Source organism: Henckelia pumila, chromosome 1, assembly GCF_033568475.1.
Source record: "Henckelia pumila isolate YLH828 chromosome 1, ASM3356847v2, whole genome shotgun sequence".
NCBI lineage: Eukaryota > Viridiplantae > Streptophyta > Magnoliopsida > Lamiales > Gesneriaceae > Henckelia > Henckelia pumila.
The window spans coordinates 81963118-82026093 of record NC_133120.1 but is presented as its reverse complement, the minus strand read 5'-3'; the positions used below and the strand labels follow the sequence as shown (position 1 = coordinate 82026093).

General features: G+C 33.1%; 7 protein-coding genes, 1 long non-coding RNA gene and 1 pseudogene across 12 annotated transcripts in view; 4 read left to right on the top strand and 5 right to left on the bottom strand.

The window, feature by feature from the left end:
* The first annotated feature begins 5720 nt into the window (after positions 1-5720).
* LOC140874654 (uncharacterized) lies at positions 5721-7548 on the top strand. Its single transcript, XR_012148182.1, has 3 exons — positions 5721-5904; positions 6353-6461; positions 7134-7548. It is a non-coding gene; the product is annotated as an uncharacterized lncRNA (long non-coding RNA).
* Positions 7549-7870: 322 nt separating this feature from the next.
* LOC140874628 (protein disulfide-isomerase 5-2-like) lies at positions 7871-10635 on the top strand. Of its 3 annotated transcripts, XM_073277981.1 has the most exons (6): positions 8171-8304; positions 8381-8618; positions 8779-8882; positions 9055-9425; positions 9677-9984; positions 10111-10635. In XM_073277981.1, exons 2-6 carry the CDS (start codon positions 8589-8591, stop codon positions 10423-10425), a joined length of 1128 nt encoding a protein of 375 aa, XP_073134082.1. In that variant the 5' UTR covers positions 8171-8304; positions 8381-8588; the 3' UTR covers positions 10426-10635. The 3 variants fall into 3 exon arrangements, with proteins under 3 accessions (XP_073134091.1, XP_073134075.1, XP_073134082.1); XM_073277990.1 differs by lacking the exon at positions 8381-8618 and having other exon boundaries at positions 7871-8304; positions 10142-10339; XM_073277974.1 differs by lacking the exon at positions 8381-8618 and having other exon boundaries at positions 7875-8304.
* Positions 10636-10751: 116 nt separating this feature from the next.
* LOC140874643 (receptor homology region, transmembrane domain- and RING domain-containing protein 2) lies at positions 10752-13522 on the bottom strand. Its single transcript, XM_073278001.1, has 4 exons — positions 13174-13522; positions 12208-12438; positions 11660-12064; positions 10752-11578 (listed from the first exon to the last, which is right to left on the bottom strand). Exons 1-4 carry the CDS (start codon positions 13298-13300, stop codon positions 11028-11030), a joined length of 1314 nt encoding a protein of 437 aa, XP_073134102.1. The 5' UTR covers positions 13301-13522; the 3' UTR covers positions 10752-11027.
* Positions 13523-14606: 1084 nt separating this feature from the next.
* LOC140890119 (proteasome subunit alpha type-4-like) lies at positions 14607-17479 on the bottom strand. 3 transcript variants are annotated; one of them, XM_073297888.1, is made up of 3 exons: positions 17368-17425; positions 15634-15675; positions 14607-15541 (listed from the first exon to the last, which is right to left on the bottom strand). In XM_073297888.1, the coding sequence occupies exon 3, from the start codon at positions 15539-15541 to the stop codon at positions 14795-14797; it is 747 nt and encodes a 248-aa protein (XP_073153989.1). In that variant the 5' UTR covers positions 15634-15675; positions 17368-17425; the 3' UTR covers positions 14607-14794. The 3 variants fall into 3 exon arrangements, with proteins under 3 accessions (XP_073153989.1, XP_073153982.1, XP_073153985.1); XM_073297881.1 differs by lacking the exon at positions 15634-15675 and having other exon boundaries at positions 17368-17479; XM_073297884.1 differs by lacking the exons at positions 15634-15675; positions 17368-17425 and adding an exon at positions 17198-17355.
* Positions 17480-21654: 4175 nt separating this feature from the next.
* On the bottom strand, positions 21655-22275 carry LOC140866334 (uncharacterized). Its single transcript, XM_073271310.1, has one exon. The coding sequence runs from the start codon at positions 22273-22275 to the stop codon at positions 21655-21657; it is 621 nt and encodes a 206-aa protein (XP_073127411.1).
* A 6913-nt stretch (positions 22276-29188) lies between these two features.
* LOC140874652 (ABC transporter G family member 25-like) lies at positions 29189-34558 on the top strand. Its single transcript, XM_073278007.1, has 3 exons — positions 29189-29539; positions 29621-30464; positions 33326-34558. The coding sequence occupies exons 1-3, from the start codon at positions 29342-29344 to the stop codon at positions 34327-34329; spliced, it is 2046 nt and encodes a 681-aa protein (XP_073134108.1). The 5' UTR covers positions 29189-29341; the 3' UTR covers positions 34330-34558.
* A 285-nt stretch (positions 34559-34843) lies between these two features.
* LOC140866325 (beta-amyrin 6-beta-monooxygenase-like) lies at positions 34844-35939 on the bottom strand (annotated as a pseudogene).
* An 8063-nt stretch (positions 35940-44002) lies between these two features.
* Positions 44003-46039, bottom strand: LOC140866308 (NAC domain-containing protein 30). Its single transcript, XM_073271282.1, has 3 exons — positions 45880-46039; positions 45485-45756; positions 44003-44491 (listed from the first exon to the last, which is right to left on the bottom strand). Exons 1-3 carry the CDS (start codon positions 46037-46039, stop codon positions 44003-44005), a joined length of 921 nt encoding a protein of 306 aa, XP_073127383.1.
* A 16139-nt stretch (positions 46040-62178) lies between these two features.
* The window catches only part of LOC140875745 (cypmaclein-like), a 1174-nt gene continuing 376 nt past the window's right edge, over positions 62179-62976 (top strand). The window contains exons 1-4 of the mRNA XM_073279529.1: positions 62179-62271; positions 62558-62614; positions 62692-62746; positions 62870-62976. The exon at positions 62870-62976 is cut by the window's right edge and continues 376 nt beyond it. Coding sequence (XP_073135630.1) covers positions 62227-62271; positions 62558-62614; positions 62692-62746; positions 62870-62976 — 264 coding nt within the window. The 5' untranslated portion in view covers positions 62179-62226. The remainder of the gene's footprint in view (positions 62272-62557; positions 62615-62691; positions 62747-62869) is intronic.

The window sequence follows — 62976 nt, the reverse complement described above, 5'->3', positions numbered from 1 at the left end:
TCTTCTGTCATATATTTCTGCTCAATTTTTTTGGCCTCCAAGCGAACCTTGTTATCAATTTATACTTCCAAACATTCTAATTTTTGGCTATTTATGCAGTGTTCTCAAAATCCCTTGAATACTGCCAAGTATCAAAATGACAAAGAGGTAACGATGAACACATTATCATAGCTTGGCTTTCAGAGGACTTAAACCATTTGAATCAAACACGAATACTATTTGATGTTTCTCTCCATCTTAACTTCTAGGTATTTGCTCCTTCCTTTAGGCTTTTCGCATTGAAGCTTATTCATTTTATTTTTATCAGGTTATTGATGTTTTCAATAAAATATCTGAGCTCTTCCCTAGGGTGACAGGTTCTTAACCATCTTCGTCCTTACACAAGAGCGGTTCTCTGCTGAGATTCCACGATTCTTGAGATCCTGTAAACCTTTTTCTGATTGCTGCTGTACGTGTACCCACGCGCCTCAATTTTGCATCAGCATCACTTTTTTGGAGGATAGTTGCATTAAGATTCAAAGTACCACCTTCTCCCAAACTGTCAACAAGGGTGCTATCAGCCCCCTCTCCCTTAAACAATGTTCGTTTTTATCCTCTTCTTCCCATGTTTGCAAATGGAGTGAAGCATTCAAGAGAAACACCAGAGACGACCAATCGTTTGAAAAAATTCATAAATTCTTGGTTCAATTAGGGTGCCAACAACTGTCAGTGCCCAGAGTGCAGCAGTGTGTGTGATATGCATTTTGTGGATTTCCAACTCATGTTTTATACCTTTTATTTAGTTCAGGTATCCTTGTATTCTGACTTGCTAAAGACATCTGGAAAATACCAGAATTTTACATTAAAATTCGAATTGGAATTCCAGCTCCTTTTTATACTTTTTCTACATCTCGATATACTCTTTAAGCTAGTTTCCCCTTTGTTGACCCCCACATCAACTTCAACTCTTAGAAGATCTCCAGCTGATGTATGCACCTGATCACCCTTCAACAAGAACGAAAGTGCTTCCTAGAAGCAATCTCAAACACTACCTAAGTTTAACGTGATACTTTCGATGTTATGCTGGTGTGGATCAAGCACAAACTACATTATAATATAAATAACCATTAAACCAAATCACAAAAATTTTCAAGCTTATATCAGTTAATTTATGATCGCAGGATAGTGTTGTTGCTGTTGTGAAGTTGACAAAATGAAAATAAAAATAAAAAATCTAAAAACACATATAGTCTTTAATTTTTAGAACCTTGTGATCATTAAAAAAATAGTCGTATAAATTATAATCCTTTATAAACAGTACAACTTAATAATCATTTTGGTGTATCAAATTATAAATGTGACATCCAATTTTATTTTTATTTTTAAGTCTGTATAATATTTTCTATGCAATTTTGATAGTCTTTTTCTTTTTTTCTTTTTTTTCCCCATTTTTTTCCTCTCCATATTTTAAGTCCAAGGTTCTAAAAAACGTGAAGTGCGTCGAAGCGTGGAGGTCAAGATTCAAGCTTTTCAAGACAAACATGAAAAATCGTTTTCAATTTTTACTATAGTTTTAAATTTTTTAAGACAAACATGAAATAAAATGTTATATTAACCATAAATATAAGATTTAACAGATAATTCAAGTTCTAAACTATAAATATATATATTTATAAAATTGTTTTTATTTTAAATAACAAATAAAATCTTCCGTTCTAAAAAGCGGCTACTTAAGCGAGCTTTTTAGAACCCTATTTTAACTCAAAATTCACATATTTTTTTTTACTATTTCTTATCAATATTTTTTCAATTTATTTTTAAATAATTAAATTATGTGAACAAGGGCCTGTAAATCAGTGGTATATAAGGAAAGGTGATGGGGTGGTACATGTAACTTTCTTTTAGACTTTACAAAAATTTGAAAAATAACCCTCTAATTTTTAATTATTTTTTCACTCTCAAAATTTTGTCACCTTCCACTTTTCCGTATCCAAAACAAAAACAGGAAAAAAAAACAACCACATTCCAAATCATACCAAGTACGTACGTTTTTCTATTTTCGTTATTTTTTTGTATTTATTTAATTTTATTCCTTTGTTTTTGTTTGTTAATTGTTAATTTTTATGACATTTTGACGATTTTGTGTTTCTTTGATAAGCTTTGATTCGAGAAACATAAAATCGGCATCTTTAATTATAGCACAACCATAAAATTTAAGTCTTTACTTTGGCAAATCGGCATAAGGTAATTTTTCATTAAATTAAGAAAGTTATTAAAATAAAATATTTTTCAAATTGTCCCGAATAGGAAAGATTTAAGTAATTAAATATAATTTAAAAAAAAAATTGTCATGAGAAGATAAAAAATCTAATATTAAGAGCATGTACAAGGATGTGAGGAAGTTGGTGTGGTTAAGTTGGTAACTTAATCGCATGATGATGTCTGCGTTGATAACTTCATTGTGCGTTTCTACAATGGTATGTGATGTTGTAGTGATGATGTTGAAATATTATTTTTTTAATCTAGTAAATAATGTTTTTAAAACAAAATAAAATACAATTAACAAGTTAAAAATAAACATAATTAAATTTAAAAATTACATAATAAAAATGCACATAAATATAACAAATTAAAAATAATATTTTTAAAACATTAATTTTTTTTAAAAGCATTACATAATATTCCAAAATAAAAAACACACATGAAAAAAAGATACATGAATTAAAATTGACACAAGTAAATAAAAGTGGACGAGTTCCACTATGCATCCCCATGTAAATTCCAAATATGTTCGATCACGTCCTTTTGAAGCTTTGGTGCAATTCTCGATTCGAATACTGACACGTCGTTCTAGAAAGACGTTGAACTCTACAGTAGGATCTCTCGAAGGAACAACGCTTGGTAGCACATGTTCATCATCTCTAGCTGGGAAATCACGATCTTCGAGTATATCCTCTCTTTCGTCCTCCAAAATCATGTTATGTAGAATGATACATGCTTTCATTATATAATCTAGATCAATTGGATCCCACAAGCGAAATGAACCTCTCACTGTGATTGTAGTACACCAAATGCTCGCTCAACATCTTTTCTCACCCACTCTTGATATCGTGCAAAAATCTTATGTTTTTGCTAGAGGGGTCGAGGGATAGTTTTGACAAAGGCAGCCCAAGATGGATAAATACTGTCGGCGAGATAGTATCCCATGTTGTATTTATTCTCGTTCACCTCAAATTGCACTGGAGGGGCTTCTCACTTTGCAAGATTTAAGAACAAGTTGGACCTCTCCAGTACGTTGATGTCGTTGTTGCATCCTGGTATGCCGAAATATGCATGCCAAATTCATAAATCTTTTGATGCAACCGCTTGTAGTATGATCGACGGTTCTTTTTGATGTCCACTTTGATATTGCACTGCCCAAGCTGTCGTACAATTTTTCCAAGCCCAATGCATGCAATCAATGCTTCCAAGCATCCCGGGAAATCCTCTTCTAGCATTTTCAGCATTTAGCCGAGCAACGTCCTCAGATGTTGGTTGCCTCAAATATTGTTCAGAAAATATATCATACACCCCCTGCAAAATGTTTTAAAACACTCCAACGATGTCGATGCGCCTATCCTCAAATATTCATCAACAACATCGCCTGCAACATCATATGCAAGCATCCGGACAGCAGCCGTAACCTTTTGTAGTGATGACAACCCGAGTTTACCGGTTGCGTCCCTCCGTTGGACAAAGTAAGGCACATTGGTTTGTAGAGCTTCCACAATTATAAAAAACAAAAGTCTTCTCATACGGAATCGCCTACGAAAATCATGCTCGTTGTAGACGGGACTTTCGGCGAAGTAATCTTTAAATAATATTTGATCCTCGGCAACACGTTCTCGATTTTTTGATTTTCGTTTGTAGCCACGTATGCGACTTGACTCCCCCGATTGAAGCGTACATACGTTCATTATTAATATTTGTGTTATTGAACATGGTGGAGAGATAAAGTCGTCCATCATCGGATCACGTGACATAATTTCATCGTCCGATGATGAAAAACTCATGTATGCCATGAAAAATATTGAAGATTGAGTGTGTGAATATGTATAAACAAAGTGGAGAGTGTGTGTAAAATGAAATGAAAATGAGTATATTTATAAGAAATTTCATGGATTTTGAAAATTATGGCCGTTTGTACTTTTCAAAATATTTTTAAAAAAATTCAAATTTTTTTTAAAAAAATATTAAATTATTAATATTTTTTTTAAAAAAAACTCAGGCTGGAATTGATCTGGCCGTTGATCTTCAACGACCAAATCATCCCAGCCCTTCTTTTTTTAAAAAAAAATTCAATTTTTCTTTTTTTTAATTAAAAGGGAAAAATCTGGCCCTTTATTTATCAACGGCTAAAAATATCTGGCAGTTGATTTTTAAAAAAAACTTTTTTTTTATTAATTGGTGGGCTTGACAGCGCGGAGCCTCTACGCGCAGGGCCCACCACTTGATCGCACGCGGATAACATCCGCGTGCGATTTCCTCGCCCCTTGGAGGGGCGAGTGACAAGGGGGGCGATCAAGTTGGGCTGATCTCCCCAATTTGATCGCCCCCCTTGGGGTGCTCTAATAGAGTCATGTTTAAAAAGGGCAAAACATTAAAAATAACATAATAATTGGAGATTAATTTTTCAAGAGTAATATTCATTTTGGTACACGAACTATTGATAAAATGTCAAATTGGTATATAAACTATTGTAAATGGTTTAATTGGTACATGATCAAATTAAAAGATCAATTTTACCCTTAATCTAAATTGTTTAGGTACATAATTTTATTTTCAAAGTTATTTATCGATTAATTTTAAAAATACCATATTTATTTAAAATTATATTATGATAAATAATTATCAAGTCAAATTATACAACAAATATTGTAATATATTGATGAAAATATCAGAAATATATATATAATCTGAGTCCATTGATCTTGTTTTTAAACTGTTGGAGAAAATATAATCAACATTTTAGTTTTTCAAAATCTAGTATTGTTATGTTGACAATTAAAAATAATGTTCAACATTAAAGATTTATATAATGAAAAAAAAATCTAATAGAAAAAATTCACAATTACTGTCTTTATTTACGTGGTTCTAATGACCTAAAATTTTTATACTTGATTTAATAATTTGTAAGTTTGTATTATTTTACTCGTGCTTAAATTTAAACATAAATAAATATTTATTTATTTTTTTATATTTTTATCGATATCAAATATATTTTAGTCGTGTATATGATTTATTTATTGAGCTTGGATTTATTAATATATAATTTTTATATCAATTTTTTTCAAAAAAAAAGTGGATAATTATTTAATATAGATAGAAAAATACCATTTTATTATATATTTATTAATAATTTAAAATTATATTATATTTGAATAAATAATTTATTAATGAGTAAAATATAAATATATTATAAAAATAGTAAGATACTTATTTCTTATATTTTTTTTACACTTTTTATAAATAAAAATTACTTTAAATAAAATATGCACTTAATTGAATTTAGTTAAAATAATTGGACTTAAAATCAATTTTTTTAAAGGATAAAATCGACTTTTTAATTGGATCATATACCAATTAAATTATTTTTAATAATTCATTTATCAATTTAACATTTTATCAATAATTCATTTATCAAAATGAATTTAGCTCATTTTTCAAATAAATCCCTTTATATTACAAACACTACACGGTTGTAAAATAAAAAGTTACCGCCTCTCTTTCTTCTTCCCCCATTTCTCGAGTTTGTTTCATAGTCTATTAGCGTCAATTCTCAGTGTTTCTCGAATTCATCTAAGGAATTGAAATCTGGATAGATTTTAGTGGTAAGGGGATTTGGAGGAGGAGCGCTGCGAGCAATCTGTGTTGATTCCATTCGAAGTAAGTCTCTCTCTTGGATAAGATGATCATTTCAAAGACTAAGCTTTTAATATGGTGACTTGGTGTAATTGTGTACCGGGATTGATTTTCTTGAAATTATGGATTTTTTATGAGAAGCATAGTTGCAAATCTGCACTTCAGGTGTTTGTATTATGTTCTTATGGCAAATTTAGATGTCAAGATCCCCCGCCCCCGCCGCCCTAGCGATTAAATGGACAAACAATCTCTGCCCGAATAATTGAATATAGATAAATAAGGGATTTAGTCGTGATTATCTGAAGCTGAAAGATTGGTACTTGTATGGTTCTTACTTTCCAGTCGTGACATTCTTACTAAATTGGTGGTTGTTTCTCCCCATCTTTATCTCTTCATGACTTAAGGCTTCAAAGTAGTTGTCACTGGATGATTATTTACTATATATTTATAATTTCACGTTTGATCTTCATAGATTGGAGAAGCAATGATTGGGGTTGTAAACAAGTTTTTTATTACATCCATATTTATGTGGGCAGCTCCTGTTGCAATCCTGTATGGATTCAATCACAAGTTATTGCCGGGTAAGCATGCATTTTATCTTCAAATTATAAAATGGTGGCTTTTGGTTAATGATTCATGTGGACTCTTGCTCCTCCAACTTAACTTGGATGCAATGTTAATGGAACAACGAACAAAGTCCTCAAATTTTATTTAGAAGATATTGTCTGTCTGGCTGATAAGAAAAATAAAAAACAAGCTGTAAAATGAACTCTTTCAAAGGTTCTTGCTAAAAAGTGAATTAGTGAAGGATTATGCGTTTGTTACGTAATTATTGCTAGTTATATTATTATGTGTCACATGGAATGCCTATGTTTTATGAATCATTTGGTCTGTAGTGGTCTATTATGCTATTAATTCAATCAAATAATTATTGTTTTTGCACTATGAAGGCTGCATAAAGCATCGCATAAGGTCGCCATGACTTTGATAAAAATATCCAACCCGCCAAAGCTTCTAATATACCTGCAGAAATAGGACCTCTAAACGATTGAACATTGTGCTGCTGTCCATATTTCATGTTTTGTCTAAAGATGTGTCTAGTATACTGTGCATCAACTCCGCATCCTCTCCTTACCTGGCTAATGCACACACTAAGTTGCACCTGGTGTACATCTGAATATCGAGTTGAGAAACTAAAACATTCCAAGGCTGTATTTAATTTTCTAATACTTGCTATCATGCTTTTAGAACAGGTAGTACTCAGTTGTCACCTGAGTCCAGGACATTGTGGAGTGGAATACTTGCAGTTATATCTGTGAATGTGGTTATCGGATTTTACATTTACTTGGCCATGAAAGAACCTTCAGACAAACACGAACCAGATCCTAAATTCCTTGCCGATGCCAAGGCTAGCATGAATCAACCCAGTTCAAACGAAGCAGACCGTACGAAACAGGAATAGTCGATTCTGATTCAGGACCACTTTCGGATGAAATATGGTGCCCATTTTTGCATATTCATTTCCACATATTTGGTTGTTATTGTTTCTGAAATTTGGATGCTCGGCCACTCAACTCATCAGTAGTTGACAAACTTAGGTGTTTCTGTAATAATCTCTTGCTATTGTTCTGTATTCATCTTCCAATTTTCCATTTTAATCTTTCACCTTTGAGCAAAACTACCCTCTTTTCGTTATACACAACATCCTGTCAAAACCAGTAATTTACTGCCACTTTATATTTAAAATATTCTCAAAAGGACGGATATATACAAGTATTTATAATGGGAGTATAACTGTATAAGTATTATTTCCACCAAAAATTGAACATATTTTTAAATTTTATATTTATATATCCGCAGACATATTTTACAAATGATCCTAAATTATTTACAGAAAGGTTTATGATAACTCACCTCATATCAAGATGTCCAATCTTTGAGACGAGTTCTTTGGTTGTTAGGTTCGTCTCTCGCTCAACTAACAAAAACATATTCGTTATTCAGTAAAATTAACTACCTTAGGTTAAAAAATAGTTGATTAATTTCCAAAAATATTCGCTCAAAATTTGAAAATATGAAAATTTACGATGATATATAAATGTTAAAATGAAGAGCAAAATGGTTAAATACTTAGATCAAGAACCCAGACACACTTTCTAGTACTTCAATTTTCGAACTTGCCAAATTTGGGTAGTGAATCCATCGATGATGCCTTCTTCATCAGCAATCTATTTCTCAGTTTTTTCACTTCACGTTTTCTTGCTTCATTCATCCATCTGGGCATCGGAGTATCAGTTCAAATTGGATGGTAAAGTCTTGGAGCTACACGATTCCAACTTCGACGCCGCCATTTCGACGTTCGATTACGTGTTTGTTGACTTCTATGCTCCCTGGTGCGGCCACTGCAAGCGCCTATCTCCAGAGGTTTGTTTTGTTTTTTTTTTTTACAACTTCGTTTCATCTCTTTATAGTCAAAATCGGATCTTGATGTGCGAAATAGCGTCGGAGGTGTTACTCTGGCGCTTCTTTGTTGTTTACGCTACGGATTGGCGTGGTACCAGCAAAGTTTTGAATGGGAGAATTTGAGAAACATGGTTTATGATTTTTGAGGAACTCTGTACATGGCCTCTGCATTTGTGTCACCATTGCTTTTGGCTTGCTCTGCGAAGATGAAACTACATACACAGTCGAAGTGAATTTAAACAAATATGTCGCAATTTTCTTCTTACACAGACCAGGTTAGTGTGGAAACGACTCGAGAAGAGTTTGGAGAATGAACCTGTGCACATGAAATGACTTTTTCATATTCTAAGCCCGTCAAGGGCTATGTTCTTGTTTTTTCTTTTTGATCATTAGGCGTGTGCTAGAAGATTAACAGATATGTATGTTGGATTGCAGCTGGACAAAGCGGCCCCACTTTTAGCTGGACTGAAGAAGCCTATAGTCGTTGCGAAAGTAGATGCTGACAAGTACAAAAGTCTTGCTTCTAAGCATGACATTGAGTATGTTTCATAGCCTTGTGTCATAATATTATTCTGGCATCCCAGATTTTAGGTGTGTGTTTGTTTCTTTTTATTTGGATGAATGGTTCAAGTGTTGGTTAACGTTTTGATATAAATCACTAAAACTATGGAAGAAGTACACTCATAACTATATGTTAATTTGTTCATGCAGTGGATATCCAACTCTAAAGATATTTGTGCATGGAGTCTATACTGAATATTATGGACCAAGGAAAGCTGATTTGCTTGTTCGATATTTGACAAAATTTGTTGCTCCTGATGTCACTATTCTTAGTTCTGATTCTGCTATTAGAGAATTTATTGAAGCAGCTGGTAGTTATTTTCCTATATTCATAGGCTTTGGCTTAAATGAGTCCACGATATCAAATTTGGCTATCAAGTATAAAAAGAGAGCATGGTTTTCTGTTGCCAAGGATTTCTCTGATGAAATAATGACTACATATGATTTTGACAAGGCACCTGCCTTGGCTGCAATTCATTTAGCCTCCAATGAACATAGCATTTTCTATGGGCCTCTTGAAGGTTAGAATGCCTCTAATCATCAACTTTAGTCTTTAGTGGTTAATATACATTTCAATTATAGGTATAGATGGATGTGCGCGCACACACACACACACTTGAATGTATACTGTCAGCTAGTATATTCTCAAGGAACTTGGTTAAATTATGGAAATATTTTAATACTATAGTTACTTGCGGTCACCTGTGACTCTAACAATGAACTCCAACTTGATGGTGATACTAATCTTTATTGCTCCCACTACAAATGGCAGAGAAATTTCTCGAGAACTACATAAAGCAGAATTTTTTCCCTCTGGTTCTGCCGTTAAATCAAGACACGTTGAAGTCTCTGGAGGATGATCCAAGAAAAATAGTTGTAACGATATTGAATGATGAAGGAAATGAGAAATCAAAAGGATTGTTAAAAGTTCTAAAGGCCGCTGCCTCTGAAAATCGTGACTTAATATTTGGTTATGTGGGGTTCAAGCAGTGGGAAGATTTTGCTGAATCATTTGATGTCTCCAAGAAAACAAAGCTTCCGAAGATGGTGTTATGGGATGGCGATGAGGAATATTATTTGGTAGGTGACAGTATCTTACTTTATAAAGCTACCACCTTCACTAAAATTAGTGGTATTACAACCATCCTATTCTGATTAAGATATTGCAAACGTGCATATTGATGTTGCATTCTTGTTTGAACTAAGGTTATTGGCTCAGAAAGCATTGATGAAACAGATATGTGGACCCAAGTATCAAAATTCCTGGAAGGTTATAGAGAAGGAAGAGTTATAAAAAAACGCTACGCTGGTTCTGCCTTGATGGATTTCATAAATTCACAACTTGGAGGGAGATATGTTCTCATTCTTATATTTGTGGTACTGGTAATGGTGCTGATCCGGTCAACAAATATGGAGGAACCTCCGACTGTGGGTATCCGAGACCAAGCCGATGATGCAAGGAGCTCCACCGTGCACCCACAAACGAAAGATTTGCGTCAAAATGAGAACAAGGAAGACTGAATTTATGTTTGCTGAAACGCAGACAATTGTAATGACTATTCACTACCAAGGAACCATGTCCAACCGATTAGTTCAATGGAAGCGAGTGCATTTTACCTTCTTACAACTTAGTTTGTGTCATGTAAGAAAAATGGATTAACCTACAGCTACAGTGGAATGGATTTTCCAAGTTTTATACTGGTGGACATGAAGTTGATGAAAAGCTGGACTATCATTATTTGATCATTTCCTGGTCTCTGCATAGTACCTTGGGCTTCTTACACGACTGGAGTTTGAAAAAGTAACCGTAATTGACAACGGAAAACAAATTAGTGAAAAAATTTAAATAGACCAAGAGGAACTTAATTAAACTAGCAAAACTTAACATCCGCACCAAAATAGCCGGAAAAAATAACAAGAAAAGAAGCAAATTCACAGAGTAAAAATGCATAAATAAACAAACTATATATCTTATGCTACAATGTACAGATTTGTAGTCTGTGTTCACTGCAAAACCATCCGCAGTTGCTCGATTAATCATAGATCTTCCAGGCAATCAACTTCGTATCGCGCTGTTGTCTGAAGCAAAGGTTTGGCAAAATCAACAAGCAGACGAACCTTCATTAGCATCCTGGAAGAGACTGGGCTGATGCAAAAGGTGAAAAGCTTGCAGCTGACTCGCTGTAGTGCAGTGGATTAGGAGGCCGACTTGAAGACCCAATATAACTCGATGAAGCGTTGCTTGGGCTAGGAATATATGGTGACATGTATCTGGAATTAAGAGGCGATATCGAAGGGTAACCCAGTGAGTGAGGTGAAATCAAGTAACTGCCAAGAGATCTTTGTGAAGACATATTTCTTAGATCGGCTGAGCTTTGACTTGTACTTAAGTTAGGAGATTGATGGTAATATGTGTTGTAAGGAGTGGTAGAGATGGACTGGGGACGCGAAAAGGAGGTTGATTGCAGAGATGATTGGCCGATTTGCATGGCTGATGATGATGCTAATGATGATCTAAAAGATGATAGCATAGACGATGCTGGGCTGGATGACAGTAAAGGTGTAGATTCTGATGCTGGTGGTTCACCTGTGCTGGTTCTTGCGTCACGCTTGCAGACAGGACAGAATGTTCTCCATGATGTTAGCCATGCATCGACACATACAGCGTGGAATTCTGTAAAACACGAAGTAACAGCCGGATTACAATTTAAAAATTAGGGGAAAGAAGTAAATGCTCAAATATGAAGAGGCTTACTGTGGCAGCATGGGAGAATTCTAAGCTTCTCTCCAATGTTGTAGTCTTCAAGACATATGGCACACGTGCTCGAGGTACAATTGTCCTCTAAAACTGCAGTAAAAGTTAGGCTTGGCATGGCTTTTACCAAGCGGCGGCTCATCCCATGAAATTCTCGTACACGAGGAGCTTGAGGCCGTTCTCTTCTTATGCGATGCCTTCGAATGAAAAAACAAGTAGCTAACACAGCAGACATGGCGAGTAACGATATGAAAGATATAGCCATGATAGACCATGCTGAGTTTTCATAGACTGGGGATATCCATATCTCAGTATCAACAGCACCAGAATATTTTGCCAGCGTTTCACCTGACGCTTTGGATACAAAAACTGCATTGATCTTTACACCAGCAGAATTCCCAGCCACTACATTTTAAGATACCAATAATTTCATCATTTTATAGCGCAAACTAATTCTAAAGTTTAAATCAACAGCCTCAATTCTATATTAACACACAAATTAATAGATGAAATCACGGTAAAGATGACAGCTGAAGATAGAACAATACTTGCAACTAGATCGCCATCCTCATTATCGTAGACTATGGCTGCTTTAAACCCAGCAACTTGCGCTCTCCTGACTTTTTCATCAAAGCTACATACTCCCCTGATTATCAATGCAAATGAATACCTGGTGTCATTCATTTTTGTAACAATTTTATTAGTCAGGGGAGAGCATGCATCCAACGGTTCTGCCACATATAATGTGCCGTATATCCCCGACCCTTTCACCGATGGAGCTGAAATCATAAAAGTCGTGCATCAGCAAACACAAAACAAATCAGGATACCAACCTACTCTTTCCTCACTATTCAGGACACTGTCACGAAGAGAAATTCAGTCTTCCAAGTTTTCAAATATAACCACACACAAAAAAATGTGTATCCAATCTGTATACTCCCATCTCAACACAGTTTCTTGCTATCTATCATGGCTGAATTCAGCCAAGAAAATAAGCTAATGATTGACAGTTTCATTAATTTGCTGAAATACACATTCTCAATAATATGCTAAATCGCTTGATAGTAACGGAGGACTTTGCACGTATAATCTCAAACTCAAACATCATGTGGGAGAACTGGGAAGTCTTGATCATCCTTTTGCAAGAGAAGTGACCCATCAAACTCGATACACTTTGACACCAATTCCAGAATTCCCCAGCTAAGTTTAAGCATTAAAACACATAAACATGACATCTTCACAATCTCAAGGTTCATCAGATAAAGTTTGTGTCTTTCCATAAAATACCTTAAAATTGAACCAGTATCAATCAACAAAGAGAAAAATATAATGGGATCCAAACAGGTCCATGATGAAAACAAGAAACAGTTGCGTCACAGAAAGAAAATGACTCAAATCAAGCGCATATTAAATCACCTGCGAAATCCCAAAACTACAAAATAGATTGGTTTTACAACCTGATACAGAATTCAAATTATTCGCAAGAAAAATAATGTAATAATAATTAAACTCACCAAAATTAGCTTCAATGTCTTGAAAAGAAGAAGTAACATTGTTTCTAATCAAAACCACCTTCCCAAAAGCCGTGAAAGCACACATTAAACAGAAAAGGCAGCGGGAAAATACCCAGAAATTCAACATATTTTCTACCCGCAAAGATCTCAACTTTTTTCAACAAAATCCCAAAAACCCCCCCGATTTCACTCGGGACAAAATAGAACCTTTTATCTTTAAAAAAAACTGCAGAAGTTTATCATAATTGAAACATCAGCTTCCATACTGCAGTATGAAAATGCAAATCTTGAAGGGATTTTGCAAACGCTTCGGAGTTGGGTTGGTTGGTTAGATTTGTAGTAGGAGTATTTTAATAATAATAATAATAATGGAAATTATATATATGCTATTTATATGGTTTGTCTTTATTTGTATGGGTGTGCTGTGATGATGATAACCTTTGCGCTGGATGCATGAATATCCGTCAAAATAACAAATAAATAAATAAATAAATAAATATAAACATAATATATTAAATAATATTATGGGAAATTTTCGATAATATTCAATCTTGACGTTAATTGACCAAGGAAACATTAATTTTCCTTTTGACTCAAACTATTGTCCTTCAAAATTCCAATAATTTACTATTTGAAAATTTTAATAAAAAATATGTCAATGCAAAGAAAATATAAAATTTACTCTAGGCATTTGCCATAATTAGCTTTTTTCAATAAAAAATATCTCAATGCAATGAAAATATAAAATTTACTGTAGGCATTTGCCACAATTACCTTTTTTAATTTTATATAAACAGTGCATTATCAAAATTTTCAAATTTTATTAGTAACATATTCGAATTTCGATACGGTCATTATAAGGTTTCTTAAAGTGCCAAACGTTAGGCCAACATAGGTAGATATTTGTAGTTTTTATAGAGTTTCTTGAAATAATTTTTTTTTAAAAAAAATTGATTGACCCACATATTATAAAAAGATGCCATGGATGTAATGGTTTTTTTTTTTTTTTTGAGAGAAGGCATGGATGTAATGGTAATATTCCTAAAGTGGAAGAAAATTATCCAACCACCACCAAGAAGATGCTGGATCTATCCAATTTATGCCTGCAATATTTTTGTTAGGATAAGAATTCATGCATATTTTGGGTATAATATTTATATAGGAATTGGAGACAACTTGATATTTTATTAGGCACATCAAAATTGACTTCAACCTAATCTTATTTTAGCAATCATTGCTGGTCAAAGGGAGTAATCTCATTATTTGGATAAATCGTCCATAAATCTTCATAGAATTGTGTGGCATATAAATCCCAATAAGCTCAATAGTATCACAACTTCTAGTCACACGGATTTCTTTTTACGGATGTAATCCAAAAACTGTGTAATTTTGCGAATCCGGTCCGGATTCGGTCCGGATTCATATAATTCAGCTTCTGATAAATTCTCTTAACGTCAACATAGAATCACAAAGATGAGTACAAAATATGCAATGAAATCGTCTTGACAGAGTAGACTTGCATCAAATGTTTTTCGCAAACAAAACCAGAAAAAGAACTGAGTAACAAGCTTCGGTGTAATGGAAAAATGAAAGCACGTAGCAAGTCTTGTATTCGAATGAATCAGGCTTCAGCAGCAGGTTGTGTCAGCCCAGACTTCACCAGCAGCTTGTTGAGTTTATCCGCAGAACACACCTGAAACTTCACTTTCCCAGAAGACAGAAAAATCTCCGACAGTTCAAGCTTTTCTGAGTTGAGACTTGTGCTATCCATTGTTTTGCTGAGCACCTTTATCGCAAGCTGTACCGCCTCTTCTCTAGTCATGTCGTCTTTGTAATCCTGCTTAAGGATAGATTGTGCAGCCTGGTTGTTAGCTCCAATTGCTGCAGCCTTCCAACCACTGAAATTCCCACTAGGGTCGCTCATGTAAAGCTGAAATCCATAATTTTTATCCCAGCCTGCAAACAGGAATGAAACACCAAAGGGGCGGAGGCCACCAAACTGTGTGTAGCCTTGCTTGGTGTCACATAGAGACTGAACCAGTTGTTCAACTGGCATCGGTTCTTGGTAAGCATATGCATAACGCTGGGCCTGGAGCCTGGCTGTGTTAATAAGAATGTTGGCATCAGACATGATCCCAGCAACAGCACATGCTACGTGGTCATCAATCTTGTACATCTTCTCAACTGACGTTGAGGTCTCGAGCAGTTTAGAAACAACTTTCTTTTCTCCAACTAGGACAACTCCATCTGTACTCAAAATCCCAATGGCGCTCCCTGCATTTCCAATTGCTTCCATTGCATACTCAACCTGGTAAAGCCGACCTTCTGGGGAAAAGATTGTTGTACGGCTATCATATCTTCGAGACATCTACCGAAAAAGATACAGAAGGTTTATCGTGTCAAGAATGGAATCAACGTAAGGTGCAATGATATACTTAATAAAAGGAGATAATACACCACCTCCAAAAAAACAGATGCATCAGAACTTTGCCTAACACTTCCCTATATAGTTAAAATATTGAAATTCTAGGTGTGAGACAGAATTAAAAAGAGAGAAAGTTATCAACCAACGAATACCAACCGGACACAATTGGATAGCCATCCATTAAAAAGCACCACATAAAACAGTAATATTTTTTGCCTTAGAATTTTAAAAAGGAAAACATGATAAGGTGCATTCACTAGCCCTGCAAGCTTTGCATACACTGTGATACACATTAACACATTTGCTGGTAATGACATCAGCATTACAGGTAATATTCTAAAGCTGTTGACTCAGTCACCATGGATGAATTTTCACCAGCCTTATTCTTCTAAGGTGTGAAACAATGGGAATGATACCCGAATAATTTGAACAAGTTCAATTTTTAAAGTTAAAAGAAGTAAGAACTTCAAGCAGGTTCAGCTACAGAAATGAACTCTAACATTGAACAAAGGCATATCAAGCAATCTAAATAGTTATAGGACAAGTAAGTATCAACAGACTGTCTATGCTCTTTCCATCAGTTAATCAAATCTGTTGTAACTTAGAGTCCGCCTAAGGTGAATTATGGAGGAAGAAACTCTCTATTGTACATAAATCATTGACCACATGCTCATATACCAAATAAATTCTAAGAAACTTAATTGCGGGTGACCCCACACGTGAATTATCACACGACTTCAGTTACACTAATAAACGTAAGTTCTTTACATAGGGAAGCTTTGCTACCCAAGTATAGAGACAAGAAAAGATGCACAAAATTAAAATTATCGAAACCAAATAGTAGCAACATACAAAAGGTAAAACAAGTAAAAGTAGAAATATGGATGGACTAGCAGCTACAAACCCAATTGTTATCCTACATCTAACATCATCTCCGCAAGCAATTACCAAGAGGTTAATAAGATAGAGAGTTTCTCCCAATTAAAGATTAGTCTTTTGGGTTTGGGTTCTCTTCTTGGGCATATGGCCTAACAGTGATGCTCTCCTTAAGAGTCCACACACGAAGTGTTGATTTATGTAGGGACTATTATCAGGCCAGGGTCCGCAATGTGACTCGTGTTCATATAACAAGCTGGATTCTAGGGTTTAGGGACCTCATGGAGTCTAAAAAGCGGGCAATGTTGTGATCCCATATCGGTTTCACATATAGTCATGGAGTAACTGATAAATTCGATGGACTCTCCCATCAAGAAAGTTAAATCCGACCCAAGATTCCTGATATGTATGCATAACCACTTCTCGAGGCTCAAATGGGATTGCCCGCTCATTGAAGTGTTTTAGGGGTGATACGCATTGTGCCACTCTAAGACAGTAAACTCCACACCATCAATAAGCTCACAGAATAAATGCAGAGTTATGACACAGATACGATAAAAGCTACAAAATATAAATCAATTTATGAGATAAATACAAAAAATTCAACATTTTACGGTAGGCACAAGAAATATAGGCGTTCATCAGAACTTATGCATAGTCCCACCAATCACATGCAACAATAACTATATAAAATGAACGACAACAAGAAAATTCCCCCAACACCTGACACCAATTCTTTCTTCAATCACAAACAGGGAAATCAGCCGCGGCGAAAAAGACTATGCATTTATCTTCCAAGGACCAGATTCCGATTAAATAAAATCGATTAAAAACCTAACACCACCATAAAAAAAACAACAGATTAATCAGAAGCCGGAAGAAATCGAACTCACTGTGCACCAGTAAATTCTAAGTTGAGAGGGGAGCTAGAGAACTTGGGTTTCACGAAACGAGAGGGAGCTGCTTTACGATTTCGCAGCAAGAGGAGAGGAGACTATATTGGAAATATTAAGTCGCGTTTTCTAAAAAAGGATTAAAGTCGCGTTTCAGTAATTCTTTCATCGCGTTTTATTTTCTCAAACGATTTAAAAGTTAGGATCAACTAGCAAGAAAGCTAAGCACCATCGGGCAGCGGGCACCAAGGATGCATTGGGCTGGAAAATGTGTATATTTGGGCCAATCCAGTTAATCGATTGCTGGTTTCCACGCTTAAATTATTTGGGTCGGATCCTGATCCAAATACGAGTAGGCCCAATTATTAAGATCAAAAGTCGAAGCCTGTATGATCCGTTTCGATTACAACTTGATTCAATACTTTGAAAAAATAAATTATAGATATCGAACAGGTTATTAATTAATTTCTAATTTCAGATTACAATGCCAAAACCGTCTATTATAAGTTATAACATGATATTTTGTTATTCAGATCGGAACAAAATCTTTTTTTTAAAAAAATTGACCCTCCTCAGTATATATGTAGAATACACGGCAGAAAGTATCATAACTAAATGTATTTGACACGTACCTCTCTTTATGACGTATAGGGGTGTTCATCTGTCGGTTCGGTTTTAATTTGTCTAATTTCAGTTCAGTTTTACGGTTTTTGGTTTATAAAAAATGTAATTCGAAGTCAAACCGTTCTACTTCGGTTCGGTTCGGTTCGGTTTTTGTACAAAAATGGACCGGTTTATACGGTTCGATTTTATCGATTTTATCATTAATAATACACAACACAATAAAATAAACATAAATTTTATCAATCATGTAATTTAAATACCACAAAACACAACTTAAAGTTATAGTTATATAATGAAGAAAAAAATAACAAATAATACAAGAACAAACATCCAACCACAATCTTATAATATTTTTAAAAAAACAAAACAAATTTTGATACGGACATATGGTTATTCCGATTTTGATACAAATGTTAAAATTAATAATATAAATACATTGTAAAATATAATATGTCTTTTTTTTTACATGATTTCTTAGTAAAAAAATTAAAAATAAAGTTTAAATGACTTACATAAACAATAATCAACTAAAAATTACATAAACAACAACCAATTAATCAACTATAAAGTACATAACACAACAAAAATGAATTAAATGAACAAAAATCAACTAAAAAATTTTTTAAAATGATTATTTATTCACTAAATATCATCTCATAAGATATATAATATAAATAAAAAATTTATATAAAATTATTAATTTAATTTAATTTTGGTTTTTTCGGTCGGTTCGGTTTTGACATATATAATCCAAAATCGAATCAAATAAACTTCGGTTTTAATATTTATATCCGAATTATAAAATACGGTTTTCGGTTCGGTTTTTGATTTTTTCGATTTGGATTTCTGGTTTTTTCGGTTTTATCTGAAATATGAACACCCCTAATGAGGTACCTATAATTTTCGGAGTTTTTTTTGCAGAGGAAAGTGCCAAAATCAGGTGAATGCAAAATTCCTGTTTAAAATACCATTATATCAAGGGATTTTAATTACATGGATGTGAAATATTATTCATCATCGTTCGAGAATGAAAAAGTATGGATACATATTATATGATATTAATATAGTAGGACAACCCATCAACCAACCCTGATATTTTATTAATAATTAAATAATAATTAGAACCATATTTATGCGCCAACCCTACGTATATCTAATATAATTAAATAATATAATGCACCTATTCATCATGAGTAAAGGAAGATTAAATTATTCATCAACTACTTTGTCGACACTGTATATTAATTGTAATATTTTTCGTCCAATTTTTTCTTTGTTTAATTAATTGATTTTTATCCCCTCATTTCATTAATATGTTGATTTGAATAATATTTTCTCTACCACTTTATGTGAATTTGTTGTGTCCCAAGATGATAAGAGCACGTGTCTTTCATTATAATTTCAACTATAAAACAATTTATGTTGATTTCTTTAAAATCATGAAGTAATTTTTGCATACTCTTAATATAGAAAATCATCAAGATTTTAGAGGAACAAGTTTTGAAGAACATAATTTGGAGGCATGATTTTGGAAGAATAAAATGTAATTAAGCTTGGTTTTAATTTGGGGAAAATGAAATTATTTTAACGCCAAATTATGTTAGAAATATTGGTTTAATGTATTATTAATCTATGTATAACTTATTCCAATCAATTTCGCCTTATTTTCGTCATATTATTTATTTATTTATTAATTAATAATTTTACATCAATTAAATCAAATAAATTATAATCTATCCATCAAATCAAATAATGTATTAACTATTTTTTCTTATTTATTTTTAATTTACATTATATTGCTTATCTATGGATTATTTATCCTATCACTCAAACCAAACGGTGCCATAATGTTATAATACTACACTGTAATTTTGGATTTCATGGGAAATAATGAAAATAATTATATGCGCTTGTTATTTTCTATTTTTAGTTGGGGAGGAGTTTGTTACAGCTCAATGAGTCATGACTCATGACTCATGAACACAAAACTTAATTATAAATATATTAATTTATTTCCATTTTCAAACTTCTCAACATCAATAGACAATTTTCGGCACCATTATTACCATGTTTTAATATAAGGAATTAGTAAGTGCAAATACACCTTATATATCCTCGTTCATAATTCCTAAGCATGTTCGATATTAAGTAAGATATACTTCAAGTGCCACAATATTACTTAATTCATGTTAAATGTTTTTAAATTAATCACCATTCGGCTACCGAATAAAAAGTCAAGCTAGGGTTTAGATATATAACTAGCCACCAGTCTCAATTAGGCAAGCAATTATTTTTTTAGCTCAATTTTGACTATGAAAAAACAACATTAGCTTCCAAGATTATTATTATATCCAAAATCATTGATACCATGCCGACAACTTCTAGTTCATCTGAAAAAAAAAATCAATTAAATTAATAAAAATATCATGAGGGTACAACTTGACTAACCAATAAGGAATCAAGCCTGCTTATTCCACTTAGATTGATGAAATACAATATGGATAAAAAAAAAATCAGAAGTCTTTTCTTCCTCATTTATTATTCAATTTTTTTTTATCTATCTAGATTAGGTATGTAGTGCCAATCCAAGACAATTTTGAATATTATTGCATTGAAGTTATTTTAATTTCAAAAAATATCATTTTAATAGTCACTATATTCTCTTTTCAAAATTTGATATCAAATCTGATATCAGTTTATCATTCGAGATCAAATTGCAAAAAAATCATATCCCAACTAAAAAAAATCATAGACATCATTAGGGGTGATCACGGTGCGGTTTGGCGGTTTTTTATAAAAAATTCAAACCGAATTGCCAATTGCAGTTCGGTTATATTATATTTTTTTTGTTGCGGTTTTATATGTAAAATCGTTTTCGCGGTTTTTAGCGGTTGCGGTCGGTTCGCGGTTTTTTTTAATGATAGGTAAAATGAAAAAAAAAATAAAGCTATTCAAATTATTAGAATAATGAATGAAAACTATAATAAACTAAATAAAACTAAATAAAATAACAATCAAGCGACAAAATAAAGTTAATCAACTATAATATGTTTAGGCAAGTTGAAGATTAATATTTGTATAAAGAAGTAGTAAATATATTTTGAAGAGGGAAAGTGGGGAAATTTTTTTGAAGAAGAGTTGGGAGAGAAGAGAGTGGAAGCGGCATATGATCGAATCTATTGTGTATAATGTATATACAATCTTCTATAAATATAACCCTAGTTAAAGAAATTAAATGGAGCAGTATTAATACTGATAAATGCGATAATTTCTGACGGCCCATTTGTCAACTATGTACTAATTACTCTCACTTACTTCCAAATCGCACCACATGCAATCCAGAAAGGATCGCGTAATTTTCAGTACATGGCAATCGCACAAGCTAAGATCTACGTATAAGACACATTGCAACTATTTCACTAATTAAAAATATATTAAATTCCCACTTGTTCTTAGTTATTACTATTAATTAATACATAGATTAAATTACTAATATTTTACATCATGGCCTAGCGACAACTTGTCTTGTCCCAAAAATTTCAGCAAAGGGATTGGAAACATGGAAACATGGATCAAGGCACCGTAACCAAGCAGTTTGGAATTAAAATTTAAGAGTACATGGTGACCAAAAACTTTGTCGTGTAACTTGAACGTGTCGATGAACTAACTTGAGCGTCGGTTGAGCCGATCGTAACGTGGCTTCGATTTAGGCAGACAGACAATGGATTCCGAAATCGCGCAAGTTCTCTTACAAGAAGTGTACATGTCAATGCACCCGAATCCATCGCTCAAAGTTCTTGAAATCTTGGAGTCTGACCCCTTCCCGGTATGAACAAGGTTGGTGTCGTCGTGATCATGGTCGCCATCCTTGGAACATTCGACTAGGGCCGCGAAGAATGGATCCCTTTTGAATCTGTTGCTGGAGTGATGTCTCTGTTCTTGATTGTGAGACAGCTTCTTGGTGGAGGAATTGGAGTTTCCGGCCGGCGGCAACGGGAGGAGATTCGCGGAGGATTCGTCCATTTTGGGTACTAATAATTGGTGCTTGGGGATCCCGGGAATTTTTTCCCAAGAAAATGGAACTCCGTTGAATTTAGGTGGGGTGGAGATTGGACTAAATGGAGGGTACTCGTCGTAGAAGGATCCAAATGAATCCCACGAATTCGACGTGGATGACGATGAAAATGACGATGTCCGGCGGCCTCCGGGTGGGCGGAATGATCTCGAAGTGGGATATGGTGGTTCTTCCTCAGTTGGGAGGATTTGAGTGTGAGTAGAAGCCATAGATAGCTCTTGGGAAGAGGAGGCAGTGAGAATCTATCTTTTTGGTTCTGTTTTTTTTTTTTTTTATATTTGTGGGAATATCTATACTATATTATAATATTTGATGCACTTAAAGAAACCCTTCATGTGGATACCGTTTTTTGTTCCATTTTTGCCCCTCCTTTTCTTCTTATATTATTACATAATTTCATAATAATTACCCTTCTTACCCACGATCCCCACTAAAAAACCTCCCACTAACTCCACTTTCACATAAAATAAAATAAAAAACTTATTTTTTATAATACATTAACTTCAATCATCTCGACTTTTCAATTTTCATCATATTTTTTATTTGGCTTCTACATTTCTTTTTTCATCTGATTTGTTTCCCAATAACATTTTAAGCAAAAGTACAAAAAAATCAGAAAAATAAAATAATAAAGTGATCTGAAAATTTTTCGTTGCACACGCATGCGTGTGCCATGTTTACTAGTATATATAATATATACATATATATAGACAGTTAAAAGATAATAATAATTTTTTTTAAAAAAGCTTGAAATTTGGTGAATGGGAGTGAAAGATAAAATAACAAAACGGCCCCAAATGTAAGTATATGAAAAGGATACATAGAAAATAGATGAAATGAATGCATGTGGATTAATGAATAGTTGACGCGGGGAAGTAGCAACGATGTGGATATGCTTCATAATTGTGTATTTGTACATTAATTAAATGGTTGGGGGTGTTGTGTAGCGTACTTCTCCAAATGATGTGGTGCTAACCACACAATTTTACTCTCAAACGTGTATTGAATAATAGTAGTACTTGGCTCAAGATAATATTGTACATTGATTCAATGTTTATGTAAAATTTTAAAATAATAGTGATGTATGTGTATAATCATATTTTGGAAAACACTCCCCCTCCTCTCCCATATCCTTTTGAAAGAATAATAGTGATCTAAAATATAGCTTGAAATTTCCTAAATGTCCCTAAAGAATTTGTCTTACACACACATGCTAAATAAAATAATTAATAAAGAGCCGGCCGGCGGCCATTTCGCAATTTTTATTCTTGATTAGTATGTGTTTTTGTCTCTCTCACTCTCCTTAATTTATGATATATTAGTAATCGTTCATTCATACGTAATACGTAGATATTTAGATAAATGAGATCACCAATAAGTTTTGGGTGGGTTGTATCATGTATGTAACGAACAACTTGTTAAATTAATTATAACACAGGTCCAAAATTATCATATAAAGTAAAAGGTAATTTTTTTGTAAAGGACCAAATAATGGATTATTAAAAGGAAGTTTTCCATTAAGCAAGAAATCAGTCAGAAGAGACCAAGTCGACTCGAATGAAGTAGTTTAACCAATTAGAGACAAAGTACCCAGTAGGTGAAATTTAACGGATAAAAAAAATTAATACTTAATATTATGAAAACAAGAAATAATTAATTAAATATGACAAATACACATGCTGATCTACGAGATAACTGATGCGCCGCTCGATCATCAGCAAGACACGCACGGTAACGGAAAGCCAGATCAATAGCAAAGGATTTAGATCTATGCTAGGATCCAATACTGGCTGATATATTATATATTTGGATTTTCACTTGGATCAATATCTCATTAGTATTTTGTGAGATGAATATTTGATCCGACTTGTGAAAAATTATAGATTGTGACATTGTGTAATATCATAATGAACACGTACGTTACGTATTTGTACAGTTGTAATAGTTATTTAAACATGATAGTTTTCGTTATATTATTAAGAGTGATATATGTTAAAGAAGATGGATTTGTACCTAACTCAATTTAAAATCCAGCTCAAGGGGAAGGATCATGTAATTCTGATAAATTTTACACCAACCGATGTGATATTACTGACACACCAACACATCCTTTCACGCCCAAGAATAAATATTTGGAGCGTAAAGATATTAACAGATGACTTAACTTTTGACAGTCCAATAGATAAAGGTTAAACCTGAGCTCTAATACCATGTTAAAGATCATGAACTTTGACATAACTCAATCCCAAAAACTAGTTCAAGGAGGATATCTTTTATCTATATATAACTCCCAAAACCAACCGATGCTGATGTTAGACAATTACACACCAACAATATAGTCATATAAAAATTTAATATATATATATAATATAACTTTAATAATTTAGAAGATTTTTGAAAAGTGGACACAAATACACCAAAACACATAATTGTAAAGATGATTTTAAAAAAAAAAAAGGCCCCAAAAACAACTACCGGGCCTACCTTTCATAATAACCCCAAAGGCCCAAACCCAAAATGCTCTTCGTCCGGTTTTGGAGTTAGCGTGTGCGCAATTTAACATACTTAGGTACTGTTGAGGAGATTTTTTAAGAATTATTTTTCAGTTTTTTTTTAACAAACTTTTCAAAATTTTGTTAATTTTGTTAAAAAAATCTGAGAAGTGCTTGCTAGAAACTATACAAAACACTATCTTAGTCGAAGTGTGTTCTTTTTTTATTTTTAGTTAACACAACAAGCATGGACATTTATCGATGAAAATAAGATGACGTTGAATTGATCGATGAAATGGTCAAGTGGAATACTTAGCATGTCCGAAACGTATATATATAAAAAGTTTAGAACACAAACAATCTAAATATATCTGGGCTCATAATTTTTTTCTGTTAAGTGAGATACTATACGTACGTGCATTATCCTAAAGTACGTCTAAAAATGAAAATTCATCAATATACTTAAAGTTTATAATTTTTTCGCTGAACCTACATATATATTAATAAATCTCACCTTTTAATATATTATTGAGGTAATTATACCCAACAGTCACAACAATTTTTGTTACTATTCCAACTCCGTCACTAACTTTCAAAAAGTTGTCCATGTTCCTTTTGTGGGAATAAAACCATTTGTTTTTTCAACATTTACCACACTTGTCGGTTGCAAAATTCACCCTTTTTATCATTATAGTTCTTTGGGTGGAGATCAGGGAAAGTAGAAATTAGTACATGAATTATATTTCAGGACGCAGTTTTGTGATGAGTATGCATGTAAATCAACTGCTGGATCGTACTGTTAACAGAGAATGAGTGAACTGAGCTGGAGTTGGTGTGTTGAGTGGTAGAGCCAAGATTGTCGGGGCTAGGATTTTATATTATAGATTTTTTAAAAAAAAAAATTTAAATTGAGTAACCGGAATTAGTGAAAAAAATATCCAAAATTGATGTATAAACAAAATTGTTGATTACTGTCCTAAGACAAGGTCCATGGATGGTTTCGGGTGATTTTAACGCAATTTCAGATGTGTCTGAAAAATTTGGGTGTATTATTCTAATTAGCTTGTTCGGAAGATTACTTACACCATTCACAGATTCTTTATCCAAAATCTAAAATTTAAGGTAAAAGAACTAATTTATTTTTTTTGAAAGGAGAACTACTTTATTAAATTTAGATATCCAATTTTTACTGCACAATACATCAGTTTCTCTATAATTTAATATATATTTATTTTTTAATTGATTTTTTTCTCTCTCTCCATATTTTTTTTACTATTATCTTTGTTAATAATTTTTGTTGCATTGAATTGAAGTTTGTTAATTTTGCTAAAATTTTGTATGACCTAACTGTTCTTGAAAATGACTCAAATTTGGATGATTTGAGTCGAGTTTGAGTAGAATTTTTATATTTGAGTCGAGTTTGAGTTAAGCTTTTATATATTGGTCGAGTTTGAGTTGAGCTTTTATATTTAAGTCGAGTTTGAGTTGAGTTTTTATATTTGGGTCGAGTTTCGATTGAGTTTTTTTATTTGGGTCGAGTTTTATTAATTTAGTTGAGTTCTGGGTGGGGTTTAAGTGAAATTTACTATATGTGCATCCAGTGCTATCAAAATACTGAATTATCGGCATATCGTACCAAAATTGTTTTCGATATACCGACATTTTTTCGATATACCGAATTTTTTTTTCGGTATCTATACGATATCAATATGGATTTTTTCCATATCAAAATTTCGGAATTTCGTTATCGGTATGATTTTTTTTTCATACTAATATTTTTGGTACGGTCTGCCGAAAAACCACCCCTATGTGCATCTTATTACCCTTAGTAGCACGTCTGTTTAATTATTATTTGTGCAAACGGAATTTCAATTTTTTTTAAAAAAATTATGGTTTTACTATGTGTGCATTCTACTAACCTTAATAACACATATATTTAATTAATTAATATTTGTCCAAACGAAATTTTAATTTATTTAAATAATTATGGTTTTACTATATGTGCCTACTACTCTTACTAGCACGTATATTTAATTAATTAATATTTGTCCAAACAAAATTTCATTTTTTTTAAACAGAGAAAAAAATTGAGTCGGCCCCAAAGCTGCAAGAATGGCCAAGAGTCGGCACTCGTAAATCTTCAATAGATTTGTTGTTAAAAGAGTGAAAAAAATTTGAGAAAAGAAGAAGAAACGAGGGTTGAAGCTTGAGAAAGAAGAAGCAGTAGCAAAAAAAAAGAAGGGGAGGGTGGAAAGAGAAATGAGTTGGAAAAGAGAGATATAATATTTTATTATTTAGAGAATGAATCTAATTCTCAAAATTTACGGATTTACTGTTATAAATTCTAAATTTAGGAAATTTATTGGGTACAGCTTCAGGAGCGGGGCTGGCGCGCAGATGTGTGGGCCGGACACGCCTTTTGTTCGAAATATAATAGAAGTCTTGGCCTCAGGACGAGCGCGGGTGCGCCGTTGGTTCGAATAGAGGCTCCAAATTCCTGAAAAATATCATCAAAAATAATTCCAAAACATACGAAAACATAATTAATAAAAATAAGACCAAAAATAAACGAAAATAAACAAAAGTAAAGACTAAAAACTAAAAAGTTTGGATTGCCTCCCAACAAACGCTTGATTTAAAGTTATCAGCCCGACTTGTACCAGTTTTTATTTAGGATCCTCAAGCAATGTGTTGGACGCATGTTGGACTTCGTTGCCAAAATATTTATTATATTTGACCTCGGTACGGACTCCAAAAAGAATTTCAAATAGTTTAAAAAAAGATTTTTCTTTTTTTTAGTCATTCTATCTAATTCATGGGATACGTGATGATCCAATGGTTCTTACTCAGAGAATCCTTGGCGTAGCTTATGATTTATTATTGAATTGAATCATCGTGGTTCTAGTATGAATCTGAGGTTTTAATTTATTGGGTATGTAGCTGATGCAGAAGATTTTTTAGCGCAAACTCTAAATTTTAAGGTAATTTTTTGTTTTAGAAAAACTGATGCAGATGCTCTTATATGCTATGATCTATATTTTTTTTTATCTGCCACTTTATATGTTCTTTATTTTTATCATGTCATTAGATACATCATTATATGTTTTTAAATATCGTTATATATCATATCAACAATTTTCAGAGACTCATCGTCATTTCTTCTTGTTATGTCATCATATCCCGCATCACCTCAGCGGATTATTTTATATTACACATTGGATATTTCTTCTTTTATGATGTGGTTAAATGTGAGTCTTTGAATCATCAACACATACATCAACTTACATTAAAATGTGAAGGACTCACATAATCTAATGATATCGGAATAAATAGAGAAACACTTTTATTAGTACGTATAACATCCGATCGAAATGGACTTAAATAAAAAAAATTTAATTAATTAATAGACTAAAATTGTGAATAAACGGATACCAATAACAAGAGAAAAAAAGTAAGGAAAAAAATATATAATTTTCCTTTCAAGACGCGAAGGGCTGAAATCTGGCCTAGATCAGAGAGAAGCTTTAGAAGCGACACGCGTCCAAACAAGTGTCACATTTGAACACCTTTTTCTCAGCAAACAGTGCGAAGCATTCTCCACAATTTCCATTTCCCTCACAAAGAAACGGCAAAAGCATCCATCATCATTCAGAAATCTGTCCCCGGGGATATATATATGTTCAATGCATGATTATATAATTGGTAACAATATACATACATACATGCATGCATATATATTTATTTATTTCCCTATGGGCTTTTTTTTATTTATTAAATTTGTTTAACCAAAGATAGAAAGTAGCAGTAAATGGTGCAAACCAACTTCACCTGGCACTGCACAATATTAATGATCATTCGTTGAATTCAGTGCGGCTAGTAGCACTGGGGGAAACTTTTGAATCTTCGTTTACTAAAAACAGCAGCATATGAACATATACATTGAATTTTGTTATATAAAGTGCCAAAAACCAATCACTCTGAACCTGCATACGCTCTTTCTACGTAACTTAACAACGCATTAAATAAAAAAAAAAATTTGAAAAAAGAAGACATTATACGTCAACTTTGGCAAAGTATTGACTACTGGAAAGATTGAGTGAAACTTAGAATATCCCAATTAAGTGGTCTCAGTCCCAAAATAGATGATGCTATACGTACAACCCTTAGGTTACCCATTTCAAATTAGTGGAGTCCCAGACCAATTTTACCACGTACCCTAATGGGCACATGGAAACTACACGCCCACTTTATGCTCATTGATCTTCCATGCCAAAAATGAGGTGTCATATCCTTAGTGGAGGGGTCAAGTTCAATGGGGGGTTGTAGCCACCACCACTAATTAAATTAAGGTTGTCACATTTTGATAAACCTTAAATATCATCAAATCCAAAAGCCATTCGTTATACGTATATAATAATTAATACTAGTTTAGAAAGGCCGAGTTCGTGGAGTTTCATGAAAATGTCAAAATGAAATTTGAAACAAAATTTTGTTGCTATGAAGTGAGATATATATTTGAGATAAAAAAAAAGGGTTCTTTTTGGAGTCATGGTCTTTACCAAATGCTTCCTGCTATATAGTTAGTTTAAGAACTTATATTAACGATGATTACAAGCAGATGATTAAAAGGGAGAAATTAAAATTAGTTGTGGGAATGGTCGATATATATATAATTCGACGCAAGCACTGACGAAGCAAGAATCCACCTGGCTTTGTAGGATTAACGCCACGTTGCGAATATGATGTTGCGCTTCGATGCGGGGACGACTAAATAAATAGAGCCATGTACCAGAGATGTTGGCTCTTCATTCCACTTGCATATCTCTTTCTTTTTTTTTTTGCCACCTTCTTCAAAAACAAATTTCCCATTTCAAAGAAAGTCACAATGCTGCCTGATTCTGCGAGTAATGCAAGAGAAAGCTCGTGTTCGGATTCAACACACTCTCAGAGCTTCCCATCTTCTTTCCCGATCACCCTCAAAGTAAGAAAGCATGCATTTTCCAATTATAAGTGGAAGTTCATATATGGATTCATTATATAATCGAGTGTTTTGTTTTGGCAGTTCGCGGACGTTTCGTACAAAATAAAGCTGCATGAAAGCAACACGAAATCAAGCATTAGAAGCATGTTTGCCGCAGGAGCTTCCGCGACATCATCGGACGTGGAGAATCCTCATCTGGAACGAACCATCTTGAACGGAGTCACGGGCGTGGCGGCGCCGGGGAAGATCCTGGCCGTTCTCGGCCCCTCCGGCAGCGGGAAGTCGACGTTGCTGAACGCGCTTGCCGGGCGGCTCCACCACGGGCACGGCCTCACGGGGACGGTGCTCTTCAATAACCGGAAGTTGACGAAAGACGTTGTCAAGAAAACCGGTTTCGTCACCCAAGACGACGTGTTGTACCCTCACCTCACGGTTCGGGAAACTCTCGTTTTCTGCTCCCTACTGAGGCTCCCGAGTTCGGTCCCCAAAGAAGAGAAGCTTTCGATCGCAGAGTCGGTGATGGCCGAGCTGGGCCTGTCGAAATGCGAGAACACCATCATAGGCAACAGTTTCGTACGCGGGATTTCCGGCGGGGAGAGGAAAAGAGTGAGCATAGCTCACGAGATGTTGATAGACCCGAGCCTGTTGATCTTGGACGAACCCACGTCGGGGCTTGACGCGACGGCGGCGTTTAGGCTGGTTGCGACGCTGGGTGGGCTGGCGGCGAAGGGGAAGACGGTGGTGACGTCTCTCCACCAGCCGTCGAGCCGGGTCTACCAGATGTTCGATGATTTGATCGTGTTGTCGGAGGGGCGATGCATATACTTCGGCAAACGAAGCGAGGCGATGGGGTATTTCGAGAGCGTGGGGTTTTCGCCGTGCTTTCCCATGAATCCTGCTGATTTCATGCTCGATCTCGCTAATGGTACGCATGGTTACTTTAATTTAATATTATGTGTTTTTATTTATTGAGATATGCATATATTTGCATTACATTATAAAACAAAACTCTCATGCATAGGCTAAACATTAATTAATTCCTTATCGGATGGAATTTTACAATAATAGTGTGTAATAAAACGTTTGTTTTAAAATTTATGGGTTGTTATTATTCACTCTTTCCATAATTGTTTGGTCGGGAAATTGACTTGGTAAAGGAGGAGGAATTTATCTTGCAACGCAACACGTGTCCCGTAGCTTTTGAACTATAGTGGACTTCGCTCTCTACTGTATATACTTTTTAGGGAGTGTATATTATTTCTTCTTTAAGCATAAAACACTTTGCGCCACACGCACTATTTTGCTTGTATTGGATTCTCAAATCTACTTTATCATTTTGGGAAAAGTGTACGTATTTTTAGTTAGGTCTATATATATATTTTTTTTATTATGGTTTTTTATGTTTATCAATTTTAGTCTCATATTTTTTGATTTTTAACAATTTGATTTTTTTTAGGAGTGTTGATTTGATATTACATATTTTAACGTTTCATTTGTGATACTATCAACATCACATTGGAAAAAAAATATTAGAATTACCAAAAAAAACAACAAATAAGGACCAGAATAAAATGTGGATATGTGATAATATACGTAGTGGACCAAAATCTAAAAAAACAAACTTTTTTTTGACCAAATATGTAGTTTTCCTTATTCTTATTCTTTTATTTTATTTTATTTTAAATTCCATTTTTTTATCCTCACACGTTTAGATGATGTTTAATAATTCACACCTAGACACTTGTTCAGAATAATCGAAGTCCTTCTAGTACTGGCCATTGAACCAACATAGATGAATATCATTAGTCCTAAAATACCCAAGATTTCTTCTCATGTATAGTATTTGCATGTAGTTGGGGGGCAAAAAACTCTTAATTGGGTATTATATAGAAAAGAAGAAATGTAAACATCCGAGGAAGGAAAAAAAAGAAGAAAGAATTTTAATCGTACCAATCGGCACTTGCATAAATGAGTTGGGCACGTTTTGCTTTCACCTTTATAGTGGAACTTTATATTATCGGCAGACCATTTACTTTGGTATGATTTAGATGTTAGATAAAAATGGAATTTGTTTGATTGAACCATCTTGAAATCATGCTCAGAATTTGGGCTCCACTGCTTTGAGCCTTTGACCTAACCAATACCGTCCTAAATATAAATATTGTATTTTTTTTTTCATCTGTTTCAATTATTTAATCTCTAGTTTTCAGGTTTAGTATAATTTATATATATATTTTTACGAATTATCTTAAATATATTAACTACTTTCAACAATTTTTTTTGGACTTTAATTAAATGAGAGTAAAATTGAATTTTTTTTCCTTAAATTTATTTTTCCAATAATTTTCTTAATTTGTGCGACATATACACACACAAAAATTTAAATATACGTGAGGGAGAGAATATAAAATTATACTGTGAAAAGTGTGCAAGTTATATATTATTGCCTGCGTACATTTCCATTTTACATAAATGAATGAATATTTGATCAAGATGAATGAGATTAACACTAAGCTTCAACTTTTATACGAAAAAAGGGGAAATTGTGATTTTCTCACAAGTATATTTAAATTTTCGTAATTTTGGTAAGTTATTTTATTAAATTTTTTTAACTGGTTATTTTTAGAGGGAGTGTTGATGTGTCACTTGAGTGTTGTATTTGTAAAGAAACACAAATAGAGGATTAATATCGGAATTTTACGACTCAAAATACTAAAACTTCGAGAAACAAATATATATTCAACAAAAAATTACAACTTTCTCTTGAACAACTCAGTGCGTTGGTTTGCGAGCAGCTCATAATATTGTGTTTTATTTATATATTAATAAATTAGATGTCGAATGTTCGAAATCTTAAAAAATTTGCATTAATCAGCTTCTCCGGACGTTTAAAGTTCGGTAAAGTGTTTCTTTTTATGATTTTTTTTTCTTTTTGTTATATTATTCACACTAAATGCATCATTTCCCATAATTGGAAACTGAAGAACTCCACGTGTTATGATGCTATAGAACCCCTTCCCCTACAAAATAAACTAACCAAGCATGCTACATGTACAAATGAGATTACAAATTGGGTTACAAAGTACATTTGAAATTACAAAATTATCCTAAATGTAATTTTGAAATTTTTTTCCAAATAAAATGTAAAGATAATTTTGTAATTTCAAATGCAATTTGTAACTTTCATTCCGCATATAACATTTTCCTAAACTTAATTCTTCCTATTCTTTTTTCATTTTTTTTAAAAAAATGATTAAATATATGTAAAAGAAATTGAAATGGTGGACCAAGTCCATTAGCAGCAAGCATTATGTTGAGTGGACTCTCACCTTTCCACCACCAATATTGGATAGCTTTAGTTAGCTTCACTTTCCCACTGACTAATCATTTTCTAAATCTTAAATATCTTGAATACTCTATCCCACAACAGCAATTCTTTTAAATTAAACTTTAACTAATCATGCTTAGATGTGTTGAAACTTGATTCGTCCATAGTAACGTTAGCGGTTGAATTCGTGTTAGCATAAGGATAGTGCAAGCCGTACATAGAATACCATTATTAATTTAAGTTGCTTTAGTACTTTATGTTTTACCCTTTATCTTTTGCATGGAATGTACTGAAATCTTCTTAGAAGAAATTAAGAAACGGATGGGAATTATTATGTGTACATGTGATCGATGTCGAGTTCTATGTTAATTGTGTGTATAAGTTATGGGGATGATTAATACATAGACGAGGTTGCGGTTTTGGATGTGTGCTGATCGAATCCGCTTTCGCGAGTGCAGGTGTATACCAGCTCGATGGTTCGAGCGAGAAAGAAAAGCCTAATGTGAGACAATCCCTCGTACAATCCTACAATAGTGTGCTAGCTCCTACGGTCAAGTTAGCTTGCAGGGATGCACCGAGCGCGGTCCCCAAGGAGAGATTGAACCACACGACCAAGCATTATGGTTGGACAAGCCATTTTTCAACTCTGTTCAATCAATTCACCATTCTCCTCCAAAGAAACCTCAAGGAGAGAAAGCATGAGACTTTCAATTCTTTACGCGTTTTTCAAGTGATCACGGCTTCGTTGCTAGCCGGTTTCATGTGGTGGCATTCGGATTACCATGACATCCAAGACCGTCTAGGCCTTCTCTTCTTCTTCAGCATCTTCTGGGGAGTTTTCCCATCTTTCAACGCGGTGTTCGCCTTCCCTCAAGAACGAGCTATTTTCGTGAAGGAAAGGGCCTCCGGTATGTACACGCTGTTGTCTTATTTCATGGCTCGAATCACCGGAGACTTGCCGATGGAGTTGATCCTTCCCACATTGTTCCTCTGCATAGCATATTGGATGACAGGCTTAAAACCAGAGCTCTCTTCTTTTTTGCTGACGGTGCTAGTCTTGCTCGGCTATGTGCTCGTTTCGCAAGGGCTCGGTCTGGCACTAGGGGCGCTGATAATGGATTCCAAGAAAGCTTCAACTGTAGTTACTGTCACAATGCTGGCATTTGTTCTGACAGGAGGGTATTATGTGCACAAAGTGCCATCCTTGATGTCATGGATAAAATATGTTTCAACTACATTTTACAGCTACAGGCTTCTTATCTATGTTCAATATGGGGATGGGGAGGGAATTTATAAGTTCCTCAGTTGCTCGTCTGGAAGACAAGATACGTCGACCTGTAAATTGATCGACGAAGATATTCGTGGCCAAATCCATCCTGCAGTGTCTGCTAGCATACTGCTGATCATGTTTGTAGGGTATAGATTAATTGCGTATATGGCTTTAAGGCGACTCAGAGCTTGATACATGATGATTTCATATCGATCATTCGCAGTACTTGTTGTAACGTGAAGAGCGTCGCTGATGGCTAACTTAACTTCAAGTCGAAACCTTACTGCGTAACATGGTAATGTAAGATACCAGATGATTCGTAATGAAGCTAGTGAGGTGATCAAACAGCTTCCGGAAGAAGTATTGATATTAATTAGTGATCAAGTGTACAGAATTTGTAAGAAAATCACGACTCTCTGAATGTTCTTGGCTACCCTTTTCCATTTTAACTTGATTCAAGTGAATTTATGGAAATGTAAAGCTTCTGATCTATATATAGATCAATCAATTTTTTTTTTAATAGAAAATTGATGTATTGTTATTTCGTTATCTTCTGTTGCGGAGGTTTCAACTTTATTTGTTGGGGAAATCTGATCTCTCTAAATAAAAAATTTACCCTATGTTTTTATGATACTGATCATAACAAGTGCAAGTAAAGTACAGAAAGAAGCAGATTCAACTTTCTTGATGTGTCTGAAGGCCATAATTAAACTGGTGTAGGGGAAGCATAGTACACATTAATCTTCTCGTTGGGAATATCCTTCTGAAGTTTAAATCTTCTCACCACATTGTGCATGAAAACCAAAATTTCTAGACTAGCATATACTCTTTACCAGGGCACATTCGAGGCCCTCCGCCGAATGGCACGAATGTGTAAGGAGCTGGTCCGGTCCCTTCAAATCTTGATGCATCGAAAATTTCCGGGTCTGGGAAGTAGTTTGGATTCTTGTTAGAATCAGATTATATATATAGACTCACTTTCCATCCTTTAGGGATGGTATATATAAAACCAGCATAGGTGAACTCAGTTGTTGTTTCTAGGAAAGCTCTCTGAGCAGGGGAAGTTAGCCGGGGCGATTCGCGTGCAACGTTCCAAGAATACTTCATTTTCTCGATGTCTTCCCGTGTCAATAGCTCATCTGCATCTTTCAATTTAGCGATCGCCATTTGTTCTCCAACAAGAAAGATTAAGTTACCTTTCAAGACCTCATTATAAATATGAGGAAGTTGTGCAAGATAATTCATGACAGAAATTACTGCAAAGCTTGTGGTTACAAAGCTGGCCACAAGCAAAGCAATGATGTTGTTAGATATCTCCATTTCACTTAGAAACTCCCCCATCTTCATCCGTGACAAAGAAACATATCTTGGACAGTAAATCGCGGCCCTCGGTTTCCAGCTTGTTCTCCATCAACTCCTTCCTCCGCTGCTTGATGATCTTCATCAGTTCTTCGCGTACCATCTTACATCCCATTCGTCACAAGCGTGAAGGGATCGGGCAACCTCTTTATATGCTCAGGAACAACCACACAAAGAAACAATTCACAAGCCAGTTCAAATTAAGGTGTATTTCTTTGCCAGGGGAACAACTTTCACTACTGCATTAGGTGTCCAGTCTTTATCCAAATGATCACGTGGCCACCATGAAGTGAGGAGCTTGTTCTCGTTCATGAAAAGGAACTTGTTGCCTTGTGCACCACAGAATATAGCCATTTTTTCTCCCAACAACCAAGACTGGAGAGTACTTTTGATTGCATTCTATCCTTGACAAATTTATGTGGTCCTAAGAGGGCAAACTCCATGTTTTCTCCTAGCATTGGCCAACCCCTTGAACCGGGAGGCAGTTTCGTATCGGTCGAAAGTCGAAACTGTTCTATGTATAAATGAGATCAAATAAAGGGAGAGAAGAATTGGAGTACAAGAGGAGCAAAGTTAGGCAAGAAGGCCTACATGGTTCCTTGGTCTCGGTTATTATTCTTAGGAAAAACTGCTATTTTGGTCTTTTATATTTTTCATTTTGCGATTTCGGTCTTTTATATTTTTATATTTTATTTTTAGTCCTGCATGTTTCGATTTTTGGCAATTTCAATCCTTTTTATTCGAAAATGCTTACGTGACGCTATACACGTCAGCTTCACATCAGCTATGCATTGGTGCCATATTAGTGCCACATCAGAAAAATGACTAAAATTGCCAAAAAAAATAAAGATAGCGGACTAAAATAAATTCTGAAAATATAGAGGACCAAAGTCGCAAAGTAACAAATATACAGGACTAAAAAAGTAAATTTCCCTTATTCTTATTATCGAATATGGGAAAGTAGTACATAAAATTGTTTCTCTTGGAGAAGAGAGGGGACCGAGTGTGAATTTATAGGTGTTAGTTGTCAGATGGTGGTTGGGGGTTGGTGAGTGGAGAGGCGTGATTAAATGCAAAAGCATTTAATTCACGCGTATTCGAATGCCTATAAATAGGCTCCTCATTCGGCAGATTATAATCATCCCATTCTCCTCTTCTTTTGTATTAATAAAGAGAGAAGAAAATAAAAAGAGAAAAAAAAAGATCGAAGATCTCTTGTGAGTCAGAGAATTATTTCTCGGTAATACTCGGGGTTTGGGTGTGGTGAGATATAGTGTTTTGTATACACTTGTAATATTTCTCCGGTTATAAATATTGCAGCAGCTCCGTGGACGTATCCTATATTGGATGAACCACGTAAATCTTTGGTGTTCTTGTTGATTGTTTTATTCCGCAATTATTATTATCTTCATGTTCGCACCGGCATAATCCATAACAAATGGTATCAAAGCTATTACGGTGTCCGGGAGCCTTGGTGAAAAATTTCTTAAAATTCTGAGTATGCTCTGTGGTTGCAGTTTTGTCTGATCTTCCACATCAGAAATTTTTTTTTGAAATTTTATTAAGGCAGTAGAAGCGATGGCCGGAAATGACGGATCGGGACCGGGAATCAATAAGTTCGACGGTACAGATTTCACGTTCTGGCGGTTACAGATTAAAGATTATCTGTATAGCAAGAAGCTACATCAACCTCTATCCGAGGTGAAGCCAGAAAAGATGGAGGATGATGAATGAGAGCTTTTTGACTGACAAGTGTTAGGGGTAATACGATTGACCCTAACAAAGAACGTGGCGCACAACGTGGCGGAGGCAAAAACCACGGAAGAGATGATGTCCATTTTGTCGGACATGTATGAGAAGCCATCAGCAAATAATAAAGTGTTCCTCATGAAAAAGTTATTCAACTTGAAGATGGAGAAAGGTGCTTCGGTGGCGGCACACATCAATGAATTCAACACGATTGTTTCTCAGCTAACATCGGTTGAAATTAAATTTGATGATGAGATTCGTGCACTTATTCTTTTGGCGTCTTTACCAAATGTTTGGGAGCCGATGCGGGCAGCGGTTAGCAATTCTGCTGGAAAAGAAAAGTTACAATTCAATGATGTCAGAGATCGAATCCTTGGTGAAGAAGTTCGCAGAAGGGATTCGGGAGAAGCAACATCATCGAGATCTGCCCTAAATCTCGAAAACAGAAGTAGGGGCAGAAGTGCTTAAAAGAATTCTAACCGATGGCATGGCAGATCCAAATCAAGAAGTGGAAAAGACAAAAATACATTCGAAAAGAAATTAAAGTGCTGGAGCTGTGGTGAAACTGGCCACATGAAAAAGGACTGCAGAGCACCCAAGAATAATGCAAATGCTGTTACTGAGGATGTACATGATGCCTTAGTACTATCCATGGAAAGCCCGGTTGATTCATGGGTTATGGATTCGGGAGTTTCATTTCATACCACCGGTGATCGTGAGGTATTCAGTAATTACACTGCTGGTAATTACGGAAAAGTTTTTCTGGCTAATGGAAAACCGTTGAAAATAGCTGGTATGGGTGATATCAGTTTGAAAATGTCAAACGGATCTATCTAAAAGCTCAACAAAGTAAATCATGTACCAAAGTTGACCCGAAATCTGATCTCAGTAGGACAGCTCGATGATGAAGGACATAAAGTGACCTTTGGTGATGGCTCTTGGAAAGTGAGCAAAGGAGCCATGATTATTGCTCGAGGAACGAAAACTGAAACCCTGTACATGACTTCCAGTTGCAGAGACATATTAGCAGCTGTGGATGCTGGAGCTAACTCAAGTCTATGGCACTGTAGACTTGGACATATGAGTGAGAAGGGAATGAAGATGTTGATATCAAAAGGAAAGCTACCAGAGTTAAAAACTGTCGAACACAAATTGTGTGAAAGTTGTGTTCTTGGAAAACAGAAAAGGGTGAGCTTTTCAAAAGGCGGTAGAGAACCGAAAGCAGCAAAGTTGGAGCTGGTTCATACTGACGTGTGGGGACCATCTCCTGTGACATCCCTTGGCGGCTCATGATATTATGTCACATTTATTGATGATTCGAGCAGGAAGGTCTGAGTTTATTTTTTGAAAAATAAATCTGATGTTTATGAAACCTTTAAGAGGTGGAAAGTCATGGTGGAAAATGAGACCAACTTGAAGGTGAAGTGTTTACGGCCTGATAACGGAGAAGAATATGAAGATTTTGAGTTCAAGAAGTATTGTGCACAGAACGGGATCAAGATGAAGAAAACCATTCCTAGTACTCCTCAATAGAATGGTATAGCTGAGAGGATGAACAGGACCCTGAATGAGCGAGCCAGGAGCATGAGATTGCATGCTGGACTGCCGAAATCATTCTGGGCTGATGCAGTTAACACTGCAGCGTATCTGATCAGCAGAGGACCTTCGGTACCACTTGATTGCAGAATACCAGAGGAGGTCTGGAGCTTGCAAAGGAGTAAACCTTTCGTTCTTGAAAGTGTTTGGTTGTCTCTCATATGTTCACATCGATTCAGCCAGCAGAACGAAACTTGATCCGAAATCAAAGAAGTGTTTCTTTATTGGTTATGGAGAAAATGAGTTTGGTTATCGGTTCTGGGATGACCAAAATCTAAAGATCATTCGGAGCAGAGATGTCATTTTCAATGAGTAAGTTTTGTACAAGGACAAATCAGATATTTCAGCTGGAGATAAATGTCCTGAAGTCAAGAAGACAGATGAAGTACCATTAATGGATATTCCTATGAATGAGTCGGAGGATAGTAACCAGGAAGAAAAAACTGCACAAGAAGTTGATCCACAAACTCCGGTGATTGAACTCAGGAGATCGTCAAGAACAATCAGACCACCTCAGAAATACTCCCCTGCACTTCACTATATTTTGCTGACTGATAAAGGTGAACCTGAGACCTTTGAAGAAGCAATGCAAAATGATGATTCAATTAAGTGGGAGTTAGCCATGGAAGATGAGATGGATTCACTGTCATCCAATCAGATATGGGAGTTGACGGAACTTCCGAAAGGCAAGAAGGCATTACACAATAAGTGGGTGTCACCGGATCAAAGAAGAAGTTGATGGCAGCAAACGGTACAAGGCAAGACTTGTTGTAAAAGGCTTTCGACAAAGAGAAGGCATTGATTACTCTGAGATTTTCTCTCCAGTGGTTAAGTTAACCACTATCAGAACAGTACTTTGACTAGTGGCTAAGGAAGATTTACATCTGGAGCAGTTGGATGTAAAGACGGTGTTTCTTCATGGTGATCTGGATGAAGAAATTTATATGAAACAGCCACAGGGATTCGAAGTACGAGGGAAAGAGAAAATGGTATGCAAACTTCAGAAGAGCTTGTACGGTCTCAAACAAGCTCCAAGACAGTGGTACAAGAAGTTTGACGGATTCATGAATAACAACGGTTTTCTGAGGTGCCAGGCGGATCACTGTTGTTATGTGAAGAAGATTGATGGTTCATATATCATTCTATTGCTATATGTGGATGATATGTTAATAGCAGGAGCGTGTCTGGAAGAGATTGATAAGCTCAAGAGAGAGTTATCAAAAAAATTTGATATGAAGGATTTGGGAGCTGCAAAACAAATTCTTGGTATGAGGATCTTGAGAGATAGGGTGAACGGAGTCTTGAAGCTATCTCAGGCAGAGTACGTGAAAAAGGTGCTTAGCAGATTCAACATGGATGAAGCTAAACCGGTGAGTACTCCTTTGGCTAGTCATTTCAAACTAACCAAAGCCCAATCACCATCGACGGAGCAGGAGCATGCTTATATGAATAAAGTTCCTTATGCATCTGCTGTCGAAAGCCTCGTGTATGCAATGGTATGCACCAGACCAGACATAGCACATGCAGTGGGAGTTGTGAGCAGGTTTATGAGCAATCCGAGAAAACAACACTGGGAAGCAGTGAAGTGGATTCTCAGATATTTGAAAGGTACTATTAGTTCATTTCTGTGCTTCAAGAGGACTAATCAGGACTTACAAGGATATGTAGATGCCGACATGGGTGGTGACCTAGATGGCAGGAAGAGTACTACTGGATATGTGTTCACATTAGATGGTACGGCAGTAAGTTGGATATCCAAGTTGCAAAAGATTGTTGCACTTTCGACTACTGAAGCTGAGTATGTTACAGTGACAGAAGCTAGCAAGGAGATGATATGGTTGAGATCATTCCTTGAGGAGTTGGGTCAGAAGCTTGAGGAGAATCCTGTTTATCATGCTAGGACGAAGCATATACAGGTTCGGTACCATTTCATCAGATCAGTTTTGGAAGATGGAATCTTGATGCTTGAGAAGATTCCTGGAAGCAGAAATCCAGCTGATATGTTCACAAAGGCGGTGACCACTGACAAACTGAAGTTATGCTCGACTTCATTTGGACTGCAAGTATAAAAAAAGAGGATGCATGAGTTGTTGTATTGACTGTGTGAAGCCATGATTGAAATCAAGTCTTCAAGTGAAAGAATTGTTAGTTGTCAGATGGTGGTTGGGGGTTAGTGAGTGGAGAGGCGTGATTAAATGCAAAAGCATTTAATTCACGCGTATTCGAATGCCTATAAATAGGCTCCTCATTCGGCAGATTATAATCATCCCATTCTCCTCTTCTTTTGTATTAACAAAGAGAGAAAAAAATAAAAAAAGAAAAAAAAAAGAGAGTTTTTTTTCGGAGATCTCTTGTGAGTCAGAGAATTATTTCTCGGTAATACTCGGGGTTTAAGTGTGGTGAGATATAGTGTTTTGTATACACTTGTAATATTTCTCCGGTTATAAATTTTGCAGCAGCTCCATGGACGTAGCCTATATTGGGTGAACCACGTAAATCTTTGATGTTCTTGTTGATTGTTTTATTCCGCAATTATTATTATCGTCATGTTCGCACCGACATAATCCATAACAATAGGATTGGAAGGCCTTAGGAGAATTGAATCTTGGCAAGTATTTGCATATTTATGAAGAACAAATTCAAATCATGGCTCCGAGAAAGTATATCAAGAAACGTTACTTTGAGCATTTTTCCAACGATGACAAAATGCTTATAGTATTTTAAATTTTAGTATTGCTCTCTTTGCTTCTTGTAAATGTCCTATTGTGATGTTTATATGTTTTTGCTTTTGCTAGTATAGAATAAACGATGAATAAAATATTATCGAAAAAAAGATAAGAGAATGATCCATTAGATGGAATATACGCACATATTCATCAAATATAAGTAATTTTTTTCCTACTAGCTTGCTTGTCCAATTTTGAGATTTAGTCTATTAATTTGTCAAATTTTGGTTTTGATGTACAAATTTTTAATTTTTTTTACCCATTTTGATCCAACTATATATTTTCATGAATCAATCAAACGAAGTTTCACAAATCTCTCGACCCACCACATATATTGTCATCTTCGTTTCGTGTTAGCTAGAATAGACATAATATATCCCTAGCAATTCAGTCTATACATTAGCATGTTTCAAGTGTCACACAAACATCAGGCCCGGACCTACCATATTAAATTTGAGGCAGCAGCCTCAAGCTTCAAAATATTGGGGGCACCAAAAAAGAAATTTACTAGTATAGTATAATATAATTAATCCATGAACTCAACTCATAAATAAATGATAATTAATGAGAGGTAGTTTATGATAAAAACTATTCAATTATCTTTTAATTATCTCAGTTATAAACATTCAACAATAATCAATAATCAATCCAAAATATCTATTTCTCATAATTTCCGCCAAAAAACAAATCCTTCATTATTCTACAATGATCAAGTGTCACTATCACATTATTTCTATCTACCAATCTGTTTCAAGATATTTTTCCAACATTTGGCTGCATAATTTATGTGATCCATCTAAAATCGCATTTTCTAAAAAGGGGTTTTTTTTTTCAAGATGAAGTTGCTTGAAACTTATCTCCGATCAACCAGAGACGGATCATATCAAAGGCTGTCATGGGCTGTAGCCCAGCCCAAACAATTTTTTTTTAACTACCTATTTAAATTTCTTCTCCAAAGCCTACCCCTTCCAGTCCAGTCCAATTCTCTTAAATTGGTTCAATTCTATTTAATTCTCCACCAATGTAAGCTAAATAGTTAATTTACGTAATTAAATATTAAACAATTCGGCATGATCCGCGCGCATGATATTTTAACGTGAGTTTTGAAGATAAAATTTAAGTTAACTTCTAATAATTTTTTTTCAATTGAGATTTAACTAAAGATATAGATATAGTTTCTATTATAGATATTTTTATGTTTTAAAATTCTCCTAGGGCACAACTTCGTTGTACAATATAAAATGCGTTTTGTTAAAGAAGCCGAGAGAGAAAAAAATGGTTTTTTTAAAAAAAAATTTATTTTATTGTTTCAAATGTGTTTGGATGATTTTGGAGTGCTTTTAAAATCACGTGATTAAGTCAAAATAAGTGCTTTTTAAAAAACTCAAATTTATAAATTTTCAAATGTTTTTTTATGACTCGACTTTAAAAAAGTTTTTCAATCTAATTATCCAAACAAAAATTATTTCAGCTTTTATTTTTTTTTTAAAAAAAAATTCATTTTTTTGATAGAAAACGGATAATATAATCTATTTTTGTTATTCATATATATAATTTATTATTTTTTGTAATAATATATAATTTATTACATTAAATTCAAACCCCTTCTAACTCTAATTTCTGGATCCGTCTCTACGATTAACTATATTATAGAAAGACTAAATAATGTGGTTATGATATCGATCAAGAAAAAAGTGGTTGAGAATGCTGATTATACAAGCTTGATCAATACTTACGCTTCCAAACTACGAGGCAAGTATTATTCAAGCGAATATAAATTGGTTCAAAACATGAATTTCATATTTTTTTTGGATGGTTTTACTCTTGGCTTTATTAGTAATTTCTTATGAAATTTTATTTTAGATTATATATTTTTTCTATATTTTATTTTTAAAAATCAGGTTAAGTAATTATACTATCATATTTATCGATGAAAAATATATGAAAATTATGCTTTAAGGGCACCAATTTTTTGTGCTCGCCTCAGGCCTAAAAAACACTCAGATGCGGCACTGACAAGCTTATGTATCGGTAAAATATGACTAAAAGCCGAAATATATATATATATCAAACTTATTGTATATAAAACTTTAATTTGAATATTTAATTAATGGACCAACACCCAAAATATTACAAGTTGTAAGTTGACCAAAAATTTCACTTGTGTTTTTGTCTAGTTGGAAGGCGGCTCGTATGGCGTTTAAAACCCCATTTACAAATTTCGAAGATAAATAGTTTAAGCTGTAACAAAGAATATAAATTCACAATTGCCATAACAACCAAAAAAAAAAATTGAAAAGAAAACATCCATAAAGTCATAAAAACAAGCATAATTAGCCCTATATATAATGGATTATTAAGATACAAAAAAGCCTATTTGATTTTGAATTTTCACGACAAATCCTATATATATATTATGAATGCATTGAACTAAGCTACATTAACTCCGGAAAGGATTCAAATACGCTACTTAGATGGTTTTGAGCTACTAACTCGTCAATATTGAAAGACACCGGGGGCAAGCCGCCGCCTGCGTTCGCATGCGACGAAGGCTCGAGATGATGATCAAGTACTAGTTGAGATCCAAGATCGTCTCTATCAAAGCTCGAATTCCAATCTTTTCGAAAGCTGCTGTTTTCGTCTTCGATTTCTTCGAAGTTGTTTGCGAAACTCGTGGAAATGGAGGGACTGTCAAGATTTGGAAGCTCCAGCATATGATTTTCGAAATGTGGGATCAGTGGAGTTTCATGATCATATTGAGTTATGGGGTTGAAATTATGCAGAATATTAATATTGCTACTACTCGGGGAGCTGGGATATGGTGGGATCATGTATTTTCTGCTGTTCATCCATGGATTTATTAACCCTTGTTTTTGAGTTGGATTCGGTTTCCTGAATGCCCGACAAACCACCCAGCCTTCTTCCTGTTACATTAATTTACGACACACATTTAGATTCCTAGTATATCTCTACATACAATATATATATATACACATTTGTTGATGTAATTATCTCTTATATATTAAATAGGGAAACTACATTTAATTTGTTGCCATGTAATTCTGTCGATTTGTCATTTTGGATATTTATGTAAACAAATTTCAGTTTAGTCGTCATGTAATATTTTATTTCCGGAAAATTTAGTTTTTTTTTTTCATTGGAAGCACTGATTTATTCCATGTCAACGCCAAGTCAAAAAAAATTAAATTTTATTTAAAAAACGAAGATAATAAACTAAAACTGAAATTTGATAACACAGAGGATCGAAATTGCAAAATGACAAACATATAAAGAAAAAAACAATTTTTTTTCTGTTATATATATAGATGCTACATGCCGCTTAATTCCAATTAGTATTTTGAACCTCAGAAAGTGCATGCTTTTGTAAATTAATGGCTATCACAATTGAAATCATTGCAAAGGAAATTTTTTTTTAATTGAGTTTACACAGAAAGTGCCTATTTAGGGACCATATATAAGAGCATGTTCATATGAGTTTATAACTTTATAGGTTAACTAGCTACTATTTTTCAAATTCTGTGGTAACAAAACTTTGTATTAGACTTTTTAACTAGTAATTTTTAAAGATATAAAAGCAAAAACAAGATGTGGATTCAACATGCATGTCTTATTGAAGGGGAAATTATAAGTTTGCAACAATTGTGTTGTAATTTGACATTTTTTTAACCTTTCTTCTATAAGTTTTTTCTCTTTGCCTTTTTTTATTCAGAGTATTGACTTGGCACCGGATATTACTATTATGCAATTCGAAATTGCTAACATGACACCTAATATTGTTGATGTATACGAAGCTAGAACGAAAAGTTTGAAAAAAAAAATCTACTTACTGGAGTATGACCAACCCTAGCTGTATGCGGTATGCTAAGCTCCTAGTTGCTAGTAGTACTAAGGATTACCTGAGGAGGTCCATGTTCAGATGTCTGGAGGCGATATTCGTGCATGATCCAATCGGTTTTCCTTCCGTTAGGCGCGCGCCCTCTGTAAAACACCAATGTCTTTCTCATTCCGATGATTCTGTCCTTAGAAAGCACTGCCTTGTCCCTCCCTGTGGCCTTCCAGAAACCAGCATTCGTTGCTCGGTTGGTTCGCGTGCCTGTCGGGTACTTCCTGTCTTTGTGACTGAAAAAATACCATTCATTCCTTTCTTCACATCCCAGTCTACATCTATCTGCATTGAATTCAATATATGATCATAGTTAATTAAAGCCAATGCACTAATTAAAGAAACTATATATACAAATAAATTATATAAATATCGCACGTACAATATTAATTTAACTAGTGTACACACCTTGAATGTCCCATGGCTCCATTCTGTAGAGATCAATCTCGACGATCACATCAAGATCAATTTTCAGAGCGTTGATCTTTCTGTTGAGATAGTAGCCGACGAGTTCTTCCTCAGTCGGGTGAAATCGAAAGCCTGGAGGGATACATGACTCCATCTCCATTATTAATTCAGAGTGTTATTTGTTTTTTTTTTCCTGGAAAACAATGTGACAACAATGAAAACGATCGAGTCCAAAGCAAACAACACTAGAAGATAACATAATAATATGTTTGTTTATGTTATTTTGTAAAGCTACTTTCCAAAGACATTCTTCGTGATTATTAAAAGGTCGCCAGTTGAAGAGAGTAAAACTCACACAACACTATGTCAATAGTGAACATGTCATGATTCATTTCATGTGATATTCCATTGGGGAGAATCAAAAGTAAATGATAAATATATATTTTTTCTGTCATAGATATAATATAAGAGATGGATTCAAATTAAAAATTTTGGTTATAAATCAATATTAGAGGAGTGGTTATTATTAATTACGTTTCGTCGAAACCTTCGTCTCTCCAAAAACACATTCTATACATGAAATATATATTTGAGCTCCGTGAGAGAAAATGTGTTGAAGAGAAAAGAGTCCATGCCACCAAATTTAAGCAAATTAATCATGATAATATCTATAATTTGAGTACTTTGATATATATATATATATATATATATATATATCATAATATCATACAATGATTAAATGAAAGACAAATATATGTATTATGTTTGAACACAAAAATAGAGGCTAGAGTGGGCTGAGTGGCCGTAAAACTTGACTTTTTTGAAAAGACAAGGGGTGTCCGGGCATGCATGTTCTTTTCTTTGAGTGCATTCCACTCATTATGCTTTCCTGGTGCACAAGGGGTTTTCACACCCACCCCCTTAATTTGTTCCATTCTTTATGAATTCAAAACATCATCATTCTTCTTTGTTGGGATTTATACGAGGGCTATATCTATTTTGGGAGGGATAAAACTATATATAATTTTAAAATATATTTATTTATAAATTTTGAAACTACACATGATATATATTTTCATGAACTAACTAAAATCATAACTACACATGATTAGGTTTTTATATATATGGTCGCGCGGCACACAAGCGAGACACATGTGTATAAACAGTATAATCAATAATGACGCAAATTAACCATCAATTACTTTGATAATTTAGCATGTATAAAATTGTGAAGAATCCGAAACGATACATGTACGTTTCTAATTAACTAATAAAATGAAAGGAATAATATGAATTATCTTGATGATTGATTAGAGAATAAATGTTTTGCTAGCTGTTAAAAAAATATGGATAACATTGTAAGAAATAACATGCATGCGTTTTGTATTTTGCTATAATATAGTTCTTAACGTACAATATTAAAACATATCATCACATCAAAATTTGAAATTTAATACCATCAGAAAATAATACATAACATTAAAAAAAAAAACTTGCATGAACATATGCATTTCAATCTACATTTACGTACGGGACCATTCAACCAAAGGCCAACACAAAAACACCAGAATATTATACATGCATATATACCTATTTTCCTGGTAATTTCCATTTATATATAATAATTACACACAAGCTCATGATGCAAGATCCATTGAACAACGGCGTGTAATTTTAGAATCAAGAAATTAAATTAAAAAATAACATACCGTAAAGGAAGAAAATAGAGAGATATATATATCAAGAAGCTAGCTGTTTAAATCAATTCTACTGAAGCTGCAGTTGCGTGTAAATGTTGTGGGCGACAAGGCAGGTGGAATTGCACATATTTATATGATAAGCAGACGCCAACAGTCAATAAGAGGATTTGAAAGGGACACTTAAATTACCTAATATTCAATCAATTTAATTTACAATAAAAGTTTTACTGCCAAATTAATATTATAATCTCTTGATTCTCTTCATGGATGGGCTTACGACTATATATTTTATTAATGTGATTATAACTAGAGCTATATTAACATGTACAAGTCGACTCGTGAACTATTCAAACTTTATTATATTTGAATGTCGTCGAGTTTACATTGTCCTAAAATCTTGAGAATATGACCTATATATATATTTCTATATATTACCAGATAGATAAAAATCGATTTGAATAAATTATTGCAATGTAAGTTTGAAAGATTTTAATTTGGCGCTGAATTAGTTTAAATTTATCAAAATAAAGAGCATTAAATTAATAATAATAATTGAAAAAATAAGCGTAATATGGGTATTGATTACGCGTGAAGTGGGGTGGCAGAAAAATATATATTATGTATGGATGAAATAAAAGGTTTGTTTTGGGCGGCGTGACACCGAATTCTCACGCCACCGCCTCCACTCCACTCCGCCTCTACCACCACTCCAAACTTATATTATGCCCCCAACATTTTTTATATTTTACTTTCACTCCCTCTGTCACATCGGCAGATGGGATCGGCTAACACCAAAATTACAAATTTGAGACAAGATTTGAGTTTAAAATTCAACTGTCTTGATATCTATTCGCAACTCAAAAAAATGTTTGACAAATCTGAGAAAATATTAATCTCGATTTAAATTAATTTGAATCATACTGATTATTATTTTTGATTCAACAACACATTTCAATAAAGTTTTATTTTAATAATATTTTATTTTATATGTTATTTAATTGAATATCTATACTATTATATAATAGTTCCACTTTTATACTTACCGTTTTTTTGTCTCAAATCACACCAAATTTTTTTTCCATTTTATCTTTAAATTTAACAAACCTCCCTTTTATGTTAGATTTTAAATTTAACAAACCTCTTTTTTATATTATATTTTAAATGACTAAATTATCCTCACTGTTCTCTAACATCATTATCTTCTTTTATCTCCGTCTCGTTTATAAAATTTCATCATTTATCAATTTATATTAAATTATCTACATATTTTTTTACAACTTCTCTCTACTTTATATCAAAACTCTCATATTTTTCACGGCGATTATTTTTATATTTTTAAAAATAATTAAATTGACGAACACGTGAAAATCACGTGCAACGATTCCTAGTTTAAATTATACGATCCCTTATATGTTATAAAGTGTTTTAATTATGAGTGTGTGTGTGTATATATATATTGATCGATAACTAGATAGGCTAATAAAGCTGTAAAATATAGATAAATATTTGACATTATACTACTTTTTGTGATATCATAATCGTCAAAAAGCCATATTTGTATAAAATAGAACGTAAAAAATTATGTTTAGAGCTTATAATTGAAATAGGGTAAAATTTATGAAGAATTTTAGGTATTTTATGATGCTAAAATTATACTTTAAAATAAATTCGGGTGACACCAATTACTTTATTAAAACAACTTATAAGATATTATACAGTTTATTTTAATATTTTTTTAAATCCTTCTAAAATATTTAAAACGTGTATTTCAGAGTATATATATATATATATATATATATATATATATATATATATATATATATATATAATATATATTATATATATATATATAACTTAGGCCACAAGCCCACACCCTTGTTTATAATTATAATTATTAATCTAAGAAAACTAAACTATAAAATATTAATAATCCGCCATATTATTAAATATACATGAAAATTTTACACTAAAAAGTACAATTTTTGTTTACTACAATACCTTTTCGTTTTGAACTTCATTTCTATTAAAATTTAGACGGTAGATTTCAACCTAACATATGAGTATTACCAATTGATAGATTTAATATCTCATGATTTGTCACGTCAACAATATATAATTAATTACGTATATATGTAAAAATAAGAACCATTAAATATATAATTTGAATATTATCCATATACTATAATCTCGTCTACCAATTTTGACTTGCAATTTATCCATCAAGAAATCAATTCATATTGTCCAAAGCAATAAGACAGTGTAATGCCAAAAAAACGTTAACTCAGCCGTTTGTCAGATGCGGGACTTCTATGTTCTCTAACTTCAAGAAAGATTTCTTCATCTGTAGTTAAAAAACAAAAAATAAATAAAAAAGGACCACAATAGAGATATAAAAATTGTGTATACTTTTTGGATGTATACTTACTTTCTAACAATTTTAAATAATAATATCCTCACATCCCGTTAATTTTATAAAACTCCCAAGACTTGTACCCTTGAGTGTGTTCCAAGAGAAGGCCAATAGATTTTTTTTAATTAAAAAATATATATACTATATATTATAAAATGGATAGATCGATATGCAATAACTTTATCAAGAAATAATATTTAAATATGAATTGAAATTTTATAATATCTGTATTATATTGTGAGATATCCGGTGCATTGTTAATATCCGGATAATTCAGTCCTACCCATGAAGTAATTGTTAATAGCCGGATAATTCGGTCCTACCCATGGGGTATTATCCCATGGGTGATGTGGATTTTTGTGATTCATGTGGGGCCCACATGATTTGCATCAATCACATACTTCTACTTATCTCATGGGATAATACCCATAGGGTAGGATCGAACTAACCGTTAATAGCCGCTTAAATATGGCTTGACGAATACATGGATCACATATAAAATTATGTACGATTTATATGATCTAATAACGGAATTTTATTTCTGATGGAGTATAGAGTCAACCGAAAATGATCAATGGGCAGTAACTAATAATTACTAGTTGATGACAAGTAAAATATGTTCTTTTTAAACAATTAAAATTCTATTGATTTTATAAAAAAACTAACAATGTGGATTTTATAGTAACTATAACTGGTAGCATGGTATGATCACTTTTTATTACAAAACAACTTTTATTTTGAATAATAGGTCTTTTGTGAGCCTGTCGATGTGACTCATATCTAATATCTATAAAATAAAAAGTATTACTAATTTTGATTTTAAAAAATAATAATATTTTTTTATAGATTGAATCAAATAAGATATTCATCTCATAAAATTGAATCAGGAGATCGTCTCATAAAAGTTTTATGTATTTTGAATTAGCTAGTTCACAATTTATTTCATGTATATCATAATCATAAGCCCCATAAAAGAATAAAAAATATCCAAATTAAAATTTCTTGAGAAAACCGTCTGCCCAATCGTTAAGTGGTGGAAAAAATATTTGTGACTACTTAATTAACTATTTTAACTCCCGTAATGTTCTGAATTATAAAAATGTAATTAAACTAAAAACCTTTACATTTAAAATAATTAAAATATGAAGTTTAATTTATATTATGCACAATGATTATAAACTTACAATTTCAGAGTTTTTAGGCAAATATATATACAAGTGCTGAATCCAACACAATTACTAGCAATGGGCGTGATCCAATCTTGAAGATTAATTATGTAATGCCAGGGGAGAAAACGACGTCGGAGCCGTTTGTATTTATAAATTATTAATTTTTTTGGGAGCTAGCTTGGCTTTGGTTTGGTCGGAAAGTTGAAATATTCTTTAATCAAACTATAACTTGGAGATGTATCTAAATCCCTCCTTAGAAAATTTGTACGGAGTCCTAAATTTTGTTTTGCTTTTCCTTAGTTCTTTTTTTTTCGCAACATATTTTGCTTTCTTATGCAAATTGTTCTCCTAAGTTTTTTTCTTTTAACTCGACGTTCATCATTTTTTTTTTTGTTCAAAATCATCCAAAACTGATCCACCACATCAAATTCGATTCTGTTGTTCTATACTTTTATAAAGTTCTCTAGAATTTAGTTCTATATATACTTTGTGAGCATGCATCGCGTGTCCACGATTATTGATATGTAGTATGCTTGTGGAGGATCACCTTTGGCCTTCTTGATGTGCCTATTTTGCTCAACATTAAAGTCTCTTCCTATGTTATATACTTATATTAATGTATATTCACTTAACGTTCCCGATTTCTCCTGTTTATATGTAACTTGGAAATGTTAAATCATTTATATAATTAATTATTAGTTTTTTTTAAATCAAAGTATACCTCTAACCGTGATAAATAAATTATGCTTAAATATATTAATTAATTTTTTAATTAATGCGGTATAAGTAGTAATAACTATATGAAAGGCGGGACCCTTTTTCCGTGTCCGCAGATTTAATCAGATTTACCAATCATTCAAGCTGGAAAAAGTCATAAAACATCATTTTATCCCATTAAAATAAAATAAATAATTAAAAGTTCATAATGAAATCTAAAGTGTAATTAATATCAATGTTCTAAAAAATGCTAGGCGGTAACCTAAGCAATTTTTATTTTTAAACCTAAATAATAAATAATTTGAAATATTCATGAGTTTTACTATAAAATATAAATTTTATGTCTTATGTTTTTTAGTTTTTGTACGAAACTCTTATAAAATTTTATTAATAATAATAACAATAACAACAACAACAACAACAATTAGATAGATATTAATAGATATCAACTCTTCATATGTAATATGACATTTAATTTTTTGCTTGACTTTCTTTTTTGCGCTTCTTTTTTCTTTCTGTGTTTGTTTCTCACGTCGTCACTATCTCTTTTAGTTTTTTTTTTTTTTTTTTTTTTTGCAAAAAATAGTAACCGCCTAGGCGAATTTTTTCAGCCTAGGCGACGTTTTGTCAGCCTAGGCGGCGGAGATTAGGCGGACAGCGCCTAGAGGCATAGCCTAGAAAAAGCAAGGCGGTGAGCAATAGCCTAGCGCCTAGGCGACGCCTAGGCGGTGCCTTTTAGAACACTGATTAATATTGATAACATTAATGCAATCATATCTACAATTAAGGGAACTCTTTATTGTCTAAAATCATCATTTACTAAAATAAAATTGTGTCCACATAAAATACTGACGTGACATTAGGAATCGCTCTTATGATATAAAATTTTTTAATTTAAACAATACATCTAGAATTGGACTAAAATAACTCAAAAATTAAAAATTAGTATATCAAGATCAAAGTTTGACGAGTGATTAGTAGATCGGTGATCACTAACCCTAATATAAGACATAGTAAGCCAAAAATGACTCAAATTATGCTACATACACATATTCAGTTACACACATGGTTATTCGTTAATTACCTTTAATTTGAAATTATAAAATTATCTTGCATGTACTAATGAAAAGATTTTTGTATTGATATAGTTTTTTAACTTCAAAGGTAACATTTTAACCAAACGACGAACGTGTACATATATCATTTTTCAAATTGTTTATTTTTCTCCAACGAAAAATCAGGTTGGTAAATACATAAATATACATATTCAGTTTATATGTAGGTTGATCCGTTTAGAAGATATGATTAATTAGTATTGTCAACGAGAAAATTGCCTTCAAAATAATGTGGTAGAAATATAACAAAAAGGGTAAGTTTCAACGCAAATTTTTTGTCGCGCATGCCAAGTACATATATATGTGCTCTCTCACTCACGCATTTGTTCTCTCACTCACGCATTTGCCTAATTTTAACCCTGCGCAGATTTATTATATTGAAAACCATATTCAAATTGCTGAGAGCCGATCGGCAGCTCTCGGTTTTGTTTTGTCTATGCTACACCGAGAAGCAATCCACGAGTACACACATATACTGCCACATTCGAAGTAATCGGGGATGTACAAATCTGGTACGCCAAGATCCGATGGTACGCCAAGATCCGATCGAGTAGCCTCGTCTTTGCTTCGTGTCCTAGTATTTATTAGTGTCGGATGTAATCAAACATGTACAAATGTTGCATATATTAGGCAGCTTGGCGCCTTGCATTAGGAAATCAAAGCATGCATATGCCAAAGTAAGATTTTTATATAATGATCGCATACATTTAAAGATTAATTATTTAATTAATTAACCTTAAAATTTGATGTCTGGTGCATTGGTTCTACGGACCCACAAATATAATGATGTAACAAGTGTGTGGACCCCAGGAATTTGTTCAGCAGTCTACCTAGCTATAAGCAATTTTTGTTAAATTAAATTGCTTGCATCTTGAATTTAGCCCTTTCCCTATTGTGAGAGGCTACTCGAGTCACATGCCCCAAAATAGAAGTTAATTTGCAGCTTAAAAATAATATTATAACATGAAAATCATGTGCTCTTGGGCTTCAAGCTCAAGATTCAAATATTCTGATCAAAGTATCATCCACCAACTTATCGTTCACATGTATTTTCACCAACATACACTGTCACAAACCCGGCCCGTCCCCGTCCCCGTCCCCGTCCCGTCCCATGGAGAGCCAGTTGAAAATCGGAGACTTTTAACATGAAATTCAGTTATATAAATCCACGTGAAATAAATTTTTAGTCCACATTTATTTTGCAAAGTTGGGTCTCCATATCAATCAACTTTAAAATGACAACATCAATTTTGTTTTTAACATGAATGTCACGCGAGAGCTAGAAGTAGAACATATACTTCCTGTTTAGTGTGAACACTAGCAGCCAGCCACATGACTTTACCCATTACATGTCTACTTTTGTAAAAGAATATCATGTAACCAAAATCCCCATGTCCCGTTGATTTTTCGAGTCCTGCTTCGAAGCATAATCAGCATAACATACCATGACACATGAAACATCACAATTTGATGCATAATCAGTATTAACAATTAATTTACTCGGAAATTTTGTGCGAAGCGGTGACAGTGTAAGCGAAGCAAGGGCGAGGGAATATATATATTTTGGGGCGGTTTGTGGGGCTGAGAAAGATGGATCCATGGTGTGCACAATGAAGGGTTTTGGGACAAATATTTCAACACTGCAATAATATGATACAGATCATGATCATATTGATACATTTATACATATATGGGATTCTGGTGGGGGTAACCAAGCTTGAAAGTGACTTAAACTATAGCTTCTAGACAAGGGGGGGTGGAGACTAGGGACACTACTCAACTAATATTATATAGTCTAATGATGACATGTTGTCTCCACACAAAAATTGAACTAAAATCATATGGTGTCTCTCCACATTCCCTTTGTCTCATCACAGATTTGATGATTGCTGTATATATATATTACAACCTTATTCGTGCATTCTATTTGTTTTTTCAAATCGATGACTCAATAATTTCCATTTTTTTAACTTTTCCTACGTGTCATTTGCCCAAGATTCTTTAGCTCCATTTAATTTGTACCCTTTTTTAAAAAAAAAATATTTAAATTAAAAAAAGTATGTCTTAATTTCGATCCTCCGAAAGTTTTCCTCTTCCTTTGTGCATGTTTCATACATGTAAACATTGCGAAAGAAAATTCTATAATTTTCTTCTACTCCATTGATGCCAGAGTTGTTTTATTGGAGCCTTGTTTCGAGCCGTGCAATTAATTAACAACGGTTGGAGAATTATGGACTTGTGAATTAAAATTGTGCATGGACTGAATTTGGAAAGATTGGAAATGAAATAATGGAATTGTGAGAAAATGGGCTTTGAGTGTTCTTGAATGTGATTTTGTAGGGGTGATAAATGTCTCATGATAATCAAGCTTATAAATAGGGATGTCATTTCAACAATTCAAACACTTGATTTCTAACAATCCACTTATATTATATTCTCTCTACGTTTGCTACGTCGTTGCTTTGCTTCAATTCTGGTGATTCAAAGTGATAACATTTAGGTGCGTTTTTAGTTCGTCTCAAGTAATTATAATTTGTTGCTTAAGTGTATCTCGAGAAACATACATTTTTTTTTTTTTCAAAGAACCCGTGCGAGAGGACGAATTTGATTTAAGGTAACTGTGAGTTTCACGGCCTCGATATTGATGTATATGCTTTTGTGACTAAATTAAGTGTAGGTCTATACTCTATATCACTAGGGATGGTTCGATACGGTATATCGCATACCGTACCGAATACCGCATACCGTACCGAAAATTTCGATATTTTCGATATCGTATCGAATACAAAAATTCGGTACGCTACATATCGATACCGTGTATATCGATTTTTTATACTATTTTTTTTTAAAAAAATATCGGTATACATAGTATCATACCGATACCGTATATACCATTTTTTTTTCGGTATACCGCAATACCGAAAATTCAAAAATCGTATACCGATACCGATACCAAAAATTTCGATACCGTACCGAAATTTAAGGTATACCGAAATTTTCGATATTTTCGGTTTTTTTTCGGTACGGTAAATGCGGTATGACGACATTTCGATATTTTTTGCTAGCCCTATATATCACTCAACTGATAATTAGTATTAGATGAAGCATGAATTTATGCTTCTTTTGAATCTCTATTGATATTAGTGTATCAATGCACGTGTTGCATTCTTGTATAATATTTTTTAATTAATTTGATTTATATTCAAATATGAGTAATATTACAGTTGTAAAAATTATCGAGAGACTAAACTGCAGTTAGAAATGTCTATAGAAGAAAAAAAATTGTAATATCTATAACATATAAGAACAATTTTAGAGAAAAAAATGGTGTCGGCTTTTGTAATAAGCGGATTCTTTATATATAATACAAATTCTTACAAAAGTTATACTCTACTAGTTCAACATTGGTTTTCTGTTTTGTACATTGTTTTTAAAATCGGACTGGACCGGCCGGTTCAACCGGTTCGACTGGGAACCGGTCATTGGTCTGGTCCAGAATACCTCAAATAACCGTTTTATCGGTCGGACCGTTCAGAACCGGTCAAGAACCGGTCAAAACCGATCGAACCGGTTAAGAACCGGCCAAGAACCGTTTTCAAGAACCGGCCAAGAACCGGTCCGACCGGAATTTTGAATTTTTTTTATTATTTTTAAAAAAATTAGTTTTTTTTAAAAAAATTAAAACTTTAATTTAATATTTTATTATATATATACATTATTAATGGAATTTGTACATTCTTAAAAATATTATTGTACTATTATTAGAGTTTTTTTAATTAATTTATTTAATTTTAAAATTATATATAACTATAATTAATATTTTGAATATATTTATATTGTTATTTATTTTTAAAACTAGGATAAATATATTTTTTTGTCTATTTATATACATCTTTTAGGTTTTAAATTTTAAAATATATTATTAATTTATTATATTACATAAACGGTTTTTCGGTTTGACCGTCCGGTTAAAACGGTCCGACTGGTTGGACCGTTTTTTCAAAGTAAACCAGTTCGATCACCGGTCCGATTATGAAAACATTGGTTTTGTATTTAGATAGTTTGGCTTCACCTGCAATTGCTATATATACTTGATGGGTCTAGACCATTTTAAGATACATGGTACAATTAGCTTAAAGGATGATTAGGAAAAATGTAATTAATGTAAAAAAGGGGGCCCAAGTTATTATTTAAATAGAATTAGCCCAATGTTAGGCCCATTTTTTTTAAAAAAAACCCACGGATCCACTTGAATATAAACTCTATAAATAGGAAGAATTCATCATTACATTATCTCAATTTATGCTCTAAAATTTTATAGCTTTTGTATTATATATTTTGAAATGATCGCTGACTTGAGAGTCAAGAAGATTTTTACCGAATATCCTCCAACGCCTCTAACCTCATTTTGTGACGCATGTGATAATCCATAAATTTATTGGCGTACGTAAACGCAAGAACATCTGTTCTCTTAGAATTAACGACGTGTTTATTCGAATTGACTGATCACCCAAATTCCCTAGCTCTAGGTAACGTAATTTCTTACGACATCAATACTTAGACAATAATTTAAGTATTACGTACTCAATTATTTTATATTATTTAATTGAATTTCTAATTTATTCCAATTGCCATTTATCATTTGTATACAATAATAGTCCAACACAATTACAGGGTGCGATCATATATCTTGGATGGTATTAACAATAATTTTCAGTTGAATACTTCGACATGCATGCCCCAACTTTGTTACACATATTCTTGAGATTTGTCCCATTCCATTGCTCTTCATCCCAAAATTTTCTCGTCCAGCCCAGCAAATAGAAGATCATTTGTAATTGCTTCTAATTAACGGCAACATATATAATTTATAACCAAATTCATCCCATTCATCAATACATATTTCAACCATTTCTATAGTTGGGTATTTTAATCCTGTGTCTAATGTGGTTACTGTTCTCGTTTATTCGCATTATTTCTTGGCCATATATTGCTTGCATTAGAAGAGGGAGGGTTACAGACCATATGGATCATGGAAGCCGAAAGTTGAGTCCCCATAACCATATAATAAATAATAATAATAATAATACAAAGAATACAATAGAAATATCAATCTAATCTATATTTGTAATGAAAAGTAATATTTTCACATAAAAATAATATTTTTTTTTCATGAATCGGATCTGTCTCAAAAACTTGACGTGGTCAGATAGTCTCATAAGGGTTTTTATGTAATATACTTCACCGTCCCGATTATATAGTCCTACTTTTTCTTCCACACAGATTAAGAAAAAGCATTGAGAAAACAAATTTTATACAAACTTCCTATTTATCCCTATTTAATGTATTAAAAAATGATTGCATAATTTTCAAGGTGTAGTTAATAGGGGTATATTAGTAAATTGAAATGTAAAAAAATATTACTAAATATAGTATATGACTATATATTTGGGACAAAAAAAAACGTGGACTATATAATTGGGACTGAGGGAGTATATTTAATATTTTTATATTAAAAAAATCCTATGTGATATTTATATATTGATATTTATTGCTTCATTTGAAGCCATAATAAATTTTTGGTGGTTTTGGGCATCATGATTTGCCACATCAATAATATATCATTAATTATGTTCATGATGTGTAAAAATATGGACGATGGGATACATGATTGAGTAATAGTGTAGAATCTCATTAACCCATTTTTAAATAATCTGATGGACCATCTCAAGTCTATTATTATTCACGAGATGATAAGAAATATCCAGTCAAATATATATATTTTTTTTAAAAAAAAAATTTGAAAGTTTTATTTCGCAAAGTAATTAATCGATTAAAAATTACAAGATTCATATTAATCTTATACGTTGTCAAAGTTTAGTTTTCGTCTAATGAGTATTTTCTTTGTTATTTTACCGGTCTTTACCTAAATTATTTTAAAGTCTAATATTTTTATTAAATTAAAATAAATACACATTTATTTTTCAAAATTATTTTATTACAATTATAAGCATAAATTTATATCATAAAAAATAAATCGCACTCATTGTACGAAAATATTATAAATATTAATTAATACAAACATATACACATACACATATATATAACAATTGATAAATTATATATTCAAAATAATAAATATAATAAATTAAATGAGCTTTCTCTTTATCTATGTTATGATATTACTATTTATATTAATACAATTAAAAGATGGTATATTATATAATATACTAATTTCAAGTTGAATATTTTTTCGGATACATGATATAAAATTTTTATTTTATAGTATGGTAATTAGTAATTATGAATTTATTTTTTAATTTTAAATTAATAAAATAATTTAAAATGTAAAATATGTATCTAGTTGAATTTAATAACAATATTGGACTTAAAAAATATTTAAGTACATGACAAACTGACTTTTGAGTTTGATTATATACCAATTAAATCATTTTCAATAGTTCATGTATCAATTTAACATTTTATCAATAGTTTATGTACCAAAATAATTTTTACGCATTTTCAAAAGCTCATAAAAGTAGTTTAATTTCAAGCATGCTATTCGTGTGTTTTTTTTTTTTAATTCTGAGTAATAGTTCAACCCAACGAATCATCAATTAAATCCCACATTAAGTTTGACATGAATAATTTTGTGAATCTAGTTAATTTCTTTAAAAACATTATCGAACAGAGTAAGTTCAAAATAATTATAAAAGTAATAGCAAGAAAATTTACCGACAGTACTAAGCAATCCAATTTCTTGAATTATTCCCAAAAATGGTCTAGTTGAATAATAAATTTGAACTGTTTAAAATACTAAACCCAATAAAATTGAAAGGGCGCCACTCAAACTAAAGTTTCGTTTGTATGTAATGATTTTGGATTAAGTGATGTGATTTAAAATCAAATGTTGTTTCGATTTCAAATCCATTAATGTAATTAATACGGAAATGATGATGTATGAATTTGAAAAATATCTTAAATTTATTATATGTTTCCAAATAGCTAAATTGCATTCGAGATATGCATCCATCATTTTAATATCTCAATTCAAACACACCCTCTCGAAGATAAAATGATAATAATGGAGTTAATTATATGGGAATTACACGACAAATTATTGAATAAAAACAAAACAGGAAGTATTGAATATAAAGTAATATTATATTCAAGAATAGAATATAATATAAAGAATATATAATTTTCTCCGCATAAAATCAGAAGAAAAATATATAAAATATTTTTGGGTGGTTTGGATTTAATGATTGGATAGCAACCTGTTGAAGGCCAAAAAGACACTGAATAGTGAATATCCAACCCTGTATGTGGTGATCCAATTTTGTGTAGTCGTACTTCAGTCCAGTGCATACATATATATCACGACACTCGAGTGTGCTAATTAATTAGCTGTTGTTCACTGTCGCGGATATAATACATTCAAAAATTAGACGGATATTTTCGGATATAGCGTAATTAATTTGTGTGTTTTTATTTTTTATTTTTATCATGTTATTATTAATCAGTTTATGTTCTTAGTCCATGTACCGGCTAGTTCACACTTTATTTTCAATTTTAATCATCTTTCGGTGAAGCGATGACGTGGCATCGGGGCATCGGGCATGTCAACAATTTTATATGACAAATCATTACTTTCATGTTTCGCGTAAGTTTTCGATAAAAATGAGCAAAAATCGAAAAAAATGCAAATTTAGTGGAATAAGATCGTAAATTGACCGATATCACGACGAAACAAAAAACGTGCATGTTATTCTATTTTCTTTGGAATGCTGCAGTGAAAGTGAAACATACATGTTACGTATATCAAATATGTAATTTTTATATAAAAAAATAATTTTCCATGTGATATGCAGGAATTTCTTTAAACTACATTCTACATAATTTTAGCATCTATTGTATTATATATACTAGTGAAAAATGCACACACTTTGCGTGTGTAAAAGATAAATTTTTTTTATACGTATATTTTTTAAAAGCAAATCATGGAGTTAGAGATAGTTTTTAGTGGAATATTGGATATATAGAAAAAAGTAATTGGGAAGTAAAAGAGTAAAACGGGAAGAAAATATGATGTCCTCATATAGTTAGTTTTTATAAGTCTCTCGAGCATTATAAAATGGGAAATGCTACATGTACACATTGAGTTATATATTGGATTACACACTTCGCATTAAATTACAAAATTATCACTCCATTTTATTTGAAATTTTTTTTTCAAAATAATTAAGGGATATTTATGTAATTTTAAGTGAATCGTGTAACTCAACGTGTAACTCTCCGTGTAGATGTATCATCACCCTTATAAAATAGCAGAGATATCTAAAAACAATACTCGAATTTGATTAATGAAATTAATTCCAAATAATATCCGATTACATAATTTAATTTTTCTCACCGGATGGGAGTAATATTAGGAGCTAGGTTTTGTGGCTTTTCGCAAAATTAAACAATGATCAAAAAAAGGTTCGAGTATCATGAGGGGCCAAATTTTTTAACTAAAAAAACATTATTAAAATCTAGCTAGTAATTAAAAACATGTCAATTTATATGACTCAAACCATACTTAATCCTCCCAAAACATATAGATATATATAACAATCGTCGCAAAAGGTCAAGTTAATTAACCGTTAATAGCTAGCATGCAACTCGAATAAATCGAAAACCTTTTGTTTCAAAGTATATAATTAAATTTACAAAATGCAAGATTCTACGTATTTAACCATTAATAACCCAGCTCTAGATAAAACATGCACTCATGAATATCTACACAAGCTGCTATAGCTAAGGCTTATATGCATGCCTCGCGACAATCCCGGGCTCTGCCAAGAGGGGACCATCATGTTTTCCATTTTTCACAACAATTTCTGTGTACAGAAACTAATAGAAACGATCGATCTAGAAAGCCAAAGAATCAATATATAGTACTGGGCATGAGCTGTACGTTGTAACACCGAGACAAACGCTTTTACGCTAATGTTGATGACTCTGCAAACTTTCAAAACGCAAAAAGTCGACAGACTTTAATTTAAACCTTTTTCTGGCCTTATCTTTACCTAAGCCATCACAAAGTCTGTGACCACATCTGCATCGATCTTTGCATGTGACCCTTTCAAAAGTTTACTAATTAAGCATCTAAATCCTCTATATATATAGCCTCCTTATTTCCCATGCACATCATCTCCCCAATCCCATATATACATTGCTATCAAGTACATATCATGAAGCTCCTGTGTCTTTTGCTCATTGCCATTTTGTTCACACAGGTACACATGTATAATATGTATTGCTTCATCTTCGATCATCCGGTCCGGCGGCCCCGATATTGTAAAACAATTCAATTTCATGATGAATAAATTAGGTTTAGTTCAACCTATCTTACGGGTATTATCCTAATAGAAGATCTAACAACTCATGATTTGTCATGTTAGCATTATAATATTAATTATATATATGTGTTGAGACGTAGACCATTAGATGAATGATTTGAGTATTACCAAAAGGTAGCTAGGGTCTCATTAACCTGTTAATTAGTCTACATTCCATTGTCAGGGTTTTGTGGAGGCAACATCAGTCACTGATACTTCTGCACTGCAAGCTCTTTCTCAGGTGATAATATATATGAAAGATACCAACTTTTTCTTCTTTTTTTTTATTATTAATAATTAAACATTTTTGTCGATCAGGAGGATGCGGCGGGAGGAAACATAGGAGGCCTTCTTGACCAGAAATACAGAATCAGTAACACATATATATACTATAATTAATGATTTCTTTCATAATTTTCCATCAGTTCATGAATTCTACATACTAATTCCTGGTTGATGTTGGATTAATATTCTTGGTGAATAATATTGATGGCAGATTGCCCGGCTGAATGCTCGAGGCGATGCAGCAGGTCGTCGAGAAGGAAGATATGCTTCCGATCATGCACCGGCTGCTGTGCCAAGTGCAACTGCGTGCCGCCGGGG

Excerpts from the sequence above, each read along its gene's own strand:
- LOC140874628 (XM_073277974.1), top strand. The coding sequence starts at position 8,086 with ATGATGCCTTCTTCATCAGCAATCTATTTCTCAGTTTTTTCACTTCAC. Across the intron at positions 8,305-8,778 it reads GCAAGCGCCTATCTCCAGAG|CTGGACAAAGCGGCCCCACT; the intron begins GTTTGTTTTGTT and ends GTTGGATTGCAG. Across the intron at positions 9,426-9,676 it reads TTTCTATGGGCCTCTTGAAG|AGAAATTTCTCGAGAACTAC; the intron begins GTTAGAATGCCT and ends TACAAATGGCAG.
- LOC140874643 (XM_073278001.1), bottom strand. The coding sequence starts at position 13,300 with ATGTTGAATTTCTGGGTATTTTCCCGCTGCCTTTTCTGTTTAATGTGT. Across the intron at positions 12,439-13,173 it reads AGACATTGAAGCTAATTTTG|CTCCATCGGTGAAAGGGTCG; the intron begins GTGAGTTTAATT and ends TTATGATTTCAG. Across the intron at positions 11,579-11,659 it reads AATTCTCCCATGCTGCCACA|AATTCCACGCTGTATGTGTC; the intron begins GTAAGCCTCTTC and ends CGTGTTTTACAG.
- LOC140890119 (XM_073297881.1), bottom strand. The coding sequence starts at position 15,541 with ATGTCTCGAAGATATGATAGCCGTACAACAATCTTTTCCCCAGAAGGT.
- LOC140866334 (XM_073271310.1), bottom strand. The coding sequence starts at position 22,275 with ATGGCTTCTACTCACACTCAAATCCTCCCAACTGAGGAAGAACCACCA.
- LOC140874652 (XM_073278007.1), top strand. The coding sequence starts at position 29,342 with ATGTACCAGAGATGTTGGCTCTTCATTCCACTTGCATATCTCTTTCTT. Across the intron at positions 29,540-29,620 it reads CTTTCCCGATCACCCTCAAA|TTCGCGGACGTTTCGTACAA; the intron begins GTAAGAAAGCAT and ends TTGTTTTGGCAG. Across the intron at positions 30,465-33,325 it reads CATGCTCGATCTCGCTAATG|GTGTATACCAGCTCGATGGT; the intron begins GTACGCATGGTT and ends TCGCGAGTGCAG.
- LOC140866308 (XM_073271282.1), bottom strand. The coding sequence starts at position 46,039 with ATGGAGATGGAGTCATGTATCCCTCCAGGCTTTCGATTTCACCCGACT. Across the intron at positions 45,757-45,879 it reads GGAGCCATGGGACATTCAAG|ATAGATGTAGACTGGGATGT; the intron begins GTGTGTACACTA and ends AATTCAATGCAG. Across the intron at positions 44,492-45,484 it reads CTGAACATGGACCTCCTCAG|GAAGAAGGCTGGGTGGTTTG; the intron begins GTAATCCTTAGT and ends TTAATGTAACAG.